General features: G+C 43.3%; 3 protein-coding genes across 4 annotated transcripts; 1 reads left to right on the top strand and 2 right to left on the bottom strand.

Moving 5' to 3' along the window:
• The first annotated feature begins 20,088 nt into the window (after positions 1–20,088).
• On the top strand, positions 20,089–29,610 carry PNRC2 (proline rich nuclear receptor coactivator 2). Its single transcript, XM_044418772.1, has 3 exons — positions 20,089–20,222; positions 23,168–23,376; positions 26,305–29,610. The coding sequence occupies exon 3, from the start codon at positions 26,323–26,325 to the stop codon at positions 26,737–26,739; it is 417 nt and encodes a 138-aa protein (XP_044274707.1). The 5' UTR covers positions 20,089–20,222; positions 23,168–23,376; positions 26,305–26,322; the 3' UTR covers positions 26,740–29,610.
• A 2,395-nt stretch (positions 29,611–32,005) lies between these two features.
• SRSF10 (serine and arginine rich splicing factor 10) lies at positions 32,006–44,282 on the bottom strand. Of its 2 annotated transcripts, XM_044418770.1 has the most exons (6): positions 44,063–44,281; positions 40,787–40,891; positions 39,132–39,235; positions 34,442–34,604; positions 34,126–34,179; positions 32,006–33,991 (listed from the first exon to the last, which is right to left on the bottom strand). In XM_044418770.1, exons 1-6 carry the CDS (start codon positions 44,125–44,127, stop codon positions 33,694–33,696), a joined length of 789 nt encoding a protein of 262 aa, XP_044274705.1. In that variant the 5' UTR covers positions 44,128–44,281; the 3' UTR covers positions 32,006–33,693. The 2 variants fall into 2 exon arrangements, with proteins under 2 accessions (XP_044274705.1, XP_044274706.1); XM_044418771.1 differs by lacking the exon at positions 34,126–34,179 and having other exon boundaries at positions 44,063–44,282.
• A 6,687-nt stretch (positions 44,283–50,969) lies between these two features.
• On the bottom strand, positions 50,970–56,303 carry LOC123017451 (fatty acid-binding protein, liver). Its single transcript, XM_044418799.1, has 4 exons — positions 56,158–56,303; positions 54,371–54,543; positions 53,014–53,103; positions 50,970–51,086 (listed from the first exon to the last, which is right to left on the bottom strand). Exons 1-4 carry the CDS (start codon positions 56,222–56,224, stop codon positions 51,036–51,038), a joined length of 381 nt encoding a protein of 126 aa, XP_044274734.1. The 5' UTR covers positions 56,225–56,303; the 3' UTR covers positions 50,970–51,035.
• Between the last annotated feature and the right edge of the window lie 832 nt (positions 56,304–57,135).

Here is a 57,135-nt window from a genome sequence, read left to right as displayed (position 1 = left end):
CAAAGAGATTGCCTGTTGCTTTGGACAAGACCCATCAGCTGGAGTGCCACTCTTTTCAGGGGACTCTGGCAGTCGTGTAGCAGGACCACAGACACCAGGACCCTGGGTTAAGGCAACATGACAAGCCGTGGTGGCATGGAATGACCACAGAACAGACCATCTCATCATGGTTTTCAACGACCAAACTTATCATGGTAAAACAGCACATCTGGGTTGGGACAACACACAACACACCAACAATGGTTTTTAAAAAACCCCCCACCATAGTTTGTCACACGGTCTAAATCCAGCCTACATTCTATAACCTAATAAAACAATTGTCAGTTGTAGAGGGGTCAGCTCTGGCTGACTGGGGAATGGTGTAGGGCCTTTGCTTTGTCCACACATGCATGCAATTGGACCCTACTAGAAAAGTAACATCCCAAAAGTTGAGTCAGAATAAGGAAGAGACAGAGTCTGAGCATGAAATCACAAAATCACTCTGCTGGACCGAATTAAAATCAGAAGCATGAAACAGGGTGGAAACCAAGAGAGGTCTGCAGGCACCGCGTTGGAGACCCCAAGAGAGTTATCGCAGGTTGCAGTGAATAGCCTTTCCAAATTGTTGGCTGGAACTGTAGCCAAATAGAAATACTAGTGAGGCAAAAGAGAATCTATCCTCTGCCATTTTCCAGCTGTAACCTTTACCATTCTTCAGTATTTCTATTTATTTCAGGGCAAGTTTAAAAACACAAAATATTCTTCCTCCACTGGAACTCTACCTCCAAATACCATATCTTCTTTTTACTTATAAAATTTGCAGAGCCTGAATGGTGTTAAGTACCATCTACCATACAAAGAATAATTTGCAAACATTCTCTTTAAGATTAATTCTCTTTAAGATCTTCTTTGGATTGTTAAGATTAATTCTCTTTAAGATCTTCTTTGGATTGTGCTCTCCCACCCATTCCAAAACAACTTGTGTCTGCTGTCTTCAGGTACCATTTTTAAGCCATTTAATCAAATTCACATTCCTTCTCATATTAAGATCAGGGAAGAATCTTGTGGCAGCTTAGAGACTGGCACATTACGGAGGCAAAGCCTTCCTGGACCTTGTCCACCTCCTCAGATGTCGTCATCAGATGGACCTTGCTGTCCTTTGGCAGTAAAATATCCTGACCTGGTACTGCATCTGATGAAATGATGGTTCAGGGAGTAGGGCAGTCGGGAATGCTGGAGGTTGTAGGGCTTTCCCCCTGCCTAAACATGCAAACATTTCAGTCCTTAGTCTATAACGTGTCACTAGATTCTATGCTGTTTTTAATATAATATTATCTATATGTATTCTATATTATTTTCAGATTTTATATCAATAGCCTTTTCTTATTTGTCTTGTTGTGTGTTCCTCAAAGCTGTTACCAAAGATCCAGCAACATACCTTATAAAAATCAACAAAAAGCAAGCAACTGCTAAAAGAAACTTTTGACTTAATAGTCACAAAGCTAAGGTGGTTGTGGGGGAGGGGGGTGAACAAGGCTATCTTAAGTGGGCTCCTGCAGTTAATTTGATCAAATAAGGGGTTTCAGTATAAAGCATCCTGGAATATGTTTATTGTTCTAATCATCTCTGAGCACTTGCAGAGTTCCTTACATGTGTAGATCTATAATGGAAAAGAACTTGAGTATCAGTGTCTGTCCTTTAAAACTTAAACTGACAAGATCTGGCAGACACACAGGTGTTAAAACACTGCACACAGAGGCTCTTGTTCGTTCCAAGGACTGCATAAACATACAAGGGATGAACAACAATAAAGTCAAATCAGAGTCTATCAATATTGCTTTCCCCTCACTGGTACCTTTTTCTGGCAAGATGGCCCTTGGGAAAGCAGAGGCAAGTTCTTCACTGCATTTCCAATGGGATGCTTCCCAAGCTCCTCTCTGTTCTCCGATGGGATCTTTCTGGTGCTCTTCCTGAACGACCAGGCACTGCACCGCAGGTCTTCCCTCACCTTCCCATTGGCTCAGCCTGGATAACTGGCCCGGCTTCACCCTCTCCGAAGTAGAAATGCCCCAGCCACGGGAGCAGAGGGTGGGGTTCTTTTTGCATCAAGAAGATAACTGCAGCCTTATGTCAAAGCACAGTATTTGTCAACAAAACCCAAAAAGAGAAACGTCCTTCACCTTCTCGTGAAACAGGCATCATGGCGCAACCCGCCGCCTCCATTGCGTTAATTCCCCATCACCACGGTGGGAAGCCGGCCGAGGGCTTTAGCTCTACTGGACGTGTCTTTTCCTCACAGCTACAGGAAATAAAGCCCTCTATCTCGCAAGCCGCAAGAAGCCGCAATCTCTTACCTCTTGGCCGCTCTGCCTTGTACCAGACCTTGTCGGCTCCGGAATGAGAAGCCCGGCTCCCGTTCTCCCTTGCAGCGGCTTTGCCATGTCATGTGGTGTCATGTCTCTTTCCTGAGACTTCAGCCATGTGGTTAAACAGTTGCGATGCTGCCTGGTAGGCCGGCTGAGAGGAAGGAAGGCCACCGCATTTCTCACGAGCCCTCCAGAAGGACCCACAAACCTGCCTAGCACCACCTTGTGCATGGAAGGAGAGAGCGATGCGGTATTATTTGGTTGCCGGTCAGTTTCGTGTAGCACCCGACTGGTAAACGCAGTTAAGGCAGTTTACAATGTCAAACGGTCAAATGGTGAAAGAGCAACTAAAACGAAAAACTCAGCAATGAAAATATCAAAACATTAAAGTAGGAACAGTATTTCAAGGCTGGTGACAGAATCTTGGCTTTCAATTTGTGAGGAGGAAATAAAAACTCAGGTTTGTGGGAAAGATCAAATGTTTGAACCTCTGCTGCTTTATTGATCGGTGCCCCAGTACCTGCAGTCACTCACAATAATGCATTACCGGGCAGAGGCAAACTTGGCTGCAAGCTTTCAAGACATGTACAGAGCATTTTCTAATCTCCAGTCACATGCACAGGCACAGAGCAATTAATGACAGGGTACAGACATTACAATGAAACCTGAGATCATCATATACAGAACAAATAGGGAAAATCAGCCGAACATACAAGTGACAATAAGATGACAGTATTTCCAATTGCAGAGTATTGACATTTTGGTGGAGTAAATTCCAATAGCTTAAACCCATCTCTGGGTCTGTTTAAACATGTCGATGTGTCTGATGGATGAAGCATTTAAGGAAGCTTGCCTCTGTGGGACGTAGGTGGGCCCATTCAGAAGCAAATGGGCGCCATCATTTCAGCTCTGCACAGGTACTGGCCTCCAGCAGCTTCCCAGTCTAGCTAAGAGTGCCATCTTCTCAAGGCAACAACGCCAAACAGTAACCTGGCTTGGAAAGCTGGTGCTTTGTGAGAAGAGGTGCAGGTTTGATTTTATAACATGAAGGCTCATATAAGCAACATTTTCCTACCAGGATTTGTCCAAATTTTCCCAACAGTGGCGACAAAGCAGCTAATTAAAGATAAGATGCCTGCTGGACAAGGAATGTCTTAACTTTATGTACTCGGCAGTTATAGAAGGCCTATGAATACATGTATAAATAAACGAGCTTGGTATCTACGTTGATACAGTGAAGAGGCCAAGTGCGTCTTCCCGTGAAGAGCTTCCCAGAAACAGGGAGCTGCAACGGAGAAGACCAACTGAGGCCGCAGCCAGAGAAGGGTCCCTGAAGGTGGTCGTGGCAACTGGGCAGGAGTCCAGGGCCCCACCGTGAAGGACGCAAGGCTCCGACCAAAGGGCAGCATCCAACATGGTAGCTCTGCTTATGTCACTGACGCTGCATTAGTGTAAAGCAAGCTGTAGTAAATGGGAGTGGTGCATACAGAAGGTGTCCTCAGAACACCCAGTCTCTAGAGGCAGTGCAGTGTAGTGGTTAAGAGTGTGGGACTGGGACCTGGGTGATCTGGGTTCTAGCCCTGCTCAGCCATGCAGCCAACTGGGTGGCTTTGGGACAGTCACAGACTCTGCCCAACCTACCTCACAGGGTTGTTGTGGGGATAAGTTTGAGAGCAGAAAGAGAATGATGTAAGCGGTTTTACGTTTGTAAGAAAAAAGCTGGATATCAAATGAATGAATGAATGATTAGACAAGAACATTTTCCCTTGGAAACCCCTTGTTGAAATGATGGCTGTTGAGCACCATTAGTGCAACGGGCTTTCACAAGGAGTTGTGCTCCAGAATTAGTTTCATATCTCCAATTCCTAAGGCAACTGAGAAACAGTTACCTTGCTATCTAGCTCATTAGCTAGCTAGTTACATTTGCATGCTGGTTTTTCTGTTTGAAAGAACATTCAGAGCATTTAACCAACCTAAAGGTAAGCATCCAGAAAAGGAGCCAATTCCAAGTTTAAAGAACAACTGAACAGCAAAGAAGAATCTGAAGAAAAGCAGACAGGAGAAATGAGCCCGTGGCTGTTCACAGAGCACGTTTTTGCAGGCGGCCGAATGGCCAGGTGTGAAGGCAGGCAGGTGAACAACTGCGGGGGCCGGGAGAGTTCCTGAGCTTGGATGAGAAGGCCAAAAAGCATGTATGATTCAGGGATAAAACGTCCATTCCTCAGCATGCACAAAGCTAACTAGAGGCAGTTAGTGAAGAGAGAGAATGACTAGACAGGGGGAAGTCCCCCCCCCACCTCCTCATAACTTTAGAATGCATCAGGATAATTCTTGGGCTAAGAGATTCAGGACAGACAAAAATAAATGACCTATTCATAGAGAGAGGGGCTTATGGAATTTTATTTATTTATTTTTATACAAGCTTTTGTATATAAAAGCCCATCTGACTCTCAGAACAGTTTACAAGATTAAACATACAATAAAATAATAAAATAGCAAAACAACAATAATACATTTCGATAGCAATACATGACACCAGAGCCAACCACCCAAGCTAACCAGCAGAGCAAGAAATAAATAAGAAACAGAAATGAAATAAAAGTAAACAACTAAACCAATCAGTCAAATAAGGGAACAGCCACATGGCAGGTACATAAAAACAAGAATAATATTTTTTTTAAAGCCATCTCTTGTGAGCAACACTCTTTTCTCTCCCTTAGAGAGCAAATGCACCAGGCAGCAGAGAGTTCTTTTTTGAAACTGCATTGCAATAAAGGGTTTCCTGCCCCTTGCCAGCTCGCGCAGCACATGTCCACATCCCATAGTGATGCCCTTTCCCCGCCTCTTTTTCCCTCCTTGGCCAGGGTACTGGGAGGTGACAATCTTTTCCCTCCGCCTATTCCAATACCTGTTCTTCCCTCCCACTTCGTCCTTCCCAGGTGAATTATAATGAGCTTATTTCCTATTCAGGGCGTGTTTGTTAATAGTCATGAGGTCATTGAGCAAGGGTCCTGCTATCTTGTCTACGTGCCAATTCCTTCCTACTCTCTGACTAAGGAATTTTCTTCGTTACATATTTACTCTTCCTGTTTCCTTGTTTCAAATCATCCTTTCATCCCTAACACATAATAATTAAAATGCTGGGAGAACAGAACCATTTTTGCCTGGTGCCTGAAGATGCATGTATGGTGTGAGGGAAAATATATCATGAGCTGGGGTTGTGGAAGGAAGGAGGTAAACATTGTGTGCTGCTTTCTCAGGAAGGAGGGGAGCCGGTCCTGCTCACACAGTGCAGAATTAACACAGAAATCTGGTGGCAGAAGGTGGGCAGACGCCAGCAGTTTAAATACCTCCAGAAGAGTGTCTGCGGGACTCGTGGAGGAGGCTGCCTTGCACTATGAGTGGGGTCCTTCTGTTTGCTGAGGGGGAACCGCGAGGGGGAGAGGACGGCTGGGTGCTTTCGCTGAAGCGTTGCCCTGGCCTTGGGTGCAGGGAATTACGTTCTTCGAAGAAGCCATTCTTGCATCCTCATTTCACACTCCTTTGCAGCAAGATTTCCTGTTCCATCTTTTCCATGGTGGGCCTGTGGCCCAGCAAATTTGATGCACCCCTCTTTCTCTCACTTTTTGTTAGGGATGTCTTCCACTATTTCCCCTCAATTAAAAGGTCTTTCTTAACCCAACTTATTTCGGTGCAAAGAAGTGATCCCAGGAGACCTTTATTGAGCATTTGTAATTTCTTAGTCACTGTTTTGTGCAGGTTCTTTAGAGCAGTGGTTTTCAACCTTCCCACAACTGGGGACCAGCAAAATAACAAATTTCCACCTCGGGACCACTGAGGCAGAAGCAAAGAGTACCAGACAGTTTTATGCTGTGTACTGGTTTCTACACACAATACCAAAAAATGAAAATTCTCCAAAACAACCAGAAACCAAGCAACCAAAAATGCCAACAGAAGAATAAAATACTGAAATGGGCATGGCGTGGCTCCCAGCCAGCTCCCACTGAACCATCTCTCCCCCCCGGCCCCCCCACTGCCCCCCCCCCCACTGGCACTGGCACACCCGCTGCAGATATGATGCCAATAGCGGAAGAGGTGGTGGAGCACAGCTAGCCCCTGTGCTGGTCTGTGGTGAGCGGGATGCAGCCCACCATGGACCAGCAGGAAGTCTCCCACAGACTGACCCAGGTCTACGAACTGGCAGTTGAAAACCACTGCTTTAGGAGACATCATGCTCTTCTTGTTTCACTTCTTTTCTAGCAAATTTGATATTTCTGAAAGTGAAAAGAAAAGAAAATTCCATTTTGGGGTAATTGCGAAATTATGGGAGGAAAAGATATAAACAGGGGTGCTCTTAAGCCCAGGCTGTCAGCAGTGTAAAATTGCTCTGCAGAATTATCTGGCCAAGCAGTTGGTACTATACTGCCTACAGCCAGATTGCAGGGATGACAACCCAGGATTTTGAAAACCTGGCTTCTTTGTGTGGGAGTGAGCTGATGAGATAAGAAGCCATCAGAACGGTCCGTCACCAGTGAGCAGAAGGCGAAGCCGCAGGGCAATGGGGTCCCCCGGTCACAGGAACAATCTACTCCGCAGCCTCTTCTTTGCATCGGGAAGTACATTTTGCGGGACTTGTGCAAAATGCATTTGCCCTTGTTGGAGCACAGCCGATGAATACAGTGTCTGCTGTGGTGAAAGCGGGAACTTCTGTCACACACAGGAGAAGTAGGGAAGTGTCGGAAAGGTAATGCATGCAGGGGAAGTTAATTTTCCTCCTCCTAGCAAAAAAAAAATCCATTAAGCTTATGCAGGTTTTCTGGAGCGAAGCAGCTGAGAGTTTTAAAAGAGTAATTGCCAGTTCCTCCTGGCACCCACAAAACAAACATGGAGCAGAAGGGGGGGGGGGGGGGGGGGGGCAGCTGGGCTGCGCACGTAGCCTTCCTGTCTCCTGGAGTGAAGCCGAGAAGACCAGGAGCCAGTGTTCCTCTCCACCCAAAAGTCAGAGTAACCCCCTCTTGCATCAACTTTTCAGAGGATCCTCTGTGAGTTAGTTTTGACTAAACATGTAGATCAGTGCAATTTCAATTAGCTGTTCCTCAAGGCAAAAGAAAAATAGAAAAGATGAAGGAGAGCGCTGGGAAGGGTTGAAAAGACATTCCAAATAGTATTTTTTTCAAGAATGAGGGAGGGGAAGGAGAAGTAGCCAGTCCACTGAACAAGGCAGAGGATGCGGGGGGGGGGGGGGGGATGAAGGGGGTGAGGAAGGCCAGTGTAGAAGTTTAGCACACACTAAAATATATACCATAGAAAAATGCAACATATAAAAAGTTGTGCTATAGCTGGTTTGAAGAAACCTGGGATATAATAGCAGAAATAGTGAAAGGTTGTCAGTTTTTGGGTTTAGATCATGTGACTTACTACTGAACCATCACAATAATAGTAAAGCCACACACCCCTCCCACGTTATGGCAAGGTGGGCAGTTTCTGCTTAAATAATTCCTAAATTAGCATCTATACAAAAAAGTAGCATATGCCCCTTTGTGCAAACCACCATTCTTTTTTTTTTTTTTTTTTTTTTTGCCATTTTCATAAGTGGCAGCCCAACCCCAAACAGGAGCACTTCTGCTGAGAGCTATGGATATACTGCATCATTTTATTGCAGCTGTCACTTCTAACAGCAGGATAAGGAACCATTTCCTGCCATTCAGTAGCAGCCCCAAATCTGCCCATTGCTGGCAAACGGTCTCACCTGGCCGAAGCTCTTCTTGCAAGGAAGGTTCATGATTCAGTCACTGCCCTTGGCCACATCCCTCCCCTGAAACTGGCTCAGGCACCGGGTCGCTCTGAGTCATCCGGCTGAGTTAATCCTCAGTCACATTTCCTGCATCACTTGCTGGCCAGGTCAGCGCTCCTGTTTGAGCTCTTGGGCAAGTTTGGACCTGTGCTGCAGCAAGGAGTGAGGCTGGCAGCTTCCCAGGAAGGGCTTCAAGGTTCAAACGTTTGAGGGTGGCCGCAAGTCCCCAAAGGTAACCCCACAAGCACAGAAATGTGAAGCCCCTTTGTTCTCGGTGGCAGTCCGTGTTCCGAGGTCCGTTGGAGGCCCAGAACGGAGCTCCCCGGCCGCCTTGGTCCCTGCCAGACGTGCTGGACTGCAGCTCCCAGTGTGGGCCACGGGGCACAACGCGAGAGGCATCAGCACACCTGGAGGGCAACTGAGGGGGAAAGGCCGGGGTAGTGAAGGCCCATCTAGGGCGAGTGCCACACATCAGCGACAAAGAGGACACAGAGTTGCGCAGCCCAGTGCACGCTCGCAATGTTGTAACTGAAGCAGGGGCAGGCCCTCGGCCAACTGGCACACAGTACCTCTCTCCCAAATGGTTTGCATCATTTGGACCTCTTGCCTCGATCTACCGTCTTCCTCAACTGTGTTACACCATGTGATCGTGACAAGCACTTCATGCAGGTCCTGGATGTGTGCCTCGTTTCTGGCTCACCTGAGCTCCGGACTGTGTCCTTGGGCTCTGGGCCCAGCCTCCTCCTGACTCACATCCACCTCAGCCCTGCCACCTGCTTCTGAGTCACACGCTCGTGGTTCCGCTGGGCCCTACAGTAAACTCGAGCGAAGGCAAGGCTTTGGTTTGCACGCACCACGCGAAAGGGGGCAGGGACTGCGGGCGGGCGGGGGGCGGGCGCAGGGCCAGCCCCACCATTAGGCAGTGTGGGGATCCCGCCCCAGGTGGCACACGCTGTGGGGTGGGAAATGGCTGGGAAACAAAGCTGTGTGTTTCTTCCCCAGACAAAGCTGACTCCATGAGCCAGCCCGCAGAAGGATCGTCTGCCCTTGCCCGTGTTACAGTAAGGCTCGGTTGCTGCTCCTGTCCTAGCCGCCTTTCATTTATGGCACAGTGAGCATAGGAGAGAACATCCTATTTTCCTTCACCTCCGGCTGCCAAATATTTTGGTGATTGTAGGACTTTTCCTGGCCTAAGTGGGTGCTTAGGACTGCGCCCACTGTCAGGCCTGGGTAGCCCAACTCTCATCAGGCCCAGCCAGCATGGCCAGTGGCTAGGGGTACTGGAAGTTGGACTCCAGCAGCCTCTAGAGGATGCCCTGCTGTGTTATCTTCCTTTCTGCTGGATTCTGAGAAGAGGAGGGTGTTGGTTCCAGGCGCTCTGCAGCTTGCCCGTTGTCTGTGGCTGCTGGCCCTGGAAGGCGCCTGGGGAGCGTGCCAGGATTGCTGGCCCCGTGGAGTGCCTGCCTCCACACAGGGAGGTGAACATCAGCAACACCTGACAGATCATATTTTGTATTTGAACATATCCGTAGACCCTGATCATTGATTACTTGGAGAAGTTGTGACCCCTCTTAAGGCTCTGGAATAGGGTTGGTTTTATTGCCAACTCATACAGATATCTTAAAATAAGGAATTTAATTTGCATGTTTTGCATTGCATATGAGTTTTGGCTGTTGGGCAGTAGAAATTAGAGAGCCAGTGTAGAGTAGTGGTTAAAAGTGTGTGTCTGGGACCCAGGTGATGTGGATGCTGACCCCTGCTGAGCCATGGAGCCACCTGGGTGACTTTGGGTGGGTCACAGACTCTCAGACCAACCTACCTCACAGGGTTGTTGTTGGGATAAGATGGACAGCAGGAGGAGGAGAATGATGTATGCCTCTTTGAGTTCTCGAAAAACAAAAAGGCAGGATAAAATTCCAATAAGAGGGTAAGTAAAATACTGCCAATATGTGAAAAAGGAATCCGGTATCCTAGCCTCAAAATACCTGCACACAGCAAAGAATTCCATCTCACAGTTTCACTTGGGTGTCAGAATCCCGGAATCTCAATTTGAGAAGAGGGAATAAAACTCAGGTTCATGGGAAAGACCAAGCGTCCAGACCATCTGAGGCTTTATTGTTTTACCCCCAAGGTTCCCGCAGCACACTCACGATAATGCATGCATTACCAGGCAGGCAGAGACGAACTCTGCTGCAAAGCTTCAATACCATTACAGGGCATTTATAGGTACACAGGTACAGGGCAATTGATGACAGAATGCAGAGATTACAATAAGATTCTGAGGTCATCACATACAGAACAGGTAAAGAAATGTCAGTCAATCACACTGTAACAATGAGATGAAAATATTTCTAATTGTCTGTACTGACACTTTAGTTGAGTAACTTGAACCCATCTCCAGGTCTGCTCAGACATGCAAATTCAAGCTACTAGAAACTATTCATGATAAGCTCAGACCCTTATCTCCACTCTAAACATTCTGCATGATCAGGGCACATGAAGCCCCCCCCCCCCGGGCTATCAAAAGATTATTGTAAACTGAATTCCAACAATGCCTATTTACAATGTATATTCGGGCTAAAATGGCCTGTCTGCTGTAGCCCACAGCTAAAGGTGAGAGAAAGGAGCGGAGGAATGCCATTTTAAACAGTGACAGCTTGGTTTTGAGGAGTACAGGATTTGATCCCACAATGCAAAGGCACAAAGGAGTAATGCTTTTCAGACAGGATTTATCCAAATTTTCCCAACAGGCACAAACCTAATTCTGTTGCAGTATAACCAGTGTCCTGTGTGAACGATGACCATGTTCGGGGTTGAATGCCCTCTCCCAGTTCCTGGTTCTGCTGCACATTCCTGCAGAGAACCCGTGGGAAGGGTTGCTGGCCGCAGGAATGGTGTGGACACGGCCAATTTAGCTGAACCATTGCAGCAAAGATGTGTGCTTGTTTTTTACACTATTTCCTACTGTGTCTCTGGAGCACCTGCAACCAATGCCATCCTATTCTTAACCCCCAGAAAAACAAAATATTCTCAAAATATAACCGATATTGAAGGGCGCGTGTGGAGGAGGTGGAGGCTGTCCTTGAACAGGCTTAGCAAGAACAGCTGCAAAGAGATTGTGTGATATGAATAGGGAAGCTGTAAACAGGGATAGAGAAATTTTAACAACGTTCAGCATGACCCACTATGTGTGTTTGCTTCCATGCTAACAAAATCACTGTTTTTTGTTGCATGGTGCAATTGTCACTGACCAGCTTAATCCTGTTTTGGTTCAAGGCCCCAAAGAATGATAGAAAGCAGTACTGGGTATCAAACCTCCATCAAGGGCTGAACTGCGTTTTAAAGGCCTCGGGCACTGCACTGGGTGAAGCCAATGGCAGAAGTTGTGCCCAGTAATACCAGTACAGCACAGAAGCTGTTGCAGCCAGTAACTAAGAGGCATTTCAACCATGTAGCAGGGCGGAAAAATGCAAAATCTGAGAAACCACTAAATAATCAGTGCTAAGGGGAATGATAGTGACAGATTTTGTTTTCCTGGGCTCCAAGATCACCGCAGATGGGGATGGCAGCCAAGAAATTAAAAGACATTTGCTCCTGGGGAGGAAAGCTCTGGCAAATCTAGACAGCATACTAAAAAGCAGAGACATCACCCTGCCAACAAAAGTGTGTATAGCCAAGGCTATGGTTTTCCCAGTTGCAATGTATGGCTGTGAAAGCTGGACCATAACGAAGGCTGAGCGCTGAAGAATTGAGGCCTTTGAATTGTGGTACTGGAGGAAACTCCTGCGAGTCCCTTGGACTGCAAGGAGATCAGACCAGTCAGTCCCAGAGGAGATCAACTCTGACTGCTCTTTAGAAGGCCAGATGCTGAAGATGTAACTCAAATACTTTGGCCACCTAATGAGAAGGAAGGACCCCTTGGAGAAGACCCTAATGCTGGGAACAATTGAAGGCAAAAGAAGAAGGGGACGGCAGAGGATGAGGTGGCTGGATGGAGTCACTGAAGCAGTCGGCGCGAGCTTAGGTGGACTCCAGGGGATGGTGGAGGACAGGAAGGCCTGGAGGAATGTTGTCCATGGGGTTGCGATGGGTCGGGCACGACTTCGCGACATGCAACAGCAACAAGGGGAATGGGGCCGGAGCATGGGCAGAATGGCAAAGGGCCAGATGAAGCCCCTCGGTGGGCCAAATTCAGCTTGAGGAGTTGAATGCCATTAACTGTATAGCAAGCCCAAGCGCTTAGGTGCACCTAAAGGAATGAGTGAGATCGGGTGAGTGAGTGTGATGTAGACAAGCACCTTGAGCGTCCACTGATCTGAACAGGAGGGTTCAGCGCATAATGCTACTCCTGCAGTTGAAAAGACTTCAGAAGGAGTAACTTCAGCTGGATCAGACTTAACATTTCTTGTGCAAAGAAGACCCATGCCTGACCCTCCCCACATTTACTGGAAGGGAAGTCTCAGTGGGGCTCACTTCAAAATAAGGACTGGGCTTTAAGCTTCTGAGGACAAGGGTGTGCTTCTAATAGACAGAGGTCCAGCTAAATAAGGTGTTTCCTTCTTTCTGGTGGAATTCCATTTCATAAGGCAGATAATCTGGAGCTGGAGGAGAGAGGGTGAAGTACCCCTCCCTTCCTGCCCCTCTGCCCCCAGTTGTCCCCGCTTGAATTGGCTTTTCATTTTTTGGCTTGTCATTTCATAATGGAGTTTGTTCTTCAATAGAAATACTGCTGTTCAAAATCATGCTTTAAATTAAGAAACCTGAATTTCCATTACAGCCACTATAAGTCTCACCAAACCCAAAGGGTTTCTCTTTTGATTTATGCATGTTCTGTGACATTCCAGAACATTAACACAATGTCTGAAAACATTTCACATTGATCTTTTTCAGTTTTACCTTTTACATACACCTTTGTTGGTCTTTCCTTCCACCTTTGAAGAGCCATTCTTTTCCTCATGTTTCATTTCTGGGATAGGAGAAATGCTTTGCATGTCAGCAACACCGTAAATAGTTCCCCCAGGCCAAGAGAGACCTCCCAAAGTGCCAAGAGTCCTGGACAAGTTTCTGCCATACTATCAGCTTGCATGTCCAGCCTGCTTAGGACATGTTTGTGCAGTGGTGGCCAATAATGCTGACAGCTGAAGTAAAATTGCTGTTCCTAATTTCCCAAGAACCTCTACTATGGCCATTAAAGAGAGGGCTGTCCTTTACCTGAAGAGTTCTCCTGTCCAATTCTAGTTGAAATAAAAAGAGCTCCATCTCACCCACAGGTAGCACCTGAAGAGCAGGTTACATAGGTCAGCACACAAGCCTTCCTTGGTATTGAAGGATGGACTCCATTTCTGCTTAAAGTCAAGAGATCATTTCTAAAGAGGCATCTCTACATATATAACAGCAAATTCCATGCAAATTGCTGCATTTACTTTTTTGGCCACTCATAAGCTATTCGTATGCAAACACACACTGAAAAATTACAAAAATTGCCATTTTTTCACCGCTGAGACTGAATATTTCATTTTCTAAACTCACTTGTGGGTACTTAGAAGCAGGTCCTGACTGTCTCCTCCTCTTTCTGTTCTGGAGCAGAGCCAAGCAGGAATCACTAAGATACTCGTAGAACATCAAGTATCCAGGCAAAGTCTCAAAACAAAGCAAAGCATGAAAGCGGAAAAACAAGATTGTTTCCAATACCAGCTCGACCAGCAAAGAAGGCTGCCCTGCCCAAGGCTCGGCTGTGGAGCACTGAGGTTCTCTGGCTAGGGCCCTGTTCCATAAAGTCTCTTTCTCCTGGGGAATCCTTCTTTGCAAGTGAGTGGGCTTTCCTACAGGAGCCTTACCTGTCTGTCACTTGAGGCAACGATGCTGCTAGGGCCACAAGGTGGTTCAGCCTCTGCCTCCAAGGCAGAGTCCCCTGCCTGCAGCCCATCTCTGCTGAGGGATGAGGCGTCTCCTGGTCTTGGCATCCATCTCTGGGAACTTTAGTTCCTTCTCCTGACAGAAGTCCTGCAGGATATGACACCTGATCCTGCACCACAGACAGGTTACACGAGTGCAACAGTCACCTACATTTGTGGTAGCACCATGTTGAATACTATCCAGTGTGTGTGTGTGTGTGTGTGTGTGTTTTAGTGCAAAGGGTGTGCTGGATCCCACATTTCCAGTTAAGATTTCAAATAAAATTATACAACAAGAGAGCACTGGGTGGGAAATTTAGGTTGGAAAAATGGTGTAAGTATTGAGAAGCAGCTTGACAAGGCAATCTATATTATTTTTGTTCATTTCAACAGCAAGGGAAGTTTTCTCAGCTGTCAGCAATTATTGTAGTTTACAAAGTTCTCACTGGCTGTGGAGCCCATCCTGTGGTTGTTGACAACAATGAAATGGTTCATGCTCAGCAGAAAATAACAGAAGTGCACATAAAGATGGCCTGTAATTTCCTCATGACAAGGAAATTTCCTCATGACAACAGAGGTTGCCTGTTGAGTATCTAATAATCTTTCTTCAAAGAAACTAACCCACCATTTAAGAGAATTGTTATTAATTTTTGCTTCATGCTTAGTGGTTCAGACTGGATGGCTTTTTGGCTATGAATATTCAGAATGGAAGGGCATCTCTGAGGGATATTTAAAAAGTGGAAATTGATATTTTATCAATACCCCAGAGGCCAGTTGTAGCATACATTAATTCATATTATTATTTATGAAATCTATACATCCTTTCTACTGCAAAAAGAAGTCTTACACATGAAGACAGAAATCCATAAAAATATTTATTATAGAAAACCAAACCTGCCCCAAATCAACAGAAGCCAATTGATAATCCTCAAAGCACACTGATGCACCCACACATTCTGATTGACCCACCACAAAGAGGACTGACTCCAACCCCTGTGGAACCCCACAGTGGAAACCCCAAGGGAAAGGCCGAAGCCCTCCAAGCACTAGCCTATGGAAACGGCTGTCTGACTGTTCGGCAGGGGAGCTGGAGCTCCTGTAAAGCCACCTTGGACAGCGGTCCAGAGGATACAATCACAGATGGTACTGAAAGCTGCTGAGATACAAACATGCTCCAACAGAGGCACACTCTATATGAGCAAACATAAAGGGTGACCAAGGCAAAAGCCAGGCCTGAACCTTGACTGAAATTAATCCTGAAAATCAGGAATGACTGGATCTGATTAGCAATCACCTGCTGAAGGATCTTGCTCAGGAAAGGGACCTCTACAACTAGTCTAAAATTGTTCTGAGCTTGCAAATCCAGAGAAGACTTTGCAAGGGGTGGTCTTGGGACCACTCCTTCTAGTGAGGGGCAGGGGGTGTTCCAGAGAGTTGTCCCTTGCCTGCTGCATGTCACCAGCCACAAAGGGCAAGGATCCAACAGACAAGGGGTCACAGGTACTCCTCCAAATTTCTTGTCCATGTTGAACTGTCCACATTAGGTTGTTGCAGGTCGTGTTGGATAAGGTTGCCCATAGCAAGAACAAATGATCCCTGAAGAAAATTTGCAATGCAGATGGTGGCTAGCTCCAAAGGGGTTCCCTGCCCCCTACAAGAAATCCACTCTGAGCCAGGCTGGCCTTCTCTTGCTGACATTCTTCCTTGAACAGCAATTGGTGGCTTTTGGCCACTGGATGTGGCCGGGTCTTTCTTTCCTTTACTTCTATAGTTTTTAATGCAATATGTATTCTGCTCTCATGGAATTAAGCATGCAGGGGTACAGTCCAGTGGCTCCCAATATCATCCGAGGAGCCATAAGATTCTGTGGAGTTCCAGCACCAAGTATGGATGTAATGTACTTTTACATCTGCTAGCAGAAGATAAAATACATGCTTTCTGTTATTATGAACAAGAAAAGGGGGGCGGGGGTTGGGTGGGGATAAAAAATAGTAATTTTTAATATTTTTTTTACGAGAAGAGACTAGTTATATGTAAAGATTAGGGTCAGAGTCTGCGATTTTTATGTCAGTACCTAGAGGATCCCAGGAAGGGGAAAGGTGCAAAAGGTCTCAAGTGACCCCTTCTGCTCCTTTCTCTGCTACCTTCTCCTCCCTTCTCACTGCTGGGGCAACATTATTTCCCTTTACCTCATCAGGTTTTTAGAAACATGTGAATGAATAGGCTCATGTGCAAACACACATGTTCTACATCATAAAATGAAGCTAGGTTCCCTTTTCCTGCCCATGTTTTCTTTCAGAAGTCATTATTCTTCTGCTCAAGATCAGGCTAAATCCTGTAAAACGGGGTCAGGTTCTGTTGCACATTCATTTAGCAGCCATTAAGGCAGAGATACCAAGAAAGAAAATCGGCCGTGGTGCTCATCAAGAGAAATCTGCAGGGGCGCAAAAGAACGGCAGATCTAAGAAAACGAGCATGCGCCAGCTCCCCTCCTGTGTCAGTGCCCTTGGACCTCCCACGCTGCTATCAGCAAAAGTTATCGTGACCCAGGAAGCAGCAACAGGTGATGTCATGCCTGCGATTGCACAGTCACTGAACACACCTGGGTGGGGAAGGAGGTGTTGCCCTCCCCATTTCGAGGGCTGTAGCAGAGACGGAGCCAGCAGTAGAAAAGACTTAACTGTTCTTTCAAGCAGGACTTCATGTCTGCTGCCATTGGAAGGACCACTGCTCAAGGCTGGCAGATAAGTTAACATTCCAGATATGGTAAGAAGCATTTATTAGCTGGTGATTTTGCTATGGTTTCAGTTTTTAAAAGATGCTATATATGGATCCTATAGCCAAAGCACCCAACGGCTGCTAATTCCTTCTCTATTATCAGTCGTTAATGTATCTACAGATAGATGTTTCACTTCTCTTGAATTTCAGTGCAGACGATCTTTCTACTATTATGAACAGGAAAGCATGTTTTGGTGGGTAAGAAATGGTGAATCCTGTTATTTGTAAACAGGTTAGTGATCTACAGAGTGGTGACAAAGTGTGCCACTACCTGACTCATTCTGCTTCATGTATCTATATGGATAATATTCAAGTGAAGAAATGAGTAGAAGGAAAACCTGAAAATTCATTTGAGAATGCTCATTTTGAAAGAAGTACTCCTGTTATTAATTAAAAAAAACATGTTCAGGGATCATCTGAAAATACTACCATTCAAGAATTCTGATGAGGAACAGAGAATTGTGTTACATGTCTAACATTCCAGCTTACAGAAATAATTTTAAATTTTATACTGCTGCTGCTTGTGCATTATGCATGTGGAAATCATTTTTAACAAGCATTGAAGGAAAGGAGAGGGTAGAAGGAAGAAGGGGTGCCTGTTTTTCCATTTCTTTTTTGGAAATGAGGAGGAAGACATAGGTACCCTAAAGGACGGTTAGCAAATTTAGTGGTGAATACAAAAAATAATTGGAAAGTTAACATTAAGCATGTTTAAACCACTTGAAGATATTTGCTGTCTGATGCTGGTTTCTGATGTACCTTCCTCAGTTCTTTTATTCCCTTGCTAAGCACAAACCAGACTTCCCATACCCTGCTGCCCTGCAGAAGTGGCAGACTACAAGACTCATAATCCCCTTCCTGGAAGATCATGAGAGTTAGAGTCCAACGCATCTGTAGGACCCAGATCAATGAAGGCTAGTGCATGTAATGTGTATATTTATTTACTGATCTTATAGACCACTTCAATAGTCCTATTGGACTCTTGAAGCAATTCACAATAATAGCAAATAATAAAATAGTTTAAACAATATACATACAACAACATTATAAAGATGACAAATACAACAGCTGTGAATATTAATCAAAGCATGGTAAATTAAAATATTTTAAAATAATTAAAATAAAAATCAATCATTAAAATGTCTGGAAAATAAAACTGGCTTTGCCTGGCATCAAAGATTTTAATGAAGGCGCCAGGTGAACTGCTCTAGGAAGGCTATTCCATAGGTGGGGTGCAATCACCGAAAAGGCCTCCCTTCTGTTCGGCCCCCCTTCTCCTCACCTCCTTAGAGAATGGATCTTTCAGAAGGGTCTCTGAACCTACTCTAAGGGGCCCAGTAGGTATATAAGGGATATAGAACTAATAGCTGTATTGCGAGTCATGACTTCTTAGCATAATTAAACCTAGACTAATTCAGACTCTCACTGTAGCACTAACCTCCAGGTAAAGAGAAAAGTCCACGTTCATACATTCATATAGCAAATGAATACAGTATCTCCTACCCAAAGAGGAGATAGCTGTTGATTTAACGGTCAAAATTGCAGATGGTGTGAGGATTTCCCTACCTAGCGTTGTGTTTGCTCAATATTTGAACAGGGGACTAGTAACTGAAGTTGAGAACTTGGAGGAGGAAAGAGGAATGGGCTGCCTTTTCCTTAAGAACATATGAAGAACCCTTTTGGAGCAGACTAAGCATTCATCTAGTCCAGTATTTCAGTTGTCTTCACATAGTGGCCAACCAGCTGCCCACAGAATCCCACAAGCAGAACACGAATGCGCCCCACCTGCTGTCCACATGCCCCAACCACGGAGGAGCGTGAGCACACTGCCTTTGTTACTGGAGGCAGCATAGAGCCACCAGGACTAGTAACCATGGACAACTTTCTCTTCCCTGAATTTGTCCAGTCCCCTTTTAGGGTTACGTGCCATCAAGTTGTCCCCGACTTATGGTGACTGTATGAAAGCCCTCCAGAAAGTCCTCCTATTCATGACAGCCCTGCTTAGCTGTTCTAAATGCAAAGCTGCGGCTTCCTTTATGCAGTCAGTTCATCTCTTTGCTTGTGCCTTCAACATTCCCTGGCATGACTGTCTTCTCCAGTGCGTCTTGCCTGCTGATGATGCACCTGAAGTAAGACAGCCTCAGTTTTGCCATTTTTGCTTCTAGGGAAAGCTCCAGCTTGATTTGATCTGCGAACTGCTTGTTTGTCAGTCATTCCAGGGTATCTGCAAAGCTCTCCTCCAGCACCATGTTTCAAAGACATCAATTCCCTTCCTCAGCTTTCTTTACTGTCTAGTGTTCACTCGGACATAGACAATGATAGAATGGTGTGAATTATTTTGACCTTGGTCTTTTCTAGTTCTTTAATTGATATCCTTCCATTTTTCAGATGTCTTCAGATTTCTGTAGTCCCCCTTTGAATTGATGACTGAGCTAAGGTATACAAAACTTTTCACAATTTCGATTAAAAGCCATCAGACAGTGGCCATTGCTATACCGCAGGAAAGCGTATTCCATAGTTTAACTGCCCAGTGCAAAAAATGGTTGTGAACTGCTCAGAAAGCTTCAGCAACTGGACGGTACAGATATTTAATGGATAAGGACTTCTTTTTCTGTCTGAATCTCCCACCCATTGTCTTAATGGGGTGACCCCTTAGGGTTCTAATAATATTTAGTAGCTTTATATCCCACCTTTCCTCTTTTAAAGAACTCAAGGCAGCTTCCATAATTCTCCTACTGCTCTCTATCTTATCTCCACAACAATAAATCTGCGAGGCAGGCTGGACTGTGAGTCTGTGGCTGGTCCAAAGTCACCCAGTGGGCTCCATGGCTGAGTGGGGACGAGAACCTAAATCGCCTGAGTCCCATTCCCACGTTCTTCAACACACTGGCTCATTAGGGGGAAGACGATTTCCCTACCTATCTTTCCCATCCTAGCCCTAACTTTGGACACGTCTATCCTAGCGTGCCTACCCTTTCCTCCTAGGGGAGTTGCCCCAGCCCCTTGGTTCTTTTGGTTGCCCCTTTCCGACACCCTTCCTTAGCCTCAGACTCTCGGCTGCCGCCCCCAACCCTCCATTTCTCCCGTCATGCCCCTCTTCGGAGGGGTTCAAACCAAGCAGGAGCAGAACAGTTGGAAGCCCCTTCCCTCCCCCGCCTCAAGTGCTCCGCGCTCCCCACCATCGCCAGCAACAGGCGGACCCGATCCTTATTGGCTGGCCGTTCGGGTTCGCCGCGCTCTCACTGGCGAGCGTTCGCGAGGGAGGCGGGGCGGCGTGGTGCGTGTCTGTTTTTCTTGGTAGGCTTGAGTGGGTGAAGTGGCCGCCATTTTGTGTGTGAGGTCGGATCAGCGGAAGGGAAGCGGCAGCTGCGACAGGAGAAGAGCGTGGATCGGGTTAGGCTGCGCCTTTAGGTGGGGCGAAGAGCGCTGGTGCTGACTATGGCGGTTTAGAGAAGGGTGGACGGAGGGGAGCCCGGGGGCGGCAGAGGAGGAGGAGGCGGAGGGGGAGGAAGGCGTGGGGATGGGTGCACCGCCATGTTGTGTTGCTCCATTGAAAAGCTTCGGTGAGGCGCATCCCCTCTTCCTTGGAGGGGCGCGGCGGTGGTCGTGCCTGTAAGTAGGAGAAGGAGTTCGTCTTTGTGGAAAGGGATTGGGGAATCCTATCCTATTCCTCTTCGTGTTTACACGGTTGTACACTTTTTAGCGTTCATTGAAGGCTTACACCCAGCTAAAGGTGCAAAGGGAGGATGACTTGCCTTTCACTTGGGGTGAACTTCTTGGGGCTTTTCTTTTGAGGGGGTGTGAGGTTTTGTGGATTTGGTGAGATTAGGGCTGTCAGGAGCCTGTAGTATAACCCTAATCGTGCAAATAAAACACCGGTGGGGTTGCGATACATTTATTTGTTACACGTATATCCTGCCTTTTGTTCTTGTAAAACGTTCAAAGCGACATACACGAGCTTTCTGTGTTCCTCTTCATTTTATACTTGCAGCAACCCTGTGAGGTAGGTATGGCTACGAATGAGTGCCCGACCTAGTCACCCAGTGAGCCTCCTGGCCGAATGGGGACTAGAATCCAGATCTCCTGAGTCCCAGCTCCACACTCCTAACTACTAGACCACACTGGCTCTGTAGCTCTCTCTAGTTGTTATTGCATTACATTTCTGTACTGCCCGTAGACGAAGCTCTCTGATCGGTTCACAACGTTTAAGACACCCCGATTTCAGTCAGGCCCAACTCTGCTCAGTTGCTAAGATTAGGCAGGATCAAGCACTTGGATGCTGATCATTACACTGCTTTCAAGTTCTCCCACTTCATTTTCTTATCTACCCTAGTGATATTGAGAATAGGAGTTCCTGGTTTGTATGGTGTGATGGTTACCTTGTGCTAGTAGTGAGTAGAAAGGGAAAGTTGAAATGCCCTCTTTAATGCTAAGCTGAGAATAGATGAGGGCGGAGTGTGTGTTAGTGGGGTGTGGGGAAAGGGTTCATTTCCTACCTTATGATATGGCTTGGGAAATTCCCTTTGTGATTGCGTGTACCATAGGGTGGCAAAATGATCTTAAGAAAGAATTGCACCCTCATAAGTATAGGAGGTGGTGGAAGGCTCCTCCTGCCTTATTCAGAACCCAGGATGGTTTATCCCCTAATAGTGGGTGGGTTGGCAGCACAGATAACAGGGGCAGGTTTTATCCTTGTGTTGTTTGTGGCACAGAAATGTGAAAATCTGTGATATGTGTGGTGAACATTGTTTTCTGATGGAGTCCTGGCAGAGACGATGTAGTACTTCCTGGAAAGGTGATTGTTGAGGGCTGTAGGTGCTGTAGTGTGTCTGAATGCACATGTACGCTTTCTTTGTATCTGCTGGACTACTACAACTGTCTTGGTCTGTGTTGGCTTTGGATGATAGAAGTTGTAATCCCACCTGGAGGGCAATAAGTGTAGGGACAGCTACTATATCCTAGGGCATTGTGTTGTTTAAACCTCATTAGGTCTATTTAAGTCATAAAAGCAAGGATATAGTGTTAAAACAATAAATAGCTCATGGAAACAGATTTTATGTCTGCTTCTCTCCTTCCGTTGTACTGAATATTTGCTTTGTCACTTTACTGATGGACAAGAGCTGCAATCCTCTGCACACTTACTAGTGAGTAAGCCCTATTGAATGCAGTGGGATTTAAAAGTAAACATGCATAGGATTTGGTTCTTAATGCCTTGTCTAAAAATAGAAGTTTAGACAGAAGAATTGCTGGGAGTGGTACGCCTTTCCCTCTGTCTAAGTTTGCATAGGATTGTGCCTTAACATAAATGGGGTTGGGTGCATCTAATTGTCAGTATGGTATCTGACATAATGTCAGAGAATACCAGGCAGAGGAGAAAGGACTTCCTTTTTTGGTGGTGGTGGTGGGGGCCTGATACTGCCATGTGATCACTTCTGGAAAGTGGGAAGAGATGTTTTGCATATAGATGGTTCCAGACATAATTGCTGGCATCTCCAAGCTGAAATAAAAAATAAATAAATAAAATCATGCCGCCTTTTGAAATCCTAGCAATACATTCCCATTTAGAGTAGGCAGTATTGTACTAGTTAAACAATTTTCTTGGTACAAGTCAGCTTATGGTTCTTAGCTGTATGTGTTGTTTGTTGGGAAGAACTGGCTTCTTGTAAATCCTTGTCTGTCCAAAGACCTATCCATTTTTTGATAAAGTAATTATGTTACTTGGGGGATTCTGAAAGCTATCAACTTTCTGGAAGTTAATTAATTGATACCAAGGTAGAAGATAGAAACCGTGTAATTGAATTTCAACCTTGTTAACCCGACCTTCTGTTTAGTTGACACATAATGCAATTTAAGCACTGTTGCTTAAAGGACTGTGGAACTCCTGATAGTGCAACTCATATTAAGGGCTTCTGGAGGTATTTTGACGAACTAATATGAGTGGGGATATATAGGCAGTAGTTCTTGGAAACAGAGTTAATGTTGCTACCAGTCATTTAATTGTACTGAATATTCTCTTTGTAAATTTGCTGATGCATAAAAACTGCAATCCTTTGGACACTTGCTTGTGACTAAGCCCTGTTAAGCACAGTGGGACTTAGGAGTAAACACTTGTAGGATTAGGTTTTTCATGTCATTTGAAAACCTTCAGCTCTCAAATTTAAAACTCTCTGTGAAAGAGACAAAGAATTCACAGTGAGTTTGTATGTATATATGAATGCTGCTGGTGGTATATATATCTTAAAGACATGAATGTATCTGTAATATTCTTTAAAAGACAGGCAAATTTGTTCTCCAAACTGTGTTTCTGACTAGGAGCTGTCTTTGATTTGCCATTGTTCAAACTTTTACCTTTTCAGAGCTGGGACTTCTACACTTGAAGCCTGTGTGCCAAGAATCCGATGTTGGGCTTGGCTTCATGGTTGAAAACAGCAGATCAGCCCATGAAAACTACCATTCCTAGCCAAGGGAAGGGATCCAACAGGAGTCAGCATCTATTCTTTCAGGTTTGGCAGCAGGAAAGAGGGCAGGAGGTGGAGACTGTAGAATCTGAAAAAGGAACTGAAAGGTAAAGAGGACAAAAGAATATTGGAACATGACAAGCTCTCTTAAACTTCTGCAGCGGAAAACTAACCTTTGATCTAGGCTTGAGACCTGCTTTGTTAAGCTTTTTGAATGTTGCAAATTACTTGATGAAGAACTAAGGTTTTCTTGTGTAAAATGTACTTTCCCATTACGAAGCCATTTCCCATTGTACATTCCCATTACAAAGCCATTTCCTCTTCAGAAAGGCATGGATATCAAAATGGTATCAAAATAACTAAAGGTTAGTTCTGTCATATGCTTTGCCACCATCAGTGTTTTTGCCAGTCTGTTAAAACACCTAATTAGCTGTTGCTTGTAATATTCCTTTGCACCAACACTAAATTGCATTGTTAACATTTTCAGTGTGGATAAGTAGTGCAGATCTGTGTATTCTTGCACATTTCAGTGTTGCATAACATAGCCCAACGAAAATACTTTTTTTTGGTGCCTTGGTTTTTACTTCTGTTCTTCGAGTTATTTGGGATGCCGATTCATAAAATTGCACTGACTAGATTGCATTGGTTCTAGTTTCTTTGATGTGGTTAAATTTTATAGATAGAGATATAGATAGCCAGTTTTTGAAAAGATCTTGCTGATCAACTTGTTCTTCTGTTAACTAGTTTGTATTTTTGAGTACAAGTTTACATACTTCCAACTGTAATTTTACATCAGAAAATTGGATTCTGAAAGGTAATTCATTAGGTGTATTAAAGTTATGAATGGGACACACACCTTCTATACCATCATATCGCTTCATTTTTGCAAATTAAGCACCATAGAGATGGCTACCGTAGTGATGGTGCTGCCTGAATCATTCCGATGTATTTTGAGTATTTGTGGGGAGTATACCCTGAAAGCAAGTAGGAAACCTATTTCTGAGTTGTGAAAACAGCATATCTACGTTATTTTGGTGTCAAGCTTGGAGATCAAGATAAGCCATGGGTTCCTCATATTGTGTGCAAAACGTGTGTGCACAGCGACCGTGATTTTAAAAAAAAGTTCACATAGTGAATGTATTGACCAGAATGAATGATCTGATTAGGAACATACATCTTTCCAAGAAGTCTTCTGAATTGCTAGCCTCCAGACTAAAGGAAAAGAATGTACTTCAACCTGGAATGAAAATTACATTTCATTGAAGGAGAGAGAAGGATTTCCTGCCATTCTTTACTGAACACAACAACCTAGTATTCTGCAATGACAACAGAGTCCTTCTAAAGGAAATGGGTCTCTCAGAATATAACACAAGTGCCTTTTCATCGACAGTTTGAAATGTAGTTTGAAATATGTTCTTTTAAACAATGGCAACAAATATGACTCCATTCCAGTGGGTCACTCCACCAGGATGAAAGAAGGCCATCTCCTTAGTCTTGGGAAAGATAAATTACCAGAAAAGCCATTGGGTGTAATGTGTAGATTTGAAGATGGTTAATTTTCTTCTTGGTCAACAAAGTGGCTACACAATGTGTCCTTGCTTTGGGACAGTAGAGCCAGACATGAGCATTGGGTAAGAAAAGCTTGGTCTCCGAGGGAATATGGTGGCTGGAGAAAAAAAATATAATCAGTGCATCTTTGGTAGCATGAAATAGACTCTTCCCTCCACCATTCCATATAAAGCTAGGCCTGATGAAATGATTTGTGAAGATTTTGAATAAAGATGGTTTGTGCTTTGAATACATAGTGCATATACCTGGACTTACCATGAGAAAAACTGAAGGCGGGAATTTTTGATGGGCCACAGATCAGACAGCTCATGAATGACCCACATTTCATAGAATCAATGAATGAGATCGAATCTTGTCCCTGGTCTTCATTTGTTCTTGCTGTGAAAAACTTCCTTGGTAACAAGAAGGCGGACAACTATACTCAATTATTAGAGGAGATGCTCTTTCGCTTCAGCAGACTTGGCTGTAAAATGAGTGTTAAAATCCATTATCTGCACAGTTACTTAGATTGCTTTCCAGTGAACCTTGGAGACTTAAGTGAAGAGCAAGGTGAAAGATTTCACCAAGACATAAAAACAATGGAAGGCAGATATCAAGGAAGATGGGATGCACACATGATAGCAGATTATGTTGGAACTTCATGCGGGATTATCCTGGCAGATCCCACTCCTGGATTCTTGCAAATGGAGCTGCTGCTGTGTTGAAAGATTGGACTGTTTCTATCAAACCTGTGCTTTTGGTTTGAAATAAGCAGATTTAGTGTATTTCACTATTTATTTTTTTGTGTTTCTTTCATGCTATAAGGGGATTAAATAAAATACTACACTAAGATACCCTGATTTTTGACAGGTGCCCAGAGTGAAGAGTGGTATAAGGCATTTATGCTGTATCTCAAAAACTGGAGCTGTTAGGGAAAAATTGGTTCCATTTTTGGAATCAGTGGGTCAAATATACCAAGGTCTAACATTCAGGGCACCAAAACCTGAGTTGGCCAGTGTAATGTTTAACATAGGGCCAGTTTATCCTACAAGAAAACTATACTATATTGAACGTAAGAAAAATTGTATATTAAACAACAAATCTGGTGGAATGTTGTTATAGTTAAACTTGATAGCGTACTGTAGGAGAGAATTTAGGAGTAATCCTAAATTGTATGTTCTTTGTCTAAATTTTACTGTAACAGCTTTGCTGTGCAAACCTTTGTTTTCCGTTTTGCTTTAGATCAGTTCTGAGCAGCTGAGTACCCACAGGCCATTTGGCTCCATTTCACCAAAATGCAGAGATGTGACAAGAAGCAGTAAAGCCATTTTGGTTTTTATCCAGTTTGTGAATAGCTTTCATGTCTTGCCATTTTTTTCCCTGAAGGAATAATATTCTATTTACATTTTGCTCCTTCAAAGAAGTATTTTAGTTTTCTATTGAAAATTGAATTTGTTCTTTTCCTTTCCCTTTTCCTCTCTGGATAGGTGACATTTAAGTTGAAGATGGGAGGTGGAGAAAGGTTCAACATTCCATCTACCCAGCCCAGAAATGCTACCAAGAACCACCAACAACTGAACAATAGAAAAAAGAGCAAAGATCAGAATTCCCAGATGAAGAAAATCCACAAGAAGGAGAGGGGACATGGGTGTAGCCCATCATCTGTAGCATGGCAGGCCATGCAGAACGGGGGGAAGAACACAGGACATTTCCCAACTAACCAGGCTTGGAATCCAACTTTATCACATTCACTCTTCATGCCTCAAACCAATCAAAACTATGCTGGAGCAAAATTCAGTGAGCCGCCGTCCCCAAGTGTTCTTCCTAAGCCACCAAGTCACTGGGTAACTGTTTCACTTAACCCCATTGATAAAGAAATCATGACTTTTCAACTTAAAACTTTGCTTAAAGTCCAAGCATGAGCAACAGTGTTATACTGGAAGAAAATTACACACACAGATTTAAATTCCGTAGTACAGGTCCATGTTTGATTTCAAAATGAAAACAAAGACTCACCTTAGGAATTTGGTTTACTGTGTATTAAAGGTGGTTGAATTCTCCCCGAGTTGGAGAAATGTCCCCACCCTCTGGAAATATTTTATTTAACAGTTACTGGGTTATGTGTGCTGTATCAACTGTGTGCTGATGCAGTTGATGCTGTAAGCAGCCTGAACTAATCCCACAGTGCAAACAGTTGAACCATTTAGTTGCAGTTGCTTTTATTTTTAAATCTGCTTAATAGAGTAGGCCTTTTTCAAGGGAATTGAAATTAATGTTCAATGACCAAATTTGCAACAGTTGCAAAACAAAATTCTCCTGCATACTGTGAAATACTATACGCATTGAAGTCATTAGTAATTTGTTTTTCGGCTAGAGCCCAATCTAAAAAAACCAACCCACCTAACATTGTTTAAGAAATCCACTTCAAATAGGGTTTTAGTTTATTGAACTATCTGACACAACCATAATTTGAACTGGTGATTTGGGCCAGGCATTCATCTGTCCAAAGCCCTGTGACCAAAATGTAAACACTTGCATTAGGAAATTTCAATCTGTACAGCACTTGTTTAAGAGGAATGGAAACATAGTATGCAATTGCTAGCCAACCTTTTACACAAGTCTACAAATGTATTCTGTTGAACAAGGCAGACTCTTAAGTCACTACCCTGTGGCTGTTGTCTGGATGGCTACAGGATGGAAGTCCCAGCTCTGACTTCAGAGTTCTGAAGTCAGAGCTGTGATTTCAAATTCAGAGTGTCTTTTGCCCTGCAGCCAGTGCTGCTCTTTCTGTCCTGGCTGTAGCTTCAAGGTGACAAGATCAACCCTAGAACTGGCATTGGATGGATGCTCGGGGGAAAGGAGGGAACAAGGCACTTTTGGAGAAATCCCTCTGGCTTCTTTTTGTGAAACAGTATAAAACATTTAGAGGGCTAAGCGAATCAGTGTGGGAAGAGCACCGAGGCAATCCTAGCCATTCTGCTCCTTCAGTTCTCCATTGGGTGCCTGTAATCCTTCAAGTTTGGACAGTTGGAGGAAGTTGTGTTTGGATGGTACCTTAACTGTACCAACTGAAACTTTCCATTGTCAGGTGACTGCCAAAAGCCTGAGTATTTCCCTTCATGGAGAATTGCAGTGAGCTGTTTTTTAAACACATTCTGTAAGTTTTGTATCACTTTCTGAAATAGTATTGTTGAGGTGAGTCTGAAATCAAGACAACCTGTAATATGAATTTGTTTAAATAAACTTCAAGTGTGAAACATCTCTAATGGAGGGAAGAAAGAGCCATGTAAATAAATGTAAAACTTGTAGCATATGTAAATTTATGCTGGGCTTTCTTGCCAAAATAAAGTATTTTTAGTACAAAACTGCTGAATGTAAAAGGACCATGCTAAGTACATGGCATTTTTTAAAAAAAAATAATTTTGTTAAAAAAAAAAGGCTTAAAAGCACATGTCTGTGCCATTGCACTTGAGTATCTGTGAGGGTATGTGCCCATGTTTGGCTTAGGTGACAAGCAAACTTGGTACAATAAGTAGCACTGCTTTTTTAAGGTAAAACAACAAAAGATTTTTTTTTTTAAAGTTAGGCGTGTAATCCAGTTCCTATTAAATGCAGGAACAATACTCTTACTAACTCAGTGGAACTGAATTGTATCCTCAGGATGCAGTCCTAAAAACACTTGAAAGCAGGTAACTGATTACAGTAGTATATTAAAGTGTGTTTGTGATCGGGCTGCATTCTAGCACACTGTTATGCATCCAGTCCTTGATAGAAGAGCCTGAAGCACCTGACTGCACTTGATTTCATCTAGTAAGGTTGCTTTCATTTTGGATGAATTAAAGACAAAGCATAATTAGAAAGTTGAATATCTAAATGGTGGTAAGAGTTGCAAAACCCCCATGTTGTATATGTGAAGGTCTATTCTTGTGATTCCTGTTGGATATTGATTTGCTTTCAAACTATACATTTAAATTGGCACGTTTCTTGGTAATTTGTATGAGGACACTTAAGTGAGACTGGCTTTTTCTGGCATACCTTTGAAAACCAATTTTCAATCTGGTCTTCCTTCTGAATTCTAGGGAGCATCATATTTGGCGAAATTTCAGGTGTTCTCTTTCATGTCTGATGTGGTAATAATTCACTAAGGGTGAAGTCCTATGGCTGGTAGACTTTGTTGTGGCCTCAGAAAAGCCCTCCATGGGGGTAATTCCAGGGGAGGGGGAAAAAGGCATCTGTTTTCCATGAAAAGTCAAGGCAGAACAAAGCATTTAGGTGGCCAAAATCTTCTGAACGCATATTTTGGAGAGGGGAGGTAATTTTAACCTCCATACTTGATTGGATGCCTGTAAATTGAGTTCAGAGGGTTACAGAGAGCTGCACAGAATGAGGATGACCCTAAGGAAATTAAAATTACTTCCATAAAGATTTAGTTGTGATGATAAAGATAATATCCAACAGTAGTCTGTAGTAATGAAGATGTGTACACGTTCTATGACTTTCAAAAGCAACTTTCTGTAAAAGTCTCAGGGGTGATTGGCTATGCATCATTGCACATTTGAGCTACTTAGACATTCAAAATGTTTTCGGAACCATCAAGATAATATATGTCCAAATAAAACAATTGGACATTTTGCTTAAAATTAAATCTCTTGTACCCTAAGTTTATCCTTGATATTTTAAAATCATTATGTCCCAAATGCAATTTTGATGTTCTAAATTCCATGTTTAGCATATTGCTTGGATTTGAATTGGAAACAAAATCTAAATAAAAACCCCATACCTTTTCTCCCCCACCTGTGTTGTTGTATTATTTCACAAGTTTTAAAAAATTGGAGTATGTGTATATGTGGGACAGTTAATATTTGCAAGTTAATACAGCTGTTAGAAACTTTGTAACAGTGGTTACTAAGTAGCATTAAATAGCCAGTTTATCTGAGTTGATAGAAAGCAGCTCTCCACAAGTTAGCACAGCAGTTTTGGAGAGTCCCAAATATGTGGAGATCTATTTGATGTCAGTTTAATGAAAGTGTGGTGTTTGCACTTAGATGGTTACAGTTGTGACTTGCAATCTTCAGGTATCTGGTGACTCAGACAAGCTTTACAGTCTTTTATGAAGTGAAGTTCCACAAAACTGCAAATCAAGTTTCTGCAAAATCTCAGGGCCAAACTAGTGAAGGCAGCATTGGAAAGGTGGGAAGCTGCCCTGGGAGTGACTTAACTCTGCCATGCTATAGTTCCAGTAGCCTGCCATCTCTTGCAATTTGCAGTGGCGGGGGATCTCCAGAGGCCATTCTCACAATATGCTTAAAAGTGTGGGCAATAGCAAAATGTTAAGCATTCTTTACTAGTCCCATGACTTAACAAAACTAGAATTATGTAACGTTGAAATCATTGTAGAATAAACTTAAGCCCCCCCGTTTGTATAATTTATCCAAGTCATAGGATTTAGTCTTTAGTGCAGAAGCTTTTTGCACATTATGCAAAGTCCTGTCTGCTGCCAGTTATGCCAGTCTTATTGGCCAATGAATCTGAGTGGTGCTACTGCTAGTACTGAGCAAGAATTTTCAGGGACTTGCTTAGTAGAGAAGGGGACATCCAATAGGTTTATCCCCCAGCTCTCAGGTTGCAGGATAGCACCTCCATTTCTAGCCTAGGTACAGTTGCTAAGAGGCAAAATAATTCAACATGAACTTGTAAGCTACTGAGGGCAGCAGGATGTTGAGAGTAGACACCCAAGGAAGAGTTGGAAGGGGCGAGATGAAAGCATTGGCTTTCATACTGATTTACATTTGCTGGTATAATTACACGTTAGTATTCATACCTATAAATTCCAATGGCATGACAGGACTACTAAACTACAGCTGAGGAAGTCACACAGCAACCTGAAATGTCAAAATATTCCATGTAGTCTTAATACAATCATTTTGCAATTGCAGGAACAAGGGCTCCCTTGCAGGCATTACTCTAGAAGGTAACTAGTGTCCAGTATTTCCAAGGGAGTTCTTTCACCCCATCCCACAAAATCCATGAAGCTGAACTGCTATTTATCAAGACTCAGATTAAGAAGGAATTATGAAGCAGTTACACAAAAAACATATCTAGAGCAAGGCTGACTGAACCTCAGCTTTGTGCCACTCTGTGCGCAACCATGAATCCTGCAGCTGCCCACTGTCCCAGGGCTAATGACACAAGAAAAGCAACCAGTCATGGTAGGACACAAATTGCTACTGGTAATGAAAGAAAAGCAGGACCACTGGGCGTTGCTGGAAAAAGGCGTTAGCCATCTCCTTCCCCGTAGCAGGCTGGGAATTGCCTCTTTCCTACTCTAATGGCTTTTGACTTCTCCATCCCATAGTATCCTTTATGTGTAGCCATCAGACAGAGAAGTGTGTACCTCAATTTTGAAAGCAGCTTTTACTTAATATACCAAGATTTAGGAGGTACATCGCCAGAATAAGTTACAATTTTGTTACTGAAGTGTACAATCGAGCAACAGTATTGCATGGGTTAAGGACAGCTTTTCTATGTAGTATATCAACATGCTAAGCTTCACACTGGAGCATGCATTTCATACTGCAACTTTGAATACAGTCGAACCCACTTGATCTCAAAACAAGTTGATTCCATTTTAAATATGTATTCGGCAAGGCTGCTCATTTGTCTGAGGCTGCAGACTAGCCTACCTGAACCTCATCTTCGAACAATGGCATATCATCTCACCAAAGCTGGTTTAAAGGAAACACACCAGGTTCCCCTGAGGCGCAAATGGATTTCTTTTGCTTAGATCTTGCTAAGAGACAAGTGCTTGCTGGTAGTATGATAATCAGAAAGTTGGTTTAAAGACTTGCCTGACATGGTACCTGACAAAGTTTGCTTTTGACTACTTAATGGATCATAACCTGCTTCCTTTTTACTGAAGGTGTAATGCAACAGGTGCCTGCAGGCACTGACATGGACATTTCTTTGTGGCTGCTCCCATTTTTTGTGGTGCCTTAAGACAGTTCCTCAATTGCCAAAATGTGCCCACAAGCCTGAAAATGTTGCCTGTCTTATTTGTAAGCCGCTTGCAATGTTTTACTCATTCTTACAGATAAACAGGCATCTATTTAAAAGCCTTCTCTACTACCATAACACATACATTTTCCCAACAGTGTTGGTTAACCTTTTAAGCTTACAATAAAAGATTACTGGATTTCTATTTCCTTCTTTATTATAGCACATTTGCTAGTAGTTTACAGCAAGCAGAGATAAGCTGGATGTTGCTTGATCAAAACACTTATGTTTAAGGTAGTACACTATTTTAAAAAGAACATATAAAAATACCTTTGTAGAAGCTTCTATAAGAAAGGAAATACAAAGTTTATTTCCACAACTTTCTCTGACCAGAGCTGCACAGTTACACCACAATTTTACACTTTGTTTTAAACTATACATCAGAAGTCTACAAAATTAAAAAAAGGAACCCAAGTTATAAATGATTGCATAGCAGAACATTAACTTTTAACATGAAAGGAAAAGTTAGAAATACTATCAAATATACAAAGGTTCAACAATCACCCCTCGGAACATTCCACATCCAGAATTTTAAAAGCCACCTTTAACTCCTGAGTGGCCTGTGCGTAACTAAAATTTAAATCTGAACATTGTTTTCTACAGAAACAGGCAGTTCAATATTCAGTTGCTCTACTTGGTGGAAGCTGAGGACCTTTCAGGGTTTGTTACTGGCTTTCACATTTCAATAGAAAAACTACCTTATTACAACAGGGTGCATTCTTCAGAGAGTACTTCTGAGATTATGCTATGGCAATTGATCATATGCAGTCTTGATATTGGGTTACAACAAAACAAAAGCAAAGGATGCAGCTCTTCTTCACACACACTGTGAACACACAAGTTGAGGTGTGCTATATGGTAACTGGAGCCCTATTTATAATCCATCTTTTGAACAGACAGGCTTGCTTGACCTACTTCATAGGTTCTGATGCATTACCGTAATCATGTTTAGAAAGACATGGCTAGAAATAGGTATTTATGGGATTCACAAGCTATCTAGGAAGTAAATGGCATAAATTTGGTTTTTACATGCCATACAAACTAATTCAGCATGTTCATTTGACTTAATGCAGCAAGAAATCTTAAGCAAGTTGTGATCAACTGCTCACTAAAACTTAAGATACACCACACTGCATATAGTTGTATATATTTTTATCTAATTATTTAATGGAATATTTTTACTTTTAGGGATTAAATTATCAGTTAGGAGGAAGCATGAGAAATCCTGACAAAATCTACAATAAGTTCTCACAGTAGATTCCTGCTCTAGTCTTCTTTGTTATACTACCAGAACCATCACTTCAGAAGTTATCAATGAGTACCTCGATACCATTTTTCTCAATACCCCAGAATCCAGTCATCTTGGCACAAATGCGCATGACAAATCCAAAACCTCATTTTGAAACTTGAAATTATTATAGTTTATACTTCACAGCAGTCACTGTTGCATATGAGCTCCCAGTTTTCCAACTGTACAGCGGGGATACCGAACAATTTAAATATACAGGGAACAGTTATTCTTTATGGATGAGATTAAAATAATTCTATAAACTATGGTGATAATCAAGGTACCATTAATATTTGAAGCATAAAAATGCAAGTCTTTTACAAAAATATACATAGAAACACCACAAGAACTTCAGTAGCTGCCCATGACATTTAACAAAGTGGACTCTTTTGTATAAGATTCTCAATATTGTATTTTAATAGTAATAATTTCCCGCTACAGGGATAACTGACAATGTTATTTTAAAGCAATGTTGCAACATCATAACTCAACTGTGTAACTGGATGATACATGCCTAAAAAAACAAGGTACACTGTTAATGGCCACTGGACTTGGGACTAGCCCATGACCTGGATCTGGATTTTGATCTAGATCTAGAATGCGATCTCGACTGAGATTTGGATCTAGTTGGTTCTTTTTTCCTTGATTCTTTTTCATATCTTGAGCTGGATTTATATTGTGTCTTAGAATCCGTTTTAGAGGTGCCTCTAGATTTAGTGCGAGATGCAGACCTAGAACGTGATTTAGCCTTCATTTCTTTTTTGGGTGGTGACTTAGATCGTGATCTTGAATTGGACTTTGACCTTGAAAAAGATCTGTTACGGTGTTTGAACCTATCAGAAAGAGGAAGATAATACATTTGAATATGGACAAGCTGCTGGGAGTTGTGTAGCTCACATTAAAATGGCTTACTGTTGCAGGCAGAGACTGTTCAGATTTTGAATTTGGTATAGAAAAGGATGTTTACCTATCATTATCTGAACGACTTCTGCTACGGCGACGTCTTCCAGCAGGTCTACTGCTAAAAAGGTACATCAGAAAAAGTAAACAGTGGCATATACCTTTAGAATTACTCACACACCCCCAACTAAAGTTTCTTGAGAGCTGCATTTGTTTTTCATTTTTCTTCAATGATGTACAGACTATTTTTGATGGTTCATGCAAGGTATAACAACTTCCATGCATGTTATAACTAAGGTGACTTGATATCTAGGTGTCAGACAGTCAATATGATTTCTTCTCCAATACACGGCAGCATAGGTCAAGCCAAGTACAACACTTACTTTCTAGGGCTATAAGATCTGCGATAGCTGTAGTCAAAAGAACGGCTTCTTGACCTCCTCCTTTCATAACTGCGGCTTCTAGAACGCCTGTATCTGTCATAGTCATCATAACGGGAAGAGCTGTACACATTTCTTCCTTCCTTTGCTTTCATTTGGTTTGGTGCTGCAGAAAAATGGAATAGCAATACTATAACATAACATTAATATTTGAAACCGTATATAAAACTTTTCAGTTGGCTTCTGTACAAACAAAAGCATCCAATTATCAAGTTCAGCCAAAATGCTTTTTATACATTTAATATTCTTGTTGGCATCATCCTAACAATTTTATTTACTAGGTATTGTTGCTATCAAAAAAACTGACTGGGCAGGAGAATGTTCTCCTTCCCATTTATTTATAGTACTTTTTAATTAAATTTTAAAACAGTACTAAAAACATCAATCATCACAAACATCAGAACTACTGAGTCAGCCCCTTACTACATATCTATTAACATTCTGTAATCATATTCAGATTCATTTATGGAATCTTAAAAAATATTTTTAGATCTAAGCCAAGTCCCGTTTCTCCAGTCAATAAAAAAAAAGTTCCAAAAGTTCCAAAGATCAGTCCATCCATTTCTTACAGAGTCCCGTTTTCCTTGACCAATATTAAAAGAAAGACTCTCCAAATTTGATAAAAGTCAGTATCTTCTTTCTTCTTCAATCTAACCAACTCTACACAATTCCAGATCTTTTCATTTTTCTAATATTAAACAGATAAATTCCTCATTATAATAGTTACAAATACAATCAAATACATTTTTTGCTTACTATTATTCCAGTCTAATATCCACTAAAAAGGAAAGTGAAAGAGAAGTTCCACGCTTAAAAAAGAACTAAACACTTTTAACCCAATTTATGTTCACATGTCTAAAATCCATTTAGGACATCTTATCTAATCTATTTAACGACAACAATTATCTATGATATCTTTTAAACAAATTTTCTTTAAGCTAATTTATTAAAGTTTCATCTAGCTTACACTTCACTTAATCACATACAATTAACTCCTTATAAGAGTCCAGCTCCTTACAATCTTTAATATATCTCGCTTGTAAAAAGAACTCTATTTAGTACAGCTCCTCCTACTCCCACAATAGTCATTTTCTAGCATAGCAATTCAAAGACAAAAGAGTCATGCAACTTAGCTTTTGGTCATTCATTTTTAAGATAAAAAAAGAAAAAAAAAAGAAAAAGAATCTCTCATTTTCCCTTATATCACCCACAAAGAAGAGAGAGAAAAAAAAGGGGGGGACTTCACTCCTATTCTTCTCCTTCTTAGTTCAGTTTAAATCTTATCTTATAATCTCTTCATAATTCAACACATTTAAATGTAGAAAAGCTTCCTCAGTTAAAATCATATACCTTAGCCTTTCCATACCACAATAAACATGCCAACCCATTTATACCATTCCTTTTTAAGATTTCTTTTTTACACCTCTTCCAAACTGCTTTTAATAGGGTTTGTTGAAAATCAGTATTTTTAAACTTTACATCTCCAGCCCATCTTTCTCCCCTTGGTGTTATTTGTTGAAAATCAACCAACTTCAAAGTCTGTATTTCAATCTTCACTATTTCCTGCTTTATCTTCAGTGATTGTAGCATTTGTTGTAGGTCAGTATTTATTCCCAATGGCTGTGTTTTTTGCTGCAAATCAACCTTCACTCTTTCTTCTTCCTCAGAATTAATTTTAGTTAATTCAGGATCCACCCATCCTTCAAAAAAAATTCCTTCCTTTAGTGGCCAAATTTGTTTCTTTTCATCCACAGTTTCAAATTTTTCATATACTTGTTGCCTTTCTTGTATATTCTGTTCAGTTTTGGATTCTACATCAATCACCATCTTCTTAAAAGAAGCATCAAGCTTATCAAAGCGCTTTTTCTGTACAATTGAGAAGATTTCCTGTTGTCTCAACATCACCTCTTGGGATATTTGTAAAGTTGTTAAGATTCTTGTATTACCAAAAAAAAATCTCTTCAGCTCTACCATCGTTGCAATAATTCCAATAGCCACAAAGTGGCAGCCAAGATCAGTTTCACTTTTTTTCTCTAGATCACTAGCTGTCAGGTTGGCAAGTTGCCAAATACTTTGGCAGGTCCCAGAAACACAGGAGAGGAAATGGAGATTCTTATATCCTTCCTCTTTTCTCCCTTTTCTCTTTTTTTAATGCCAATTAACAACAGATACAGTTTTTCCACAAGTAGTAAAATAGGAAAGCTCACCCAAACAGTCAACACATTAAAGAAGCATCCGACAATGTGAAAAATATCCTGGTGAGTGTCCAGTTGATCTTGGCAGAAGTCCAAACAGATATCCAAAATGATTGGTCAAAGCTTTGAACTCCTATCACGTAACTGCACCTTAAAAATTTAAACTAATTTTATACCCTTAGAGAGGTTAGAGGAAAAAGTCTTTTTCTTCGGCTTCAACTTGGACAAAAGCCTCAGCACTCTCTCATCTCAGTCGCCGCCTAAACATCCGGAGGGTTTTTCTTTTCTTAATGCCAAATTATAAACAAATACAGCTTTTCCACGGGTAATATTGCGAAAGAAGTAAAAAATATTTACTCAGCAGTTCCAATGCTTATCTAGCTAATAAAAATCCTAAGCTAATCTTCTAAGATGTCGAGAACTTGAAGGGGCTGAAACCACCCCCTGTGTTACTCGGTTGAGAAATACCTGAATTGCTCTCAGCAGATATGAGATTGCCATCTCACATCAAGCCAAAAGTGTGCCCAGGCAATCTGTCTTCACCCCGACAGGGCTTAGATGAGTCTCCCACGACTTGCTGCCGAGTAATACCGGCGTGATAAACGAACTCCGTTAATCACATCTGTCTCGTTCCGACGCCATCTTGCAATCCTCCTTTCCATTTATTAATATGGTGATCCTGTTACCCATTTTAAATTTTTGACCAAATGCCTGCACACTAGAGGTTACTTTGGCACTTGTTTAACTTTCCAAGCATATGTGACCAGTTAGGAGATGAGAATGCAAGAGCTGTGTAAGAGCAGGACCAGTCCAACAATCCAGTCCAACAATCTGTTCACAGTGGCCAACCAGAAACTTTTAGGAAGTCCATAGGCTGAAGGACGGCATTCTTCCACAAATATTTGCTAGCAAACTCTGATACCTTTTTATTTAAGCGTCATTTTAATTGTTAATATTATTTGCTTATTTTATCTGGCCAGGGCGACTTATTTTATATTGTTATTTCTTGTATTTTAATTTTATGTTGTGAGCCGCCCTGAGGCTTTGGCGAATGGGGCAGCATAGAAATGTTTTAATAAATAAATAAATAAATAAATAAATAAATAAATAAATAAATAAATAAATACGGGCACTTATACCTTACACGACTGATAGTGGAAACAAAGTTTTCGATAGCTAATTTCACTTGTACATCACTCCCATCTTCTGGTAGTGAATTACATGGTTTAATTAAACACAATGCAAATTCAATGCTTCTACTCTACATAGGATTACCATTGGATACTACTATGTAGCTTTATTATCGTTGTTAGAAATAGCATACCAGTCTAATGATAGAGGATCCATATCCTAATCAAACCGTTTTGTAAGCATACATGGTAAAACAAAGGTGGATTCTTTGCTATCTTTGTCAGAATTAACTTCACCATTTTGTTGAAGTTCAGTACATAGTATGTAGTACATTATGTCACACTTCAGTAAAAAATATCTCTACATTCCAGGCTTGGGCATGCGGCATAGATATGCATATGAGTGAGGACAAGTGTTAACAGAACCCAGAAACAGCTATTCTGTGTTAACGGATTTTAAACGTTATCTGTTCTAAGGCTATTCACTACCATTTCACAATTCAGCCTAAGGAAGTTTAGTGCCCAGTGTGCATGTGCAACAAAAGCTGCTGGATATGAAAGCAGTTTAAGTTTTTCATGAGCCATGCAGCTCTGAAAACAGGACAATTATACTACTGACCAACAGCAACCTTATTCAGTTCATCTAGGAAATTAATAGGTTTTACACTTACTTATTTGCGGTTTGCATATAACTCCCTGGTAGGGAACCTATGTGCCTTTACACTCATAATCAATTAATAAAATAGAAAATTCCACCAAGAACAGTATTCTAGGGCTACCATAAATTTGTGATTGAACACTTAGGTATGTTTTTTACAATATAAGAACATATACAAAATGGAAATGGAGATGTTTGAGCTAAAATAGATGTGTACCTTCCACCTGCAACCTGTTTACAGAAAATTACCCATTTTAATTTCTTTGAATATGTTTACAGGTTTCTGGCTAAATTCAGACAAGATCAGAAAACAGATAACAGGATTAAGACTTCAAATATATATATATACTTGATTTAATAGTTTAGTTCAACTTGGCAAACATGAACAGCAGTCCCAGAAAAATTCCAGCAGGCTGTACGAAGAAAGAAAACCTACTGTTGCCGACCAATTTCTGAGTAGACCAAATTTTAAAAATGGCTTTCTTGACCTTTACCACACAAGTTACACACTTGTAACTAAACACATTACAAATAATACTATATTTATACCGGATTTTGTGGTTGTGTGACAAACGGTCACCACATATACACATGTTTCAAGACCTGACTTCCTAAGGAAGGATTCAATTACATGTAGAGAGAACACATACTTTTCCGATCTCCTTGAGCAAACTGGATTTCTATTTGGCGGCCACAAATCCACTTCCGGTCCAAATTATGAAGGGCATCTTCAGCATCACGAACGTCTTCAAATGTACTAGATGTTAAGGTACTTGGGAATTTGAGGTATTTAGGGCTACATAATTAGCAAGCTTTGGCTTTCCCATAATGTCATCACACACTGTTTGTTACCAACTTGTCCACATTTTTGGCATGTTCTATGGCATTACAAAAATTAGCTGACATTAACAATGTCTATTTTATATTTTGAGACAAGAGCAAAATTTCAGTCAAAGGATGTTTATTCTTAATGAATGCCAGATTTCTCTCAAATATGCTGACAGTTCAAAAAAGGGTTCTTTTTGAACATTGCTATCCTTATGCTTATCAGTGTTGCATTTTGTTGATAAACTAGTACTAAAGTTGATTATTTCCTATATTTGTCCACTATTAAAACATTAAGTCAGTATTAAAGTTACTCCTAATTTTATGACAAAAGCACGTATCATATAAAATGCTAACTCGAAGTACTAATTCTGCATATTTATAAGTACCAAAAATAATTTATTGCACCTTAGATGCCCATGTATCAACTTTTAAGGAGAAGCCAAGGTCACCCTAATACAAGTAAACTCATCTCAAATTAGGAGTTACTGCATGTCATTAGGAACCACAATTTCAAAGGTACCACTAATATTAAGCAAATTATCACAGCGCCCACAGCTAGACTGAGCCATTAAAAAAAGAAGGATTGGTTAACCACTTACACAAGAAGCAAGAGAACAACTCTTATTCTGTAGGATACATCAGGCATGGCTCCTTTTATCTTGGCCACCAGTCAACTTCATCTTGACCTTTAACTCTTTTAAGTGCTTGTCAGAAGGACTTGTCATGAGATGCTTGGTCAAAAATGACAGATGGCTTTATCTTTATACTTTGAAAAACAACCTTTTTCCCCCATTTGCAGATAAAGCGAAGCTTTGTCTCCCATTATGGCTTGTCCTTCTTCCAGCTTTTCTTTATCTTTTCTTTTCCCAAACTTTCCCTTCTCTTCAAGCCTGATCCTTAAGATGTCTTTGGCTTGTCTACTTGCCTTAATTCTTGAACTCTACTCTAAAAGGTTCTTTCATGCTTTCTCTTTGGGGTCGCCATTACTGTACAGCTTTACACTCTGAGGCAACAACAGAGGACAGCACATTAGGGGACAATAATCAGAGCAAGACTTTTCACCTCATTTCATACAAATCTACTTTTGATCAAATTAATCCAGTTTCCATGAAGTTAAACAGTAAAATATCAGCCACATTTTGCAAGCACAAGAACACGTTTATCATAAATACCCATTATATTTAACTGCAAAAAGACAATCTGGAGGCAGCAAAAAATGTCATTTCAATATTAAAAGCACAAGCCCAAAAACGAAGCTTGCAACAACAAAGCAGGCTTTTACTGGGTATGGTTTAAATTTTAAGGTATGGAAATCTGTTAATATATTAATTTGCAGGGGAAATGGAACACACCACAATATGACATTGCATACAACACAGAAGAAAACAGCTTTTTCATTTAGGTTTGTTACCTCATACACAAATGCGAATTTCAAACTTCAACACCCTCACTAATCAGTCATCTGAAGAAAGGATATTGAACATAAGCAAATCCTCTTGGACGGCGAGTGTAGAAATCCAGGGGCACATAAACATCAACTATTGGACCATAACGACCAAATTCACGACGCAAGTCTTCTGACCTGAAATAGAACACTTCACATTTGAATGTCTTCACTAATTATGAAAGCAAACTGAAGTTAGGAAACAAGTCTATATGAAAGCACAGGAACTCCATAATGTCGACTTACTTTTTGAAAGTTAGGTTACTTTCTCATGTTGACGTCAAAATAAGCATGAATGGGACTGAACTGCACACATTTTTGTAACAACTTATGATAACAATCCAATTGCATGGATTTTTGTTCCAATTGTTTCCAGGATTGTGCTCCTAACCTCATTCAATATATCCTAAACTTGCAAGCTATTAAAGCTGAATGGATATAACTAATTTGAAGGCCTCTCCTTCCCTAGCACTGACCAATATAGAATTTAAAACCAGTGAGGGACTCTTTCTTTGTGATGCGCATGCTTGAGGAATGTGGCCTGCGGGGACTACCACTACCGCCTGGTTGGCTGTGTCACCCCAACTGCAGAAGTCTCTTCCAGCAAAGACTCATCTGTTAACCATGTGGTGGAAATTCACAAACAAGTTAAAAACATTTATTTATATTTATCTCAGGCACAAGAAAGTGTTTTATCTGTTCGTGGGTGTTATCAGAGTGTTTGCTTTATTGTGCTTTATGATGCGTTTGTAATTTTAGAGTTATGATTTTCAGTGTTCTTGGTTTTGTGTTGCTTTTCTATGGGTTGTTAGCTGACCTGAGATTCTTGTCAGAAAGGGCAGGATAGAAAAAAAAAATAAATGTGAATACTTGTGAAGATTAAAATGCACATTATTCATGCTTCATTTTAAAAAAGAAACATTTATGCCCAAGACACTCTCCAAGTCTAAAACTTAGTGCAGAAGGATAACATGCTACCACTCCACTACTAGGCACAAGGACATAATTAAAGACTAAAACTTAGAAAGCTATATGCATTGGCTAATCCAAGGTAACACATCAGAAAGTCTGCTCTGCCACGCGCTCATGGCAAGCCACTCTTCTCTCAGCTTTCATCTACATCCAAGTTGTGCAGACTTTGGCTGTTCTCAGTGGCCAAACCAAGATGTCTGGTTTCCAGGATCATGCCCCTGACCTCATTCAATGTACCTTAAACTCAGCACAAAGTTAGTAACATTTCCGTACTACCTTAGAACATTTCCCTCCGAACTTGCAACTAGAGAGAAGTTGGGAATAATTCCTGCAACCACACCGCACTTCTGAAGTTTTAAAAGGACCTAGATGTACAGAAGGAAGCATCTTGATGCCTTCTAAAAGTTTTGGATGGTAACTTTCATAAATCTCCACCAATCTGTTCAAGGGCCTGGAATTCTGAGAAGACACCAGTTTGTCCACATCTAAATTAGAAGCACAGTGTTATGTATGGGGTTGGTATGTTGCCTGTTCCCTAGCTCCAAAGCTGGAAGAAAAGATTTGGTTTGTCAAACTTATCATGGTGAGTGGAACTGTGGGCCACTGGGTGTAATACTTTACACAGAGGTGGTAACAAGTACCAAGACAGCATATATGACACTTAAATCAAAGGTCACTTCATCAATTCTACTTATATGTAATGCTATAGATTTCCTCATTTCCCCCCTTCAAAATACAACCGTTTTCCCATCCCTCAGAAACCTTTAGAAAAGCACCAACTGAATTCATGACCTTCAACCACTCTTCATTATCACATTGCCTTTACATCTAATTCTTTCCGACATCAGTTTTAAGCTGCAACTCAAAGAAAGGTGATCCAGTGTTTACTAGTCTGATAAAGACTTCATCTTCAAATCAATAGTCTGAGAAATATCAAGGAATAAAAATTTTCCAGAAATTGCGACTGGGTCTAGACAGCCTTGAATTATTTACTGTAGGGGAGCTAATTATAATTTCCCCATTATAAAGTAGAATCACTACAGCGATCACTGCACTAAAAGGGAAAGACGTAGTCTTGCCATGGAAAAATGCTGAAGGAAGTACCGGCTGAACTGTACTACAAATTTAGCCAAGTGGCACATGACAGGCTATGGTAGTGAATACCGACACTCACCCTATGTTTTTCTCTATTACTATCTTAGTTCTAAACTACACATTGATCATGATTCTGCATGGAGTGTCCTCATATAATGAGAAGAGTGAAGCAGTCACTATTTCAGCCAGGAAATATATAAAATGCACCTGAAAGACCAGAGAAAAACTACTTGGAAAAACTGAATATGAGCAGTGTCCACAAAAAAATGTGTTTGTAAGAGTCAAGGTAACGACTCTTTTCAAAAAAAAAAAAAATGGGAGTAAGTACTAAGACAACTAGTTTCTGAAGTTCTCCGACCTCATGGGGTGGCAAAAGGGAGAAGAAATTCGGATGATGGCCCTAGCAAGCAAGAATATCTAGGCAAGGAATCAAGCTGAAAAAAGAAGACTGTAGATCTGTTCTGTCAAAATAAAAAAAAAGTAAAAGGTTAGGGGAAATCTTGAGAGTGGTAAGGTCAAGAAAAAGAAAGCAAGTCAGCCAAGATGATTAAAGATGATAAGGGTAGGCAAAGAAACGAAAAACAGAAACTGGCAGGAACGGGGAGGGGTAAGAAAAAGTACGAAGGAGTAAGGCTTTGAAAAGATACCCTTGCAAGCCAGCAGTGGTCGCTTAAGATAACCGTTAGAAAGATTTGATTCCTCTTAGGAACTGGTAAGCTTTTCCTGGGTTACACTGTTATCCTTTGTAAGCCACCTCTGGCGTCACAAGCCGAAGTCTGAAAGCACAGGCGCAGAATACACGCGAATTTAAGAACAACATTCTCCTGCCCCTCACTCGGAACTGAAGGCACGGAAAGGGACTCTCGCGAAGCGTGCTGCCACCGGATCCCTGCGGCGAAGCTCCACTGAGCGGAGCGGGGTTTTCTTCTGGGCAAACACGTGCCCACGTTTCGGGGCCGCAAGCTGCGCGTGCAACAGCGGCGCCTTTGGCCTACAGAGCCAGACCGAGCAGATACGGCCAAGCCAAGAGGAGCGGCGAAGGCGACCCGGAAGGCCTAAGCCGCACACGCTCTGCTCTCGCCGGCTGGCATGTCGGGGCCTCAAGGGCCCGCCGAAGCCTGCGACGGCTGAGGGGGAGGGCGGAGGAAGCGCGGGCGGCAGCGCGCACCACCTCACTCCGCGCCTCTCGCGCCGGCGCCATCGAACCCACCGGGCCCCCTCCCGCTCCTCTCGTACACGCACCTAGTGTCGTCGGCCACGTTCCGCACGAAGAGCGAGCTGTTGGGAGGCCGCAAGTAGCGAGACATGGCGTTTCTGGAAGGAAGGAAGCGGGCGGGCGGGCGGCTGTCTCGGCGCACAATCGGCGAAGCGACCCTCGGCCGAGCAGAGACACGCAGAGAGCGCCTCGGCGCAACCGCCTTGTGGCAACCTCTCGCGAGACCTCGACCCGCGCGCTCGACGGCGGGCGGCAAGACGTCGCTCCTCGCTTACAATAGAAGGGAGGGTAGAGACTGCGCGCATGCGCGCAAAAGCTCTTCGCCTGCAATTGGGCTGGCGCGCGGGGGAAATCGAGCTTTTTGCGCATGCGCTGTAGTCTTATTTTCTTCCCACCCCGTTTTTCAATCTTCTAGGATCACCGCGCTCCCTTCTTTATCTTTTCTAGAAGTAGTCGCGCCAACGTGCGCATGCGCTTTTAACAACTGCCACTCTGGGAGGAAAGGTCTTTTTCCCGCCTTTATTGCGCGCGCGGGCGGGCAGCCAGGTTGCCATTAGCAACCTTCTGGGCCGTTGTTAGAACGGGAAGATGTAGAACTACTTTTGAAAATGTGTGTGGTCAGAATTTCTGTTAGTTATAGTTCTAGCGCATAAAGGACTCAATCTTATACAGTCTTGGGCAGAAAAAGTCCTACATTTCCCAGCATCCCAAGCTGGTTGGGGAATGCTGGGAGTTGTAGGTCTTTTTTTTCCCTGTCTGTCTATATAAGGTTGCCCTCTTAAATGCTCACTAGGAAAGCATTTTGCACATGCGCATAATATTTCTGTTCTGACGTTACACTGAACCAATTGTTCCTATTGATGCACAAATCAATAGGTAGATTTTTCATTGATTAAATCATGCAATCATTGACACATAACCAGGCCCGAGGAAAACCCTGTTTTCCAGAAATCAGCATGTGCACATCCTTGAAATGTAGCTGACACCGACCATTCCAGAAAAAGCTAGTGTGCACCTGACAGATAACAGCAATTCAAACAAAGGGCAATTCACACCAGCCCAGACCATCCTCTTCCTCTTCTATGTAGTAGAACCTCATCCTCCCCCCTCCTTTGGAGCATCTACTTTTGGAGTATCACACTATTGCAACTTTTTACTTCCGTAACCTTGTTGTAAACCATCCCGAGATGCCAGTAATGGGATGGTCTACAAAAGCTATAAATGAATGAATAATAAATAAATGAATAATATACTGGAAAGAGCTAACTGTGTTATGTGCAACCCTTTAATGATCAATGTATAAATGGGCCAGCTGAAGACCATCTGGAGTGATTCGTTGATAGCTGGTTATTCCTGAGAAGAAATCCTTTATTTATTTATTTATTTATTTAGTACACTTATAGCTGCGTACCTTGTCCTTAAGAGGGAGTGCAACCCCATTCAGGACAAGGTCAAGGTCCCCTTCCCCGAAGCCTGATCCACCCACCAACAGGACCTCCGTCTTCTCTGGATTGAGCTTCAGTTTATTGACCCTCATCCAGCCCATTACCTCGGCCAGGCACGGGTTCAGTACATCCACTGCCTCACCTGGATTGGTTGAAAACGAGAGGTAGAGCTTTAAATGAAAACCTTCCTCTGTTGTGTATTTTAGGCATGTTCACACCAGAACATTTTGCTCAATGCTATTCAAGGGAAATGTACTCTGCATGTGCTCAGAGACAGTTTTCTTATGCAGCCACTTTTCAAAAATTGGAAGTGTACCACCTTTAAAAACAGAAGCTGGAAATGCTTTGTGGGGGGGACACTCCACATACGCTCAGAAGCACTTAAACTGCCTTTCAGTCACCAGTGCTTTTCAACTCTGACTTTAAATATATCAGCTTGCAAACACAGAGAGGTGATTAATACAAAAATAATATGTAAGGAATCTGTCTTCATTGGTTTCTCTGAACAAAACCTATAGTGCTTGTTGCTCTCACATTGCAAGCACCTGCTTGCAGAAATACAAATGCTGCTATTAACTCCCACAAGGGTATTATGCCAGAGTTATTTTTGTCATACTTTAAAAGCACAAGGGAAGCAAGCTCCCACTATTAAATAAAGCACTCTGGATAGGAAATATCCTGTATGCGCAAAAAATTGTAATTTTTTGCTCATATACCTCCAAGACACTTAACATCATTGTTTCCTGAGACCTCCAGGAGATTCAGTGCTCCAAGTGGAAGATCTGGGACTCCAGCCCTGCCCTGTCTCTGGCCACTCTCAGCTCACGTGGGGCAACAGTCATGAATTGCTTCCCACAAAGAAGAAATGTAGGACTTTTCTGCCTTTGGAAATGATTGGAATGGCTCTCAACTCTGACACCTTACTCTGGACAAAGGGGAGGGTGAGGGTGACAATTTTGTATATATGCCCTATTTTTATGTTTAATACAGTCATTAACTGTTCATACATGTCAACAGGTTGTATTATAATTTCCCTGAATGTTGATTTAAACAATTATCATTTTTTCCATGTTATCAGAGTTTAGTTCATCTTTATGACCCTTTAGAGGCTTCCACTATTTTCGTAATTTCCAAGTTTGTAGACAAGTAAAATGGTAATACAGAAACTAATTGTTTTGCTGGTGATTGTTGAAAATCCAGATGCTGCTTTGTTCCGAGGCTCAGAAAGGGCAGCGGACCAAGGGTAACACTGGTCCATGTACTGCAATTGTTTGTGTGTCAAGGAGGGAAAAAATAAATATACAATTCAAAACACCTACTGCTGATTAAATAGCAACAACTTATTTTTAACTCAGCAATTTTTGAGGAGAAGCAGTCTATATGTGTAATGACATGTCTGAATTGTAGTATTATTTGCCTTAAAGGACAATAGCAATTCTTAACTTGCCTCAATGCCAATTTTCAGAGGAGAGGGCTAAACCAGCTGTTAGTTAGGGCACTAGAAGAGAGTTTTAGGTATGCCTCACTCCTGGTATTCCCTGATTATGTTTTCTGTGAAAGAAGCCTTCATTTGTGCCAAGACTCAGCTCTAGAACAATGTCTGAGTGTCCACTAAGCAAGAAAAATGATGAATGTCTGAACAAATGCAGAATGCCTCTTCACCTAATAAAGCCATAGACTAAAAAGTATGAACCTTCTTGCTCCAATCCTGCTATTTTCTTCTTAGCAGGACTGGAGCAATTCACAGGTACTGGTCAAAACCAAAAAAGAAATCCAGAGCTGTATCATCACTGTATCTTGTCATAACCTCAGTACCACCACCGTAAGCAAAATAAAAGCAAGTATTCTGATTCTTAAATTCTCTCTCTTTTAGTTTATCTTACCAGTGCAAGTACCATTTTATAGTTGTTCTCTCCATATTTCATGCTTGTGATAGAGGGCAGGCCTGGAGCTGAGAGTGACTTATGACAATCCTGCTCTGTAGTCTAGTGTTATTCTTCCCACAGTAAAGCCGAGAGATTTATACCTCCTGGCTGTAGTATTCACTGGGTTTTTTTTCCTCAGCATGTGTGTGTTTAGGATATGTACAAAGAAAGCTACTGTATAACAATTAGGGATGTTTTAAAATGCCGCACAGGAAAATATAAACTCGCACACAAACCTACAGTGACATACCCCGAGGGTCCAACTGGTTTTCCTAGCTGTATAGTGTGCAGCTTTGCCTAACCTTCCTTCATGCCGTCCTTCTTTGTAAATATTAGAGTAATGGTCTGTTGCCCTGATCCGTGTGTACCAGGAAGGGAAGGCGAAGCCTCCTCCTCAGCATGCCCTTGTGCTCCCCATCGTACGGTGAGCCAGCGTGGAGGGGAGAGTATAGGACCGGGCACCTGGAAGATCTGGGCTCTAGTTCCAGTACCCACTTGTCAATGTAGTTCACTGGGTGACTGGGCAGTGACTCATTCGCAGCCCAACCTACCTCACAGGGTTGTTGTATGAGGATAACATGGAGCTCTGCAGGCCACTTTTGAGTTTCTAAAGAGCAGTCAGCATTGATCTCCTCTAGGACTGACCAATTTGATCGCCTTGCGGTCCAAGGGACTCGCAGGAGTCTCCCCCAGCACCACAATTCAAAGGCCTCAATTCTTCAGCGCTCAGCCTTCCTTATGGTTCAACTTTCACAGCCATACATCGCAACTGGAATAATCATGGCCTTGACTATACGCACTTTTGTTGGCAGGGTGATGTCTCTGCTTTTTAGTGTGCTATCTAGATTTGCCATAGCTTTCCTCCCCAGGAGCAAGCGCCTTTTGATTTCTTGCCTGCAGTCACTGTGATCTGACTTACATACAAATTCGACTTAAGGACCTTCTCAGGCACAGAATTTGTCCGTCGCTGGGGGACTGCCTGTGTAGGGGGAAGGCTTCAGCTCTTCAGCACATTTTGCCCTCCTCGGCAAGAAGCACAATAGCGCTTCTCCTGGCTGCTGCCTCTGCTCTGTACATGCGGCGTCCAGGGAGATTGACAGCACCAGGCAGAGGGGGGCCAATCACGGTCAGAAAATAGTTTCCCTAAACTGAAATGTCGATAAATTCAAATATAGCACAGCTTGTTTAAACAAGTTGTGATGGCAATAAAGGACTTCGATGCATCACTGAGATATGTGCAGGTGGGAAGACTGGGGTGGGGAGTTACAACTCTCTCACCTTCCCCCGCACCCTTTTCTCTGAAAAGGCTGGCTCTTGAGACTTGAGAAGAAACTTGAGACTTGACTCAAATATTTCTTGCAGTGGCTTGAGACTGGGCTTGGACTTGAAAGTAAGACTTGTACTTGACTGCCATACTCCAGATGAGGCCTAACCTGTGCTGAGTTAAAGGGAACTAGCACTTCACAGGATTTGGAAGGGATGCTTCTGTTAATGCAGGCCAAAATGGCATTTGCCCCTGTTGCTGCCACATCACATTGGTGGCTCATATTTGGCTTGTTATCTGCAACAGAGTGTTGCAGATAACACAACTCCAAACAGAATGTGGACAAGTTCAACACAGACAAACATGCGCATGTATCAACATGGACTCAGTTGCAGGCTGCAGCCATTGCGTATCTGGGTTTGCAATGTGTTTCATGAACCAAAAAATGTGTTTGACGGCATGTGTACAGATTTGAAAATGTATGTCTTGAAAAATGTGCACAAGCATGCTTCAATCAATGGGTGAAAATGTGTACAGAAACGGTGCATAATGGATGCATATATTTGAAAAAAACGCACGCAGAACTGTGTGTGAATTTTTGTACAAATAGGAAAAAAAGGTCTATGAGTCAGCATGAACTTCCGTGTGGAACTGAGGGGCTTTCCACTTGCATATTCCAGATTTAGACTGGCCTTGTACACATTTTCTCTAATGAAACCATTTTCTCTGATTCGAGTTATGGTGAAAAAGGCATCGGGATGATGCATCCTTAGAAACATGGCCAGGCCGTGGGGAATTGTATCCCTACATATCCAGAGAGCACCAGAGTGCAGAAGACTAGTTGCCAAGCGTGTTCTTTGACGTGGACGCTCCTAGCGGCGAGATAACAGCCTGAGCCTTGGCAGAGCAATGCGGGGAGCAGCTCTGCCCGCTCCTGCTCTCTGAACTCCGAGTATGAACGCCTGGTGAAGCCGTCCTTTGAGCGCTGGTGGCCAGTGCTGTATCCGTGCCGAGTGGCATGTATTGCTTGTCAATGGAGGCCAGTGCAGGGAGCGATTAAGTGGAAGCAGACCCTGCCCTGGAAAGGCATCCGATTTGCAAAGGCATTTCTGACGCAGGCATTTTGTTTCCAGGGTGCATGGACTTCTGCCCAGCCTGACTGGTCAGACGATGGTGTGGTTCCCTGGGAAGTGTGACTGCCCCACTCCATCCGCCCAGCCTCACCAGGCATCCCAGCAGCCCTCACAAGTGAGATCTCGGCCCTTTCCCTCGTCTTACATATGGACCATGGCAGCCCCTCCTGATTTGTCCACTGCAGTCCTCCTCCTCCCGAGTATACCCGCACACCTGCAGTGCTCCCCAGCCACTCCAGCCTCCACAGAGATGTTTCTTAAATGAAAATAAGCAGGCTTGCCCTGATTTCCCCTTTTCCCTCCAGAAATTCTTGCACTGCCTCCCTTGTTTCTGAACATGAACAGGAAGATGGGAACAACACTTGGCCAATGGAAATAAAATTAGCAACGATGTGTCTGTTGCTAAGGTGATGAGGGCAATAGAGATCAAAGGCTAGAATCAGTTACTTTTGTGGCTGCTCTTGCCAGGAGACTCTATGGTATATCTTTATTAACTGAGGTAAAATGGCAGTCCTAGGTCTGGACAACCAGAGAAACTGCACTGAAGTGCAGAAAGCTGAGAGCAGACTCTCTTAGTCTAATTCTCGCCACAGTTTCAGAAAACTCATCCCTCCATGCAGGAAATGGGGAACAAGGTCCAGACAACACAACACACCCACAATAGGAAGATTTCACCATGGCTTCTTGTGTTGTGTGAGCACAACCGGTAAACGGCTTATGTGCAAAGCAATAGATACTAAGATTTTCCTGAAAATGGAGCCAAAATACAGAGGACTCCCACTTGTAGATCAGTCACCCCTGGTAATGCATTTTTGAGTCCTGCTACATTTTGTTTTATCTAGTGAGGATTTTCTGGGCGCCTTCACAAAACTACAATTCCCAAAGCCCTTTCTCAGTTGAGAGGCAGTGTGCTGTAGCAGTTAGGGTGTGAGACAGGGTCTCTTTTGAGAGATGGACTACTAGGCTTTACAGTTCACTGAGTGACTTTGAGCCGGTCACTCTCGGCCTGACTAACCTCACATCAAGGACACAATGACTGCCCTGCAAGAGGCCAAAAGGCATGACATGGTGTTGAATAAATGCATGCATTTCAGGCCCCGAGGCAGCAGCAACGCTCTGCGCTTTCTTTGATGTAGCAGCAAAGGACAGACAATGAAAGATCAATGTTGGACACGGCACACTTTATTTCGCAAACATTAAAACATCTAGAGCAAACTGCTGCCTTTGGCTTTCTAAATTTTCCTGCTTCTTCTGGTGAACCTTGCTGTGCCAGATGTTATGGTCTGCGGGAAGATAATTTGGAAGCAGTCATGAACTAGTGGGTGAAAACCATCTCTAAGAAGCATGAAACACTGCTTGTTGCACCAAGGCCAAAACTTTGCCAATGTACTCTCGGTAGCAGGTTGATTCGCTACTGATGTGGGTAATTTAATTATTTCATTAGCTAATGACACTCTCTGAGGGTATACATGCAAAATTTCAAATAAGTGTGATAATTAGTTCCCTAGTGATCCTCAGTGAAAGACGACCATGATGACTGACGCGACAAAGTTGAAGAAAATGGAGCACTGCGCTGTGATTAAGTTCCTTACAAAACAAGGAAAAAGTAAAAAAATCATTCACGAAGAGATGGTGGCCATTTACCAGGACTCTGCACCTTCATTATCTACTGTTCAAAAGTGGTCAAGTGAATTTAAAAGGGGCAGAGAAAACATTGAAGACGACCCTTGCTTGGGCGGGCCGGTTACTGGCACTACGAAAGAAGATGTGAAAAAAAATTGAGACACCTGTATTGGAAGATGCTCAAATAAAAATAAAAATGTTACCAGAGATGATACACCTATCCGTTGGTACCATATTTACTATTTTTCATGACCATCTTAACCTTTCAAAGGTCTGTGCAAGATGGGTGCCACAAATGCTCATGGTGCCTCAGAAACAAGTGCGAGTCGAGTGCTGCAGGGAATTTTTAGAGCTCTGTGGTGAAGTACTTTGAGTACTTTCGACCAGATTGTTACTGGAGATGAAACTTGGGTTCATCACTATGACCCTGAAAGTAAGCAGGAGTCCATGCAGTGGCATAAAAAAGGTGCTGACCCTCCAAAGAAATTCAAAGTCACTCCATCAGCCGGAGAAATCATGGCCGCAGTGTTTTGGGACTCAAAGGGAATTTTATTGATCAAGTACATGAAAAAAGGTGAAACCATAAACGCAGTATCTTATGCAACCTCTCTGCATAATTTAAGAGAAGCAATTAAAGAAAAAAGGCGGTGAAAACTGACCGCAGGTGTGTTGGTTCTTCACGACAATGCGTCCGTTCACACGGCGCGTGTTTGGAAGGCTGCTGTGTGAGACTGTGGTTTTGAAGAAATAAACCACCCACCCTATAGCCCGGACCTGGCCCCCAGTGACTACTACGTATTCTCGAATTTAAAAAAAGATCTTCGTGGAAAGCAATTTTTCGACGATGAAGAGCTCAAGGCGGCAATTAATGCACATTTTTTAGACAAGGAGGAAGGGTATTTTTTACAGGGAACTGAAAAGTTAATTTCTAGATGTAATAAGTGTATTGAAGTTATGGGGGATTACACTGAAAAATAAAAATTATTTCAATTTATTATTCCTTTTTCTTCATGCTGATACCGAGAATACATTGAACGCCCCTTGTAGGTTGGGAAAGCGAATGAGGCCGGTTGGTCCTGGGAGAGCAGAAGCAGTAGAGACAATCAAGGTCCTTGTGCATTATTGTGGCCTGTCTCCGTGGCCGTCAGGGAGCCGGGGCAGGTGCTTGCCCTGAGATTTCTAGCACCGAGTGACAATTCAGGGCTCCGCTTCCACCGGGCTGGGTCCTGCATCGGCTCCTCCAGAGCTGCCAATCTGGCCCTCTGAGGGTCCCTGGAAGGTTGTGCCCCTTCCCATCTCCACCCCTGCTCCCTGAAAATGGACTGCTCCGAAAACTAGGCTTTCGTGTAGCTGCCCCCCCTTTCTAAAGGTTAAAGGGTCATTCCTGGGACTCAGCTACTGCCAGTAAGAGCTCCAAGCTACCGTTGGCTGGTTGGTTGGTTTCTTGGGTTTTGCACTGGCCCCTCCCCCTTATCTTGGGCCCCATCCACCATGACGATGCGGCACCCGAGAGTTTCCCTGGGGTGGGACCAGGCTCTTGGACCGAAGGAGGTTCTGCACCCTTCCCTGGACACCTGCATCACTCACCTCGACCATCTCGTTGCCTATGATTTCCTGCTCGTGGACAAATTTGTCTGCTTTGGCGACCATCTTTCCATCCAGCAGGGTGACTGTGCACTGCAAACCAAGCCAAGATTGCATCCCTGAGCAGGGGCTGTGCCGGCGACCCAAGGCGAAGGGGCCGCCTGAATGGAGTCTGCAGGCACAGCGGTCAGCAGGAAGGCGCACTGCAGGCACCCTGCCAGCCACCCGGCCTTCCGACCCTCCTCCGGAGGGTGCGGTGGGCGACCCAAGGGAACCTGGCCTCGGGGAAGGGCTTCTCCCCAGAAGAAGACGGGCTGCCCTAGGAGGGGGGCAGTGGGATGCTTCCAGGGAATATTCACAGAGTCAGATCCAGATTGAAGCTGGAAAAGCTCCCCTCCTTCCAACCGCGGCCCCTCCAGCCCCCAGGGATGCGGGAGCCAGCAGGTACTAATGAATGGGGAAAGAGGGGTTCCCACAGTCCACAAAAGGGTCTTTTTTCTTTTGGAAGGTGGATCCTGGGTCCAACCCAAGGGCATGAGGAGATGCCCACCAGTTCCCTGGGTAGCCCAGATTTGCCCTGCTCTGAGCCAGTTCTACTGTCTCCTGGGAAGCTTGCATGGAAGCTGAGACAGGGGGCGCACATGTGTGCGAGCACATGCACACACGTGTGTGTGTGTGTGTGTGTGTGTGTGTGCGCGCGCGCGCGTGTGCTCTCTCATTCTCTCTCTTCCCCAACCTGGTGCCCTCCAGATATACTGGACTGCAACACCCTTTGATTCCCTGCCAGCTGCAGCAAGATGAAAAAGGCTTACAATCACTGTGAAAAGGGAGAAATAAGTTAGTCCTGGCCTGGTGTCCCCTGGGATGCTGTCTGGAGTACAGGCAGGGGAGAGGGTTAAAAAACCCAGTCCCAGAACGACCTGCCCATCCTTGCCTATTGCCAGGATGGGTTGGCCTGACATGCAAGCCCTAATACATAAAGGACAGACGGGCTGCGGATTTCTTAGACCTCAGGACTAAATGCAAAACAAAGCACACACCTCAGTCAGAGGGAGTCCTTTTGAACTTGGGGGTCGGGAAGTCATATCCCATTCCTTGGGCCCACCTGCCTGCAGCCACTTTTGGTGCCCAGTAGGAAGGGCAGCTCCTGGAATGCCTGACAAAGAGATTTTGCTTCTTCAGGAGCTTTGTGGACATTGCTGCTTCTCAGGGGTGGCCAGACACTGAAGTGCATTTGGAGACAGAAATTATGGGAGCTGTGGAAAGCCAGCTCAAGGTGGGGAAGGCCAACTGAAACCATGAGCCTTGAAGCTGCGAGCCCATGAGGCTGCTGCCCTGGCCGCCGCTGCTGGCTTGTTACCTTGACCTTCTTTCCGTCCATGGTGGTCATCTCTGCTTCCTTCCCCAGCGTGAATGTGTTGGTGACAGACTTGTTGGGCGTTTTGGACGTGATGACGAACGTGTTCCCAGTTTGGTGGATTTCGGTAATGGGCTTTATGTCTTTGGCAACCTTGATGATGTCCTCCGGCAAGGCTGAAGTGTGGAGCACCGGGGGGGTAGGCAAGAGAAAATAAAGCCATGCGTGGTCAGGCAACAGCCCAGTCAGACAAAATTCAGTGTCCATCTCGTCTTGTGGTGTCAAACCTGAGCTGGAGGGCTAAGCCCAGCTTGCTGAGGGGTCCCAAGCAGCCCCCTGTAGCTTTCTCAGTGGCCGCATTCCCTTCCCCCAGTCCTCAGACGGTTTCCTGGCTTCCCCGGCACCATTCCGAAAGATCGAAACACCTCTCCTTAGTTGCTCACACCCACATTTTCCCATGAAAATAAACCGGCACTTTTGCCATGTTGCCTTGCCCCTTCAGGTCTGCCCTTGTCCAGCACTGGAATGCCTCCTCTGAGAGCTTTAACAACATCAGAGCATAGGAAAGGCCCTGCTGGCTCAGACCTGAAGTCCATCCAGCCCAACACTCTGTCCACGGAGTGGCAAACCAGCCGCCCACAGGATCCCTCCAGCTGCAGGGCTGCCAGACCTCCTCCGGCCCAAGCTCCTCAGCAGCTGCTGTATACAGGGACACCCCCTCTGGTGACGGAGGGAGCACATGGCCAGCCAGGCCAGTAGCCACGGGGAGCCTCCGTCAGGAATCAGTCCAACCCCTTTCTAAAGCCACTGGCCATCACCTTCCCCCAGTGCAGTGAATGCCATAGTTTAGCTATACATTGTGGGAAGAAGCACTTCTTTTCTCTGCCTGAAACTTCCCACCAATCACCTTCATGAGATGATCTGGCTTTGAGTGGTGCTGAAATTTAACGAAGCCCTTGGGTTAGAAGGGGTTCAGCCTATCGAATCCACCTGCACCCGAAGCCATTTGAACAGGGGGCTGGCAATGATTGTAGCTCAGCTGCCTGCCATGCCAGGGTTAAGGCAGGCTGCTGCAGGACGAGCTTCCCTGGCCGTTTGGGCATGCTTGGCATTTTGAAAGACTATCATGGGCATTCTCACAAAATGGCCACCATGAGGGTGGGGCTTGCCGGCCTTTTAAGTGGCTGCAACAGCAGGCATTCTGGGTCACAAAACATTCATCTTGTAGAAAAGTAATCTGCCCAAGCATCAAAATCCCAGGCAGAGATGGGGAGACAAAAATCCGCCTGACACGTAGAGGTGGCGCTGGAGAACAGCTCCTCACTTTGAGGCAGGCTGGTGTCCCAGCTGAAGCAATAAAAATAAAAAATGAAGATATACAGTAAAAAATACCAGGTGAGTTCAGGTACCTAGTAGGCATGAACTGCATTAATGACCTCAGGCACTGCGTGGGCTTCATACACTATTTTATACTTCTGCTAATACACCTATTTTTCTATACCATTTTACCTGATACACACATTTTGCAAACTGTTCTACATTTTTCACTTTATTGTCACTGATATCCAATTTTTTTGCCTTCACCTTTTCCCTAAATACATGTGCCTGTCCTGACCGGATAGCTCTTTGCAAAATGTGGAGATCAGCACATTTGGTAGAGTAGCTACATTTCATTGTAGGTATTGCTCTGAAAGGTGAAATTCAGTAAGTTCACATTCAGGTGTGAATGGAATACATTTTTTCCCAGGCCTAAATTTCAGCCATTATGGCAAAATGGACAAGCCACTTACCAATCGCTCTCAGGAATTCTTCGTACTTCTCTTGGGCATAGACCTGCCATGTGCCGTTGAATGCCATCTCGGCAATGCAGGGGCAGAGCTGCCTGTGCTGGTGGGGAGGAAACGGGCCGTGCGGAGTCCTAACAGGGAGGTGCTACTTATAAAGAAGGGGATCCCATATCCAGCCCCGACCCTCACTGCAAATGATTGAACTGGCGGCAATCAATGATTAACCCTACACGTCTGCCTTATGGAAATAACCCTCTGTTTCTTGAGTTAGAGAAAACTGCAGCCGATTCTGCACAGGAATCGCCACTGCCAAGTTACATAGTCAAGATGCGGGGTTCAAATCAGGCATGAGCCACATGTGACTCTCAGGGGCACCCCCAGCTCTAGAGTGGCCCTGTGTGGATGACGATGGCCAAACATGCTGCAATTTGCCACTAAATGTCTGTGGAAAACAGCAAGGGAGGCAGGAGAGCAGCAAAATGAGTTCCCTTCAAAGTGCTTTTGCTGCCCACATGAGGTTATGTTGGTGTGGCAACAGCAGCGGGAATGTGGCCCTTGGGATTGATGTGGGAGTCGGGAGAACCTGGGGATACAAAACAGCCCTTGGTCCTGCCGAAATTGCACAGCTGGGCTGAAGAAATAGCAAAGGCAGAACGCCTTGGCATGTTTTCATTCCAAACATCATGGATGCACATTTCCTTCAGCGCAGGAGTGATTTTGTTGGCCTCTTCATCCTCCAAACAACCTTCTGATAGAATGAATGCATTGATAAATAATTGCATTCTGTAAAGGTCATAGCAATATAGCATCTACATGTTTGTTAATACAAAAACCAGAACTATGCAAGGCATGCAAATGGCTCTCCCCCAACCTGCTGCCCTCCAGTTTGAACTTCAGCTCCCTATATTCCAACCGACATGTCCAGCATTCAAGAATGTAAGGCATTGCGGTCCAAACATCTGGAAGAATCTGGGTCGGGGG

The sequence above is a fragment of the Varanus komodoensis genome, unplaced genomic scaffold, assembly GCF_004798865.1.
Source record: "Varanus komodoensis strain SLA01 unplaced genomic scaffold, ASM479886v1 scaffold93, whole genome shotgun sequence".
Classification (NCBI taxonomy): domain Eukaryota; kingdom Metazoa; phylum Chordata; class Lepidosauria; order Squamata; family Varanidae; genus Varanus; species Varanus komodoensis.
The sequence above is the reverse complement of the archived record's forward strand: the minus strand, read 5'-3'. Positions and strand labels throughout refer to the sequence as shown.

Coding starts and splice junctions, on each gene's coding strand:
- PNRC2 (XM_044418772.1), top strand. CDS start 26,323: ATGGGAGGTGGAGAAAGGTTCAACATTCCATCTACCCAGCCCAGAAAT.
- SRSF10 (XM_044418770.1), bottom strand. CDS start 44,127: ATGTCTCGCTACTTGCGGCCTCCCAACAGCTCGCTCTTCGTGCGGAAC. Junction 40,892..44,062: donor AACGTGGCCGACGACACTAG/GTGCGTGTACGA, acceptor GTTCTATTTCAG/GTCAGAAGACTTGCGTCGTG. Junction 39,236..40,786: donor AGAGGATTTGCTTATGTTCA/ATATCCTTTCTT, acceptor AACATCTAGTAC/ATTTGAAGACGTTCGTGATG.
- LOC123017451 (XM_044418799.1), bottom strand. CDS start 56,224: ATGGCATTCAACGGCACATGGCAGGTCTATGCCCAAGAGAAGTACGAA. Junction 54,544..56,157: donor AGAATTCCTGAGAGCGATTG/GTAAGTGGCTTG, acceptor TCCACACTTCAG/CCTTGCCGGAGGACATCATC. Junction 53,104..54,370: donor TGGACGGAAAGAAGGTCAAG/GTAACAAGCCAG, acceptor CTTGGTTTGCAG/TGCACAGTCACCCTGCTGGA.